Source organism: Lactuca sativa, chromosome 5 (assembly GCF_002870075.4).
Source record: "Lactuca sativa cultivar Salinas chromosome 5, Lsat_Salinas_v11, whole genome shotgun sequence".
NCBI lineage: Eukaryota > Viridiplantae > Streptophyta > Magnoliopsida > Asterales > Asteraceae > Lactuca > Lactuca sativa.
Genome location: NC_056627.2, coordinates 262086266 through 262158354, shown reverse-complemented (window position 1 = coordinate 262158354; position 72089 = coordinate 262086266). Strand labels below are relative to the sequence as shown.

The following is a 72089-nucleotide window of genomic DNA, read 5'->3' as shown; positions in this document are numbered from 1 at the left end:
ATTCTAATGAATATATCAAACAAAACGACGTATTATTGTGTGTTTGGGTACCTAAATTTATATACCCTTAAGGCCTCTAGTCCAAAACTCTATTGCAACAAGCCCAAACTCCAGGCCCAACACTCAAGGCCCAAAATGAGACTTAGCCTAAAAGTCCATAGTGAGGTTATGCGGGGCATACCTCCCTTGGTAAGCTCAACATACTCACGAATCCAGATTGGCCATCGGGGACACTAGGGCAATACGCGGGGCGTACGTGAAGTACGCTCAGGGTACTCCCCAGATTCACTCTTTCTACTCATTTGGTCTTAATCAGTTAAGAAATTAACTCAAATCCAAGATCTGGACTCTCTAAAGTCAGTGACTTTAAGCCTTTGCATGGCTGATAAAGTCCCAAACCCAAATACACTCACTCTTTACTCCCAAAAATGCTCATATCTCATGCATGGAGAGATATTGACAACCAATATCTCATTTTTATGACTCTAAACAACTAAAAGCATCTATGAGGACAAATATTATACTCTGGAGTTCATCAAACTCATAAAGTTCCAAGCTTGGGGCATAAAACCCCCAAAATGCACTCAAAACAAGAACTAGCACAACAATGAGCAAGTTTCGAACTTGATACCTCTGGAAGATGCACCAACAAGTGTATAACTCAGTTCCAGAAGATAGATGCTTAAGCTATTCTCTGTTAAGGCTCCTTCTTCTTCCAAGGACAAACATAACAAGTCATCACCCCACTAGATCCACATAAGAAAGCCAACAAGATTCAAACTTTATGCTTCTGGAGCTAGATCAATATGATTAGGGCTTGGATCCATAAGTTCCAAGCCAAGCAATGCTTCCTCAAGGAACTCCTTCTTCCACAATAAGCACCAAAAACTTCACTAAATCACCAAAACGCTCAAGAATCCCTCCAATGGAGGCTTAGGGTCGATTTCTAGGGTTTAGAGAGATGGAGGCTGAAGATGTTAGGGTTAGGTTATGAGATAAGGAGCTTAAATAGGGTCCAAAACCCTAAAATAGGGTTCAGGTCTGATTGGCATACGCCTAACGTACTCCGAAGAACATTCGCGACCATCATGGTCAGTACGCCCAATGTACTCCAAAGTACGCCCAACGTTGCCTTCTTTACTCGTACGCTCCACATACGCTTTGTGTATGCCCAAAGTACTCGGCTAACCCTGAAACCATGAAACTTCCGAAGGCCATAACTTCTTCGTTATAAATCCGTTTCCGATGATCCTTATATCCACGAAAAAGTAAAGAGAAGCCCCACACTTCTATAAAATTTATTCCTCTTGAAGCCTACTCGAACTTAGATCCAAATTCATGAAAAGCCCGCACCAGCGCCTTTAACAATACATTTAGGCTCTAAAGCACAAACCGAACTCTTTTATCACACAACCTACCTTACCCACATCCCAAAAAGGCCTAAACCTTTCTCCTTTAAAGCCTCAAAACCTTCTCATACTCGGATTAAGGCCCACGAGCCTTAAATCACAAAACAACCCGGAATAGGATGTTACCCAACCCATATTATCACCCACTGGCACTCCAAGATGGATAAAAGGAAGGATATCCGCCCAACACCCCACAGATCTAGCCACATCCGTAAACATCGAATAGGGAACCCCTACCCCTTTCAATTTACTTTTAAGCATAATGATTTTGAGATTTGAAGCCAGAAAGATACATCGAAAAATACGAATAAGCTGGGAAGCATTATCAAGACTCCAAGGGGAAAGCACAATAACATCATCCGCATAAAGGAGATGCAAAATCTCTACATCACCAATAGAGATGCCTCTAAAAACATCCGTCATCCGAACCCTTTTAGCTACCATAAATTACGTACAAATATATTATGTAGGTAATTTCCATCAAATTTCCAACAAAAATGCGACAAAATAGAAATCCAACAAAATTCAGACAAAATACCTACGAAATTAGAAACCAGCAGAAGTCCGTTGGAAAAGCGTTGGTAATTTCAAACAGAATTCCTACGAAATATTAATTAAAATTAAAAAAAAATTTTTGTAGGAATATCGTAGGAAACTAAAAACGGAAAACTGGAAATGTTTCCCTCCTTTTCTTTTTGCCCCTCTCTCACTCTCTCTTTCCCCGCGCTTTTTTTTTTTTTTTTGCCTTTCCCCTATTTTTTTTTTTATAAATATTATTGTTACTACTATTATTTTATATTATTATTATCATTATTAGATTTTTTACTTTATATTATTATTAAAAAATATAATAATTATCATTAATATTAATATTATTATTATTAAATTTATTATTATTATTTTTATTATTTTCTTATTATATTAATTGTAATTAATTTTTCTATTATAATTATCTTTTTCGTTATTAATATTAGGTTTATTACAATTATATTATATTATATTTTTATTATTATTGTGATTGTATATCTATATGTATGTGTATTTATATATATATATATATATATATATATATATATATATATATGTTTGTATGTATAGTGGTAAGTGTACATGTATGTGTATAAGGTTTACGATATGTAGGGGTTTAAGGTTTTAGAATTTAGGTGCATGCGTATGTATATTAATATACATGTGTATGTGTATCTTTATCTAAGTATATGTGTATTGTGTATATATGTATGTATTTACATGTAAGTATAAGGATTAGGGTTTGGTATGCTTGTGTTTGTGTGTGCATATGAGTATAAGGATTAATAACAATAAAGTTAAATGTTAATTTAACTTTATGAAAGGTTATCATAGAAAACTCTAAAGAATCACAACAGACATCGAATGAACCAACTCAATCCAAAGATGTTTGAACATTAGCACACCGTGTTTCAAGTAGTGGTTACATACTTTTTACTCAACCATTAATCACACATACTTTTTTATCATGTTGTTATTATATATTAAACTAATTTGTTGTATTTTACATCAACTAAATGTATTGGATTTCAATATGGCACTTTGGTTGATATATACATATATTTCATATTGCAGAGTTTTGGATGTTAGTCTCTTACATCGTGTGCTTTAACCATTGAAGATTCTCTAGACACAATGAATGGTATTTATAGGCACATATGTGTATGTGATTATATTGAAAAGTTCTTAATCATTGGAGTATTCTTATTAATTTAACATATAGTGGTGAGATGGTATCAGGTTTATTTGTCTCAAATTAAATTCTATTTACCCATTTGTTATAATTCTGATAATTTAAGCGGTTAACTAGTGTAACATTCCAAAAATACACCCCAAATTTTTTTGTTTTAATATTACTAAAAACCACAACATCAAATGTTATATAATAAAACCATGAATCGTATGTCCCAAAATGCCATAGTAAATGTATCAAATCAAAACTAAAGTCAATATCATATCAAAATATCTGAACAAAACTCCTAGGATAAAACTGTAACTGTGGTGTGTGTAATGCCATCATCCCGAGCTCTTCTCTTTGCTAGCAGAAGTACCTAAAACCAAAACTGAAACTGTAAGCACAAAGCTTAGTGAGCTCCTCCAAACTACCACATACCATACAATAACATATAAAGCACATACTGGGCCTTGCGCACTGCATCATACCGAAATCCGAAAACTGCATCGGATCGAAGTCCGGAAACTGCATCGGACTGAAGTCCGGAAACTAACCAGGGCCTTGCCCTCTGCATTGGACCTAAGTCCGGAACTAACCAGGGCCTTGCCCTCTGCATCGGACCGAAATCCGGAAACTGCATCGGACCGAAGTTCAAAACTAACTAAGGCCTTGCCCTCTACATCGGACCGAAGTTCAGAAACTGTATCGGACCGAAATCCAGAAACTGCATCTGACCGAAGTCCAGAAACTGACTGAACATAGCATATCATAATCATATCTACTAACATAACACATAAACTACATACTGCATCAGACCGATGTCTGGAACACATAACACAAAGATATGCTTGAATCACAAAGACATCAAGCACACTGAACTACTGCATCGGACCGAAGTCTGGTACTACTGCTAACTAAACGGGCCGACATTATGGACGTAGACCCATTCCTACTGGAAGGAAAACTCACCTCGTAATGCTGGCTGCTGAGATGCTAAATCTGAAACTGGTTGACTGCTGCTCCGGAACTCCCCGGCTACAATCCTATAAATACTAAATCAGATACTGATAACTGTTCTCAAGGTAAAATGACTATTTTAACCCTGGTCAAAGTCAACTTCCTGGTCAAAGTGAACTTTCAGTTGACCGGACTCGCTGAGTTGGGCCGCCAACTCGCCGAGTCCCTAACACATTTTCTAATCCTCTACTCGCTTCAACTCGTCGAGTTTGGCAACAACTCGATGAGTTCTTCCATACTAACGTACAATCTAACTTCATCTGACTCGCCGAATTGTATGAACAACACGTCGAGTTCTCCTTCATCTTATGAACACGTTCAGTCTTTGACTTGCCAAGTTGTATGAACAACTTGACGAGTCTGTTCTTGAGACAAGAAGATTGCCTTGGACTCGCCGAATCTGGAATATGGACTCGCCGAGTCTCCTACATGTCATTACTATAAAGTCGATTCTAGTCAACTTCAGTGCATCCAATTCATAGATCTGGGCTTCTAAGGCTAGTTTTGCACGTAAAGTTTCCAACTTTACGTGCATGCACACGAGAATGGGGCTAAAACACCAAAATCATCCAACACTAAGCACTTAGGGTTTGGAACAAGGCTATATTTGCATAAAGGTAGCTACATAGAGTTCCTAGAGCTCAATAACATCCAGATCTATGGTCTTTATCCTAAGGAGAGCTTAAATCTCGAGTTTAAATCATATAAAGCTCCAAAAGAGACATAAACAAGAATAAATAAAGGGTTTAATGGAAGAATAAACAAGGTAATAACTTTATTACCAGAATATAAAGCAGATGAAGCTAGTTCTTGGATCTCCTTTCTCTTCTATTGATCTTCTTTGCTTCCTTCTCTTTTACAACTCCCAAGCTATCACAAAACACTTAAGTTCAACAATGGGGACTAGGATTTTACAGAGAAATGCTCTAAAGGTGCTAGAGGCTGGGGTGGGAGGCTATAATGACGTTTAAATAGGGTATAACCCTGGGATTTAGGGTTTCATCCAGACAAGCGGACTCGCCGAGTCCGGAATATGGACTCGTCGAGTCGCCAACTAAAAACTCGTGCAAATCCCGTCTCTACTCGACGAGTCGGGCTACTGACTCGTTGAGTTCCTCTTAAGGAAGGAAAATAGTATATTTAAATCACATACTAGAAATGGGGCGTTACAACTAGGTTGTTTGCTAGAATGATATTCTGACATGTCAGTTTTTTATGATGTACTATGTTGACATTGCATGATGATGTTACATTTTTTGTGACATCACATTATATGCATCAAAATTGAATATATATATATATATATATATATATATATATATATATATATATATATTCCTATTCTAATAAATGAATAAGTTTATACAAGTGTCATAATATTAGAAATCATCATTAATATTGTATGCAACCTATCATGCCACATGTTAACCTATTAATTCTCTATTTTAAATTTTAAATTTTAAATTTTAAATTTCTCATTCTAATTACATTATATTAAATTAATAATTGATTTTTCATTTTAAGTTGTAAATTTTAAATTTCACACTCTAATTACATTAAATTAACAACATTACAACAAAAAATAAAATAAAACTGATCATATATATATATATATATATATATATATATATATATATATATATATATATATATATATATATAAAATAAGCTGATATAATTTCATGTGTTTATTTTAATCAACGATTATAATTTTATATAACTAAAAAATATCTCTTAATTAATAATTTATTTAAAATACTTTATTTGAAATAACTGATTATTCACTTTAACACCCTGTTCCCGAGTTCAACTTAAGGAGAGAAAGGAAATGAAATTGATAGAAATAAGAAGAAAATAAAAGTAATTGACATTTCTAAGTTTCATTAAAGGAGGGAAGTGGAAGGAATTGGAGAGAAATGAGATGATCATTTTTCCTCCTAACTTTCCTTCCGATTTAGGAGGATTTGAAAAGAAAATAACAAAATGATTCATTTTCCTTCCATTTCTCTCCAACTCAGGAACACAAAAAAATTATTTTCCTTTTATTTCTCTTCTTTTCTTTAATAACTTTCTTTTCTCTTCTCTTCTTTTTCTTTTGTTAAAGTCGGGAACGAGGCGTAAGTTTTTATTATTAAAGTTTAATTAATTTATAATGGTTGTTCTCTCGGGTGTTATATATATATATATATATATATATATATATATATATATATATATATATATAACTTTTGGTGATAATTATTCAAAATGTAACCTTTTTTTTTTTTTTTTTTTTTTTTTTTTTTTTTTTTTTTTTTGCACTTTCGTATTAAGATAATTATTTTTTGAGAATTTGATTTTGCAAACCACTAATTAATTAGCAAAAATTCCCAGACTTTGAGCATTGCCAATTATTTGTATTTTTGAAAAAAGAAATAATAATATTCGGCTACTTTCACGAATTTACATCTAATTATACACATAGGATTGATTAATGTGGCGAAAGAGCACCATAACTTCGCACTAGAGGAGCCGGTGCGGTTGACGGAGTAGCCCATTGAACGTTGGAGGGCTCCAACTGATTACCAGAATACCCTTTGGAGCAAGGTATATATGTGAGAAATTTTTTATCGGTGCAAGAAGGTTGAAGATTCGAGAAGAAATTATCACAATCGGCTTTCGACCTTTGATTCGGGAGATACGAAATGCAGTTCATCTTCACATCAAGAATTCCTTTCTTGATCAGTTCCCGGCACTTTGGCCCAACCTGACTGATATAATTATATGATACAGTGAAATTCAATAGATTCGGCAGGCTGCACACCGATTCCGGCACAATCCGGTAGAACTTATTGTGGGCCAGGTTCAGAAGCTCCATTTTCTCCAAGCACTGAAGCGAGTGTGGGATTAGACCCGTTAGATCGTTGAATCCAACATCGAACACCGTGGATTTCCTCAAAAGTCCGATCTCATACGGCAAACAACCGGTTAACTGGTTGTTCAAGAAAAGAACCTCGAGTAGGGTGTTGGAAGCTCGACCAATACTCCGAGGGATTCCACCGACGAATTTGTTGTTAGCTAGGCTTAAATAAAGCGCTGTGGTCGACCAAAGGTTTCCGGGGAGTGTTTGCTTGAAATTGTTGTTGTTGATGAAGAGCAAGTCGAGGCCGAGAAGGAAGACTTGTGGAGGAACAACGCCAAAAAAGGTGTTGAACCTGAGGTCGAGGAATACTAACTTCTTGGCTTGGAGGACTTGGTAGGGGAAGTTGCCGGATAATTTGTTGTTACTGAGGTCAAGTTCGTATAAGTAGCGGAGTGTGCCGATATCTTCGGGGATGGAGCCGATGAAGTTATTGGAATTTGCATGGAAAAATGCGAGATCTTTCAAACCGCTTAGGAATTCAGTGAGGGTTAGATTTGGTCCATACAAATTCCTGTTATTGAAGTTGACACCGGAGATGGTCTTTAGGTTAACATCTGGTACGATGTCGCAAATGAACCCTTTGTAATCACCGCAAATATTGTTTCCCTCCCATGTTTTCGTAATGCCTGTGGGATCAATTGTTACTTTCCTTTTGAAGGCTTGGATTACGTCATAGTATCGTCGTAGTAGCACGCTCTCGAAAGCACCTGCTGGTGATGGCCCATGTGGTGGTTTTGGTGATGGTGGATGTGTTGATGTTGGCGATGGTTGTGGAATTGGTGATGGTGGAGGTGGTGTTGGTGGACATGGAGGGGGAGGTGGAGGTGGAGGAGGACATTCTTGATATTCCGGCCGTGGCCATGGAGACGCAGCACCACCAGCACCTATGATTATCTCAAGTGTTTCTCTAGGAGTAACAGCTTCGCCATTAATAGCAAAGAGATGAGTGATGCAAATCAAGAGTAGAATTGCATGAAGGCCGCCCATCTCTGATCCGAAGAAGTTGATCAGTGGAATCAAAAAGGATAACGAATCTTGATTAAATAATAGAGTCACGGGCATCATATTGATGTAAATTAAACTTGTCTATTTCCTCATTTGTTTCCCGAAATGTATAGTTTACTAAAAATGCCAATTCGCCAGCCATAAAGTATTGGTTCCGCCAATAACCTAGCAAACAAACAACCCTTACAATTTAATTTGAAAGTTCACGAATGAAGGTATCATTTGACTTTAAGAGTTGAATTATTTCTTCATTGTTGATTAATTCTTTTCTAAGTTGATGGTGACTCAACGGACCAATTTTTTAAAAACCGGTTTGAACTGGCCGGTCGAACCGGTTGGACCGGGAATCGGAAAAGAGAGTGGTTCAATTATCATCGGTTTTATGTCTATTTCTGAACCAGATCGAACCGGTTGGTTTATATGAAAATCCGGTTGAACCGGTTCAAATAAACTGATTGAACCGGTTAAATTTAATAAAAACACATGGAATTGAAACCTTTTGCATAATAAACTTTGATAGTTTTTTCATATTTATTAAAAAATTTCTGAATAAAAACACATGATAAATGTTATTAAACTTTTGGATGCGTTTATATTTATATAGGACTTTATTTCATTTTTAATGCACGTGGATTGATGTAAAATTTATTGTTTTGAGTTATTTTAACGTATTTAGACTGATCTATAACTTGTTTTCATGTGTATTTTAATGTTTGAACTCGTGGACATCAAATTCTTGATTTGTATATGCATGTATGTGTATGAAAATACGAAAAAAATATAAAAATTATAGAAACTAGTTACTCAGCGGTTGAACCAATTAAATTGGTTGAACCGGAAACCAATAAGCATACCGGTTCAACTAAAAAACGGTTTTTAAAACATTGCTACGGACATTGGTCTTGCCATGCTCCCCATAGGGGTGATATATATGCTAATATTGATATTAATAACGGTTTAAAATTAACCGTTATATTGACAGTTTTACATAGAACCCATTAATCCTAGTGTAACTTTATCATTGTTGTATAGATCTAATAGAGAAAAGAATTTTGAACAAATTGATGAAGTAAAATGTATATATATTAACAAAAATAGATGATGGTGAGTGGTGAGTCAATCAAGAGGCACACATGTGGGCTACGGCTTGATGATATGTTTCATCTAGCTATTAAAATTGACCATGATTTTAAGTATCTATACTTTTGAGAATTACCAAGCATCCCCTATAATATAACAAAGTTTATGCTTGTGTCCGTTACGCTTGATACATACGAGTACATATCACTATATAAGACAAACTGTCTCATGCATGTAAGTACGAATCATGTATTATGAGACGTACAAATATGTGCAATTAATCCATATCGTACTTGACCCACGCTAGCATGTATGATATAAATTGTGCTTGATACATACAACTATGTATTTGACACATTTTGTCTTTAATTCATATTATATTTCCCAAATTGCATGTAATTCTTTAAATTCATTTAAAAAAAATGAGAATTTATATAAATAAAACTGTAAGAAACAGGAATTAGATAATACAAGAAGGAGGATAACTTCATAAAATTCCTCGTAACACATACACTACATTTAAAAGTATTCCTAGAAAACATTAATGAGTGTTTCCAACTCATATCATTGATGCTTCTAAGCCCACACACTTTGTGGCTTGCTACCCAAATCTGTAAACACATGGAAATAATATCTACCAGACAATAAGTATGGTGAGTTATAATATAATACAACATACAATATAATCGTACATAAATTCATATAGTTCTGATAGCTAGCTAGCCACATGAATGACCAGGCATTTATACATATACATGTAGACAACTAACCGGTCTACATAATCTTTCAATGTTTCCATGCAAGACTCTAGCACTCTCTATCTTAGGGTCCCTTCTTCTTACTCATTACATACTTGTTCTCTTAACATTATGAAAACATAACATACTGAATCCAACATATCACAAGCTACAAATGATGTAATCTACATTTACATACACATCTCCATATGCTTTGACATGAATCTACATCACATTATCAAACTCTAAAAAGGCAGTATAACTCACATCTTGTAGTGGAATAACAACCTACTTCCAACTTCTCCAAAGCTTCTCTTCAAGGGCTCCAGTTCCTTCTTTGCCACAACCTATGACATTCACACACATAAATCCCCTTTATATATGTCTTAATCCATTAAGACATCAATGGAGATTTTAGCCAAAAACTCATAATTTGGGTAAAACTCAAACTTGACAATCCTTTGTACAAGTACTTGATAAAATACTCCACCTATGATTTTACACACCTAACCTAACTAGATCCTATCACAAAAATACCATTTCATCATTTTCCATTTATAGGGTTTCAAATCCTAGAATCAAAACATGGATTTTAATTGATAAAGTTCCATAAAAACCATGAATTAAGCTTCCGAACTCATAATCAAACATTAGTAACAAGTTAACCAAGACTAATCTTGCATAACAAGCTCAAACTCGGAACCACGCCGTGGTGAAGGCTTCACCATGTCGTGATTGCTTAAAAGACTCCGCGGCCGACTCCATTCAACGTCATGGCCACCGTTCCTCCATAACAACCTACTATGTCCACCATGGCATGGTGCCGATACTCCACGCCATGGTGCAATATACATTGCCTACGACTTACGGCGGAAAAACACCCAAATCACTTGTAACGTCTTCATTTTCATAGCAAAATTTTCATTTTTATTTATCCAATTAAATCAGTGTATAATTAATTTATACGAAAGACATGATGTCGATGCTTGTGTAAAATGAAACCTTTTCCTTCTCACGATCCGAAGAAGCACCTGAAAATATTTATAATGAACTAGGTATGTACGAAACTTAGTGAGTTCTCCAAACTACCATGTACCACAGTACATATACAACGCATACATATAAGGGCCTTGAACATAAAGTTGGTCCACCCCTTGGCCTTCAACATAAAGCTAGTCCTCCCTTTTGGCCTTAAACATAAAGTTGGTCCACCCCTTGGCCTTCAACATAAAGATAGTCTGCCCTCACCTCCCTACATAATATATCAACATATATAGTAGACAAGCAAATAAACCATCCAACACAACAGAAAACTAACTAAACTAGTCTAATTGTCTAATAGCGTACATGTTGAAGATTGATTCAAAGTTTCTCAAGAAAATATTAACTCTCCTAACTGGTCTTTGTAACTACTAAAATTCTTTCAAATTTTCTGCATTTACTTAAGTCCTTCCATATTTCCAACTTTTACTTTTTAGTTGTAAAACTTTACTATTTATAGTTGCCTTCTATTCTCTTCTATTTATCAATAACATCATTAGAGTTCTCCTACATTTCTTTTTCATTCTATTAAGCTCCAATATTTTCATATCAGAGCTTGGTCACTTATCCAAGTCTCAAGCGGTGACTCTCAAATGGCACAAGTTAGCAGCAACACTATTAGCATGTGACAACCACAAATTCATGTCTTCAAAGGGGAGTCCTATGAATTCTGGAGCACCAAAATGAAGACCCTTTCCAAGTCACAAGACTTATGGGAATTTTTTGAAGCAAGTTATGCAGAGGCAAGTACATATGAAGCCCGTCAAAAATACAATTAGAAGAAAGATGATTAAGCTTTTTTCGTTATTCAACATGCAATAGATGAGACCATCTTCCCTAGAATTACTGCAACAGTCACATCAAAGGAAGCATGGGATATCCTCAAGACTGAATACTAAGGATCAACCAAAGTTATCACAGTCAAACTGCAATCCTTGAGAAGACAATTTAAGACTTTAAACATGAGGCAAATGATATAGTACAAGAATATCTAGCAAAAACAACAACCATAGTGACACCGATGCGTGCCAACGAAGACAAGATTTCTGATGAAATTGTGGTGGCCAAAGTTCTGAGGAGTTTACTAGTCAAGTTCAATCGCGTGGTGGCAATAATCCAAGAATCAAAGGACTTGAAGATTTGTACCATTGATAAGTTAATAGGGTCACTACAAGCGCATGGGGTAAGAATCAACAAGAATCAGACGCAAGAAGAAGAACAAGCCTTTCAAATCCAAGGGGAGCAAAAAAGGTTTTATGGTAGTAGACGAAGAGCAAGAGCATCATCATTTTGAGGCCGTAAACGAGGCAGATCACGGGGAGCAGTGGTTCAATGTGACTAATATGGAAATCTTGGTCATAAGGAAGAAGACTGTTAGGCAAAGCAAGGTCAAAAAAATATATATAAAAGAAGAATATTTTGAATAAGATGATTGTCTATTCATGACCTATGCAAACCAAGCTAGCCCAAAGAAGGATATATGGTACTTACGCAGCGCCTGTTCAAACCATATAACATGTGCACGTGAAAATTTCAAGAATATGGATGAATTGGAAAAATCATGTTTCAAACTACGTGATGATAAAGTTGTAACCATAGAAGGAACATGAACTATCATTATAAGCATACAATGAAAAGAAATTTTTTTCAATGATGTACACTTTGCTTCAGGACTCGCTGATAACCTGATAAGTGTGGGACAGTTGATTGGAAATGGTCTCAAGGTTGAGTTTGATGATAACACATGTATGGTGAAGAAGAAAAATGGTGAAATTGTTCTTTATTCAAGGATAATAGGAAACAAATGTTTCCTGTAGAATTTTCTCACAAAGCTGGTTACATGATGTTGAACAGTAGGGTTGATGAATTGAAACTTTGGCATTGCAGATACGGGCACCTACATGAAAAAGGATTAAATTTGCTATAAAATAAGCAAATGGTAAATGTATTAATTGCCATACATGATTCAAAACATGTATGTGAAGGATGTGTTCTAGGAAAGCAATCATAAAGGTCTTTTCCAAAGGGTAAGGCAAGACGAACAACAAAGAAACTGGAATTAGTGTGTGGTTACATTTGCGGTTCAATGAAGAACGAATCTCACCCAGGCAATAAGTATTTCTTGCTATTCATTGATGAGTTTATCTGTATCTATTGGGTATATTTCATTAGAACAAAATATGATGCCTTAGAACACTTTAAGATATTCAAAGCTCGTGTTGAAAAACAAGGAAATACTACAATAAAGACTCTAAGGACTGATAGAGGGGGAGAATTCATGTAATCGGAATTCATCACCCTATGTGAAAAAGAAGGGATAAGAAGAGATATGATAGCTCCACATACCCTAAAGCAAAATGGGATTATAGAGAGAAAGAATCAAACCATTGAGGAGATGGGTTGATCAATGTTGAACACAAGCAAGCTACCTGATGTTTATTGGGCTGAAGTTATTGCTACCGATGTATACCTAATCAACATCTCTCCTATAAAATTCGTATGGAACAGAACACCATTCGAATCATGGTATGAATTCAAGCCTACAGTTGCCCATTTATGTGTTATTGGCTATGCATGTTATGCATTACTCACAACTTACACACATAAGCTAGAAGACAAGTCCAAGAAAGATGTTTTTGTGGGATACTATACACAATCAAAGGCCTATTGTCACAACTAGCATTTTAGGGCTAGGAAATTTTGTTCAGGTGTAACTAACTTTCGGTGTATCTTGTAACCTTAAGTAAGATGTTATACATATTTTTCATTCAAAAACAACTATTCAAATCAAAACTCATGCGTGAAGCTCCAAACCTTATTTAATGTACTACATTCACTCGATTTTGGGTTGTAACCCTAACTTCCCTGTTTAAACTCTTATTGGACAGGGATCCTCTTATTGGGCCTAATGGACCAATAAACCCTCAACTTGATTCTTTTGGGCTAAGAAACCTCATTTAGGCCCTAGTTGGACCCACATTCAATAAGCAATAGCATTTTGGGCCATAAGACTCATCATGGGCCTCATTGGGTTGAAAACCCATTCCTTTTATCATTTTGGGCCATGAACACATATGTGGGCCCAATGGGCCGAAAAATATTGATTGGGCCGAAGTATTATCGGTTAATAAATACCCAATCCAAGCCCAATACTTCTTTTCTTTTCCTCCCATCTCCAATCCGTGGGTTTAGTAAAAATAAAAAAAGATGGTGATTACTAAGGTGACAACTCACTAATAATCACCAAATAACAATGTCATTATCTAACATGCCTCCATGCACCAACTTATGACCACCATGCAAAAACCACACCACCTCCTCCATCCTCTTCTTATTCTCGGCCCATCTACCCTCCATTTCCAACTTCATTTCATTTCTAAATTCTCTCTAAACTCTCAAGAACTCTCTCACTTTTACCTCTTCAAAATTCATGAGTGTGTGTGTGTTTAAGAAGATCACTTTAAGAATCACACTTGTGGTAAGATCATATAAACGTGTAACGACCCAATTTTCATGTCCAAAAATTTAATTTTTAAATCAATACTTTGGAAAGCATTTGTGAATAAACATCGTTTGATCATATCATTTCATAAACATATTTCGTGTCTGAAAACCAAAACATAAAACAACCATAGTGCCAGAGTACAAAATCCCAGAATAAATCATGGTGCGGAAAACAATGTGCGTGTAGGATGTGCAGCTACCGCGCCAGCTCCTTCCCCTTCGATGAAGAGGTACTTGAAAGCAAAACTATAAACTGTAAGAACGAAGCTTAGTGAGTTACTCCATCGTACCACATACCATAAATCTACATAACATACAAATACTGTCAGGCATATCTGGGTGCCCGACCTACCCCTTCGGTCCTTTCGACCGGATACTGCCTAGCATATCTGGGTGCTGGCCTCCCCTTCGGTCCTTTCGACCAGATACTGCCTAGCATATCTGGGTGCTAGACTCCCCTTCGGTCCTTTCAACCGAATATTGGGGACTATTTCACCCCTCTACTACTACCACATAATATGTATCACATAATCACATTCGATCTAACATAACTGGGCATGACTACCCCTTCGGCCCTGTCGATCGATGATCTCGGGGACTATCTCCCCTACCGCTACTAGCATATAACATATCGTACTGGCTCATATCATAACAGATAATAGCAAACCCAGATGATATCACAAAGAACATCATCTAACATACGTCTCCTACTGGTGGGCCGACATTGTGGCCTTAGACCCACCGCTACTGGAAGGCAACTCACCACGAAGTAGCTGCTGATCTGTGCGGGAATCCTCTGACTGCTGCCGCTGCTGCTCTGGAAATCCTCCGGCTATAATTCCCACAAAACACTTAGTCATACACTGCTAACTATACTTAGGGTAAAATGACCATTTTACCCCTGACCAAGTCCAAGTCCAAGTCAAATTCAACTTCTAGTTGACCTGACTCGTCGAGTTGGTTCGCCAACTCGTCGAGTCCCTATCCTTCCATTTGACCCTATACCAGTCTCTACTCGTCGAGTTAGGCGATGACTCGACGAGTTTTCCTTCTACTTGAACATCGACTGAATCTTCATCCGACTAGTCGAGTTGTATGAACAACTCGTCGAGTTCATTTCCAACTGATACACATGTGCTGTCCTTGACTCGCCGAGTTATATGAACAACTCGTCGAGTTCATCTTCATCCATAAGAAGATTGCCTTGGACTCGGCGAGTCCCATGAATTTCCAGGACAATGGCTTAATCCGGAACGTTGGGTCACTCCCCAGGACTCCTTAAAACCTTTCCACACTCAACTGGGTCCTTTTGACCCTCAACTGATATGGGGCAGAAACCTTGGACTCGTCGAGTCCAAGAATGGACTCGTTGATTCGGTCACATCCCCTCACTAAAACTTCGATTTTTGATGTACAACCCTTGATCAAAAGATGGATCTATGCTTCTACAATCGATCTAGCACGTAAACTGACAACCTTTACGTGCTTGGATGGGACTTTGAGCTTAAAAGGTCCTAAAACAAGCTCTTACAATGCATGGGGTCTCCTTTGAGTGCACAAGCCACTCCTTTCTGACTTGTAACCCCTCTAAGGACCTAGATCTGAAACATCAACCCCAAACCATGCTTGCAATCCTGGTTGGTGACCAAAATGGCTTAGAAAAGCCCTAAAACTCCACAAAATGGGATCTATCAAAAGAACAAACAAGGTATAGACTTTATACCTTCTGTAGATTGCAAATGATGCTCAAATTCGGATCCCTCTAGCCTCCTCTTGATCCTTCAAGCTTTTCCTTCCTTCCTTGGATCACAAAACACCAAAATCACTCCAAATGCCTTAGATTGCTTCAATAACGGCTAGGGTTTGCTATGGGGGTCTTCTGGGAGCAAATGGGATGAAGGAGGCCGACTTAAGGTGTTTAATTAGGGTGCAAACCCTCTGGTTAAGGTTTTTGTTCAGACAGGGCCTATTCGCCGAGTTCAGGACCTGACTCATCGAGTCGACAGCTTAAACCCCGCGTCTCATCCCGCTTCTACTTGGCGAGTTGGTCCTTCAACTCGCCGAGTCCAAGGCCAAAATACAAAAATATTAAGAAAGAATATGTACCAAGAACCAGGTGCTAAAAACTCAACTTGAATTATTCCATTTTGTGTTAAGGATTTACTCTCATAACTACCTTTATTTCGTGTTTAAGCTTCCTAGAACTTCCTAAGTTCGAAACTCTTCCCAAAGGAACACTCCAAGGCCGAAAACACCTTCATTCTCATTCATTTCTTCATCAAAAACTGATCCATCATCCAAGGTGAGCTTCATAACCCCTTGTTTTAGGTTTTACTATGTTTTGGGGGAGAATACAAGTTGGTTTTGTGTTAGATCTAAGTGTTTATGCATGTATGTGTGTATATTTATATTATATGCTGTGAATATGCTATGAAAGCTTGTTAAACTTTCATAAAACTCGAAATACCTACCAAATCATCATAATGTTAGTAAAAAAAGATATTTGAAGTGACTTTACAAAATGTTGAAAAGTCTTAACATGCAAAAGTTACTAGAAAAACAAAGAAATAATACAAAAGGGCCATTTTTGACAAATAAACAACAAGTGAGCCCTTAATGATAACTCACGATTTTAAGAGGACCAAAAGAGTCATTTTGATAAAAATGGGTTTTTATGACATTCACGGTTTTGTAGGGGTCAAAAGTGTTATTTTTGACAAAAATAGGCTTCTTTTGGGCCTTCACGATTTTAATGGGCTAAAATGGTCATTTCTCATAAAAGGGGCTTATTTGGAAATTCACGGTTTCATGGGCTTAAAATGTAATTTTTTGGCCTTAATGGACTTAAAATGTCATTTTCATCATAATGGGACTTATTTGCAAACTTTCGGTTTTATTGGGCTTAAAATGTCATTTAAAATGAAAATGGGCCTTTATTGTAAATTTTTGGTTTTTGTGGGCCAAATAATTAGATTTTGACAAATGCAGGCCTTTATTGAGAAATCTTGATTACTTGGGCCAAAAATATTATTTCTATGAAAAATGGGCCGTTTATGTCATTTTTAGCACAAATCGGACTAAAACAATCATTTTCATAATAAATGGGCTCCTTATGACATTTTACTTGAATTCGGCTTGACCCACCCATAACATGCTTATTGGGCTTGTTATACTCATTACTTGTTTTTAGGCCTTGTACATTCATTTCATGTTTATTGGGCCTTAAACATCTATTTACATGCTTATTTGGCCTTGTATATTCGTTTCATGTTTATTAGGCTTTAAACATCTATTTACATGCTTATTGGGTCTTGTACATTCATTTCATGGTTATTGGGCCTTAAACACCTATTTACATGCTTATTGGGCCTTACGACACATTTTATACTAATCGGGTTAATAACAATAAATACTTGACATTTTGATAAAAACAAATGATATTTTATCACCATTGTTTTGTAATCAAACACCTACTCGAAACATTATTTTAAAGAGGTAAATAATGTGATACACTGTTCGTGTAAATTTGGTTAAGGCTCTTGTGAGACGCGTTTTCAACCGTACCTACCTAGTGTACAACCCTAAGTCCTGTAGTTATAACCAAAGTCTCCCGGAGGAGAGCGAGAGTTTGTGTATAAATCTATACGGGGTTGAAAACCCCACACATGAGCTGTTCGCTATAGCTAGACTAGGCCAGTCAAGGGTGAAAAATGTCTTACCTTAAACAAGCGACGCCTAAAGAACTTCATGACAGGCAGACCAGTCATATCAAACATGGTTATAACGATTCACATAAAGATTAACAAACAATGTAAATTTTTACGGAATGCATATATTATACTCATGATACATTGTACGGATTATACATTTATTATTACACTACTCGGGTCTTAGGGTACTAAGACCACAACTCTTTTACAAGCAGAAAATATTGGATTTTCTGAAACACTGATTTTATATAATGTCAAAAACAAGAACACACATGCTTTAATATTAGATTTGAAACAAAACCCTCTAACCATTTTCAACAGAAAATATCAGATATTCTGGTGTTTACAAAATGATACAAAAGTTTTTCATACAAACATGCTTATGAACTCACCAACAGTATATATGTTGACATTTTCAAAATAACTTGTATTCTCTGGGAATCGTTAAGCAGGCTGGTCATCAAGAACACGTGGATTTTGTTGTATGTTTGTTATCATCATACATTAAATATTTGGAATGTAATTTGTAAACCAACACACTTATGTAAACTATGATGGTTTTTATATTTCATGTGTGATGATGATGTTGTCTGTGATTCAACTATATACACTGTGATGATATTGCAAGATGAAGTCACCCGCCCCTGGACGTTTCCACCATTCTGGTTCGAGGGTGTGACACCTATAGACTCTTTGATCCTATAGACAAGAAAATTATTGTTAGTAGGGATGTATTCTTCGAAGAATATGTGATTTATGACACCACACAAGAGCAATTCAGTACATTAATTCAAACTGAGTTACTTGAGGAAGAAAAAGTTCATGATCAAGCACCGATTACTCAAATCAATTAATCAAATATCTCATCCTCGAGTTCAAGTTCCTCGCATGGAGTATCTTCACAAGTTACTCCTCCAAGATCAAACACGGCGTCTCCTAGCAGCATATCACCAACAACAACACCACTTAAAACTCCAGCATTAGCATATATATATATATATATATATATATATATATATATATATATATATATATATATATATATATATGAAAGCACGCTGACACTATTTGAGAGTGATTCTATATAAACGAATGTTTCTCTTCAAGATGATATATGGAGAAGAGCAATATTGGAGGAAGAGATTGCTGCTGTTAAAAAGAACAATACTTGGGAACTCGTGGAACTACTATCTGATAAGCACCCTGTATCACTAAAATGGGTATTCAAAACTAAGTTCAAAGCTACTGGGAGTGTAAAAAAACACAAAGCCAAACTAGTCACTCGAGGTTTTATGCAAGAACAAGGTGTGGATTATGATGAGAGGTTCTTACCGGTGGAAAGGATAGAAACCATACGATTGATCATCGCATTATGAGCACAAAGAGAGTGAGAATTCTATCAATTTGATGTTAAGTTGGCTTTCTTGAATGGAGATCTTAAATAGGAAGTCTTTGTTCAACAACTAGAAGGATTCATAGTAACTGGACAAGAGGAGAAGGCATACAAGTTACGAAAGGCTTTGTATGGGCTCAACCAGGTCCCACGCTCATGGTATAGCGAAATTGACAGTTTCTTCTTGGAAAATGGCTTCACGAAAAGTCCTAATGTTCCCACTATGTACTACAAGAATCAAGGCATAGAAAATTTCATGTTGATTAGTCTCTATGTAGATGACATGATATACACAGGGCACTCAATGAAACTCATACAACAGTTCAAAGAGGAAATGATGAGAAGCTTTGAGATGAATGATATCGGAAGGTTACATTATATTCTTGGTATTGAAGTAAAACAAACCAGCAAGGGTATTTTTATTGCACAAGAGAGATATGCCATAGAGTTGTTAAAGGATCTCCATGTAGTGAATGAAGAACCCATTGCAAAACCTATGAGTACAAATGAAAAGATTGTAAGTTATGACGGTACATGAATGGGATAACCCTAGATGTACAGGAGCATAGTTGGTAGACTAATATATCGTACACATACAAGACCAGACATAAGCTATGCTGTTGGTGTGGTCTCAAAGTTCATGCAGTCACCTACCAAACACCATTTTAGAGCAGTAAAAAGGATCATTCGTTATGTTTCATGCACCAAGCATTATGGAATATAAAATATGAATTAAATGAAACTGTTGTTGGAAGGATTTATAGACAGTGACTGGGCAGGGTAACAAGAAAATAGAAGGACCACAACTGGAAACTGCTTCATTGTGGGAATTGGAATGATCTCATGGTTACCAAAGAAGCTAGAAGGCATTATCTACAGTAGAGGCTGAATATGTGGCAGCCTCAATCACAACATGTCAAGCAATCTGGTTTAGAAAACTTATGAATGATATCATGCAAGAGCAAATTGAAGCAACCATGATCTACCATGATAATCAATCTGCGATTGCAATGACATAAAATGATGTCATGCATGGACATACCAAGCACATAGAAATTAAGCATCATTTCATAAGAAAGCTAGTAGCAAATGAAAGCATCAAGTTGAAGTTTTGGAGAACTAAAGAATAAGCATACTTGTTTACCAAATCTCTTCCAGCAGTCTATTTTGAATATCTTCAGGCAAAGATCAGTGTTGGTACCTTTGAATCAAAGGGGAGTGTTGAAGATTGATTCAAAGTTTCTTAGGAAAATAATAACTCTCGTGACTGGTCTTAGTAACTAAAACTCTTTCAGTTTTTCTGCATTTACTTAAGTCATTCCATATTTCAAGCGTTTACTTTACAGCTATAAAACTCTACTATTTGTAGCTACCTTCTGTTCTCTTTTGTTAATCAATAACATCACAAGAGTTCTCCTAGACTTCTTTTTCATTCCGGTAAGATCGAACAGTACAACAGTGCAACTACATCCTAACATACAGAGGCTATATACTGTTGTGTATAGTATATTGAGAAAACTCACCTGATTGAGGTGGAAGATCCTCAAGCTAGCACCTGGGATATTGCTTTAGCTTATCCCTTTTTAAACAACCTAAGTACAAATATTATTGTGCTTCATTATTTGTTTGTATTTATAATATTTCCTGGATTCCTCAACAATCCCATGAATACATTGAGATTTATCAAATAAGGAACAACCATGTAAGATCATATTGGAGGTAGGGTCAATTTCTTATACAAAGTATACTATTTGGGAAACCTAGTTTAAACACCTCACTAAATCTATCATAAATATCATTCTTGTAAGTAGATCAATCAATATCATGATTGAAATTACTGATAAATCTTATTTATAAATTCATAATAACGATTATAAATATAAATATAAGTTACTTAAAAGCATAGTAAATGCAACTTAACTTACAAAAATTTCTAGTGAACAGTCAGAAAGTTGTGGGCAGAATCTCAACCCGAACACATCTATTCTTTCAGGCTCTCTGGCACTCTAGAGCTCCGTTACCGACCCATAAAAGCTCCTAAAATCGGATCTAGAGAAATTGGGAGGTTTTGAGATATGGATTATGTGATGAAAATCGTTGAAAACAAAGAGTATATACAGACTGCAGATGAGGAGTGCCATGCACCAGATAGAGGCGTGTTGCGCCTTTATTTGGTGTGTTCGGATGCTTATGGTGCCACGTGTTAGGTTACAATTCGTCCATGTCATGTTGTCGCTCGCCATCTCTAACCATGCCATGTGTCAACACATGGCGGTGCCATATGTCTGCCTTTTATCATGCCACATTGTCTTGTCGGCTAGAGAGTTTAGCTCTCTCTTTGCCACCTGTCATACTGTAGTATTGCCACGTCACTCTCAATAGCATTTTTTTCAAATCTTCAAACAACCATAACATTCACATACGGTCTCTAGTTTCGACGTTCTTTATATCCCCGAAATCCTCTCGACGAGCAATACAACTTTCCTTTAGGTCTTAACAGCTAATCTTCACTCCATTTTAAATTCATATTGTATAGACCTTACACTGTTGAAGTCCAAGAGAAAATCATAACTCTTTCATACGAACATCGTTCTAGACAGTCTCTATATTGACATATTAATTTTTACAAGATATTCAACTCTCATTTAGATTGATTTTGCTAACAATCAACAAGTTTATATTTCAATTTCTATGTCGCATACTGATGTATTGTATCGCATCGAAACTTTCAAAAATCATAACTTCCTCATACAAAGTTTGATTTGGACATTCTTTTATATGCATACTTGTTGGGTTGAAGATTCGCTTATGTATTGCGTCATTGGGCTCGGCTGTTAGTCCATTTGTTTTGTGCTTCGGTTTGGGCATGTCCAACCGTGAGCTTGCTAGGTTTACTATATAAAGATATGCTTGCATGCATATTAGGTTAACGCTTTAGAGAATAACGATAGCTTTGCAGATTTCTTTGTCGTTCTTGTAAACCTCCAACCCTCTACAGTTGATGTTCTTGATCGAGCTCTTCTGAGGGTTATTTTATAATCATTCGACACGTTTGATTCATTCTTGAGTTGTTCTTTATTTTGCGTTCGTTCTTGCTGTTTAATATTTATTTACCTGTTTAAGATCTAATCGATCTTGAAGATTAAGTTTTTAATCTCATCAATTGGTATCAGAGCGTAAGGGTGAAATGTTTCCTCTAAACCTCAAACCCATCAAAGGAAACCCAGCTATATGTCTGTTATCAAAAGCACAATCTGACGAAAGCTGGTTGTGGCACCGAAGACTCTCTCATCTCAACTTTAAAGATATCAACAAACTTGTCACTGGAGGTCATGTTCGAGGTCTTCCATTGCTCAAGTTCGACAGAGATCATTTGTGTGTTGCATGCGAAATGGGGAAGCAGAGTCGTCAAAGTCATCCATCCATAATTAACACAAAAGTTGTTGAACCACTCGAATTACTTCATATTGATTTGTGTGATCCATCATCTATTGAAATCATCGGTGGTAGCAAGTATATTCTTGTTATTGTTGATGACTTTTCGCGATTTACATGGGTGTTCTTTCTAAAGCTCAAATCTGAAGCGACTCATAAGCTGAAAGTGTTCATCAAGTAGATTGAAGTACAGCTCAAGAAGGTCGTTCGCAACATCAGGAGCGACAACGGTCTGGAATTCAAAAACAGAGAATTTGAAGAGTTTCTGGCAGAAAAGGGAATTAGTCACAACTTCTCAGCTCCCTACACACCTCAACAGAACGGAATTGTCGAAAGACGAAACCGATCTTTGTGTGAAGCTGCCCGAACAATGCTAAGTTTCGCTTCCTTACCTCTTTATTTTTGGGCTGATGCTATTTCTGCTGCTTGTTTTACATAGAACAGGTCATATCTTAACAAGCGATTCACGCTCACACCCTATGAGATTCTCAACAACAGGAAGCCCAATGTGAAATTTTTCCACGTGTTCGGCTCACGGTGTTTCATCTTTAACTCTAAAGAACACCGCAACAAGTTCGATGTCAAAGCCGACGAGGGAATCTTTCTGGGCTACTCTCTCACTTCCAAGGCATACAGAGTTCTAAACAAGCGTTCGAGAAAAATCGAAGAGACTTATTACGTAACTTTCGACGATATCTATGTCAAAAAGTTACAGGCCAAAGAAGACACAGTAGGGGAAATCTTTCCTCAAACTGGCCAAGTCACAGTCTCGATCGCTAATCTATTCGAGAAGTTTATGGAGCTATTTGATGAACCAGAGAAAGCTACTCTCTCAGAAGCAAGCGCAGCAGACAACAAGGTAGACCATATGAAGCAAATTGTCGAAGAAGCTGCCAGAAGAATGAACGAAGGAGGATCGAATTCTGATGAACCTCCATCCAACGATGCTTCAGTCGAGGGGGAGCCAAGCTCACATGTGGAGGGGGAGCCAATCTCTCCAACTGCTCCCGAAAGTCCAACTCCAACCGAAAGTACTTCTCCAACCGAAAGTGCTTCACCAACCGAAGGTGCATCAACGCCTGAATCCCAAGCACCACAAGAAACCTCTGAACCTCAAGTTTCTCAAAGCATTCCAGAAAGCTCATCTATCGAGGGGGAGCAAGCTGATATGTCACTCGACTACGAAAGCCAATCTGAGCCAGAAGAAATGATCAATGCTGAACTGGACCCAACCTTTGATCCAAACTACCCTCCTCTTACCAAATGGACCAGAGATCATCCTATCTCTCAAGTTGTTGGTGATGTTTCTGAAAAGGTTCTAACCCGATCACAACTCAAGGCAAAACAGACATCCTTATTTTCCAAAGTTGAATTTTGCATGTTTAACTCATTCGTATCAAAAGTTGAACCGAAGACAGTTAACAGTGCTCTCGATCACTCCGATTGGGTTCAAGCGATGCAAGACGAACTGAACGAATTTGAAAGGAACAAAGTCTGGCGCCTCATTCCAACTCCTCCAGATGCCTCGGTTGTTGGTCTCAAATGGGTCTTTAGGAATAAAATGGACAAGGAAGGGAACGTTATAAGGAACAAAGCTCGTCTGGTTGTAAAAGGATATTGTCAGGAGGAAGGGATTGATTATGAAGAGACTTTCGCTCCTGTAGCTAGGCTGGAATCTGTAAGAATATTTCTTGCTTATGCTGCCCACAAAAACTTTGAAGTTTTCCAAATGGACGTCAAGTGTGCATTTCTTAATGGAGAACTCGAAGAAACAGTGTATGTGGAGCAACCTCCTGGGTTCGTGAACGAAAAATATCCAAATCATTGCTACATTCTGGATAAAGCTGTGTATGGACTCAAACAAGCTCCGAGAGCCTGGTATGAAACGCTAACTAAATTCTTAAAGATGTCCAAATTCAAACAAGGTTCGGTTAACCCAACCTTCTTTCACAAAAAGGAAGGTAACCACCTTATGATCGTTCAAATTTATGTTGATGATATCATCTTTGGCTCAACGAATCCCAGCCTAACAGCTGAATTCAGAAAGCTGATGGAGACTAAATTTGAAATGAGCTCAATGGGTCCTATTAACTTTTTCCTTGGTTTAAATATTAGACAGGGACCCGAAGGCATCTTTATCAATCAGGAAGCTTACACGAAGACTCTCCTAGAAAAGTTTGGTATGATGGGAGACTCCAAAGTCAAAGTCCCAATGGCATTCGGCACCAAGCTAACTCCATCCCTAGACAAACCGGCTGTTGATATCACGCTCTATCGTCAAATGATAGGCTCATTAATGTATCTTACTGCTAGCAGGCCTGACATCATGTTTTCTGTGTGTTACTGTGCTCGATTTCAGGCAAACCCACGCGAGCTTCACATGCTTGCAGTGAAGAACATTCTACGATATCTTAAGGGAACTGCCTCCTTAGGTCTATGGTATCCTTCCAACTCAGGCTTCTTCGTTCAAGCCTACTCAGATGCAGACCTTGGAGGATGTGGACTCGACAGAAAAAGCACCACTGGCGGCTGTCAATTCCTTGACGGGAAGTTGGTTAGCTGGCAATCCAAGAAACAAACGTGCGTGTCGTTGTCTACTGCCGAAGCTGAATACATAGCCGCTGCATCCTGCACCTCCCAAGTGATTTGGATCCAGAGTCAACTTCGAGACTATGGGTCTCAATATGAAGAAGATCCCACTATATTGTGACTCTGAAAGTGCAATTAGGATCTGTCATAACCCAGTGCAACACTCTAAAACCAAACACATAGCACTGAGGTATCACTTCATCAAAGATCATGTGGAAGATGGAAATGTTGAAGTACACTTTGTAAGAACCACTGATCAACTGGCTGACGTCTTTACCAAAGCTCTTCCTGAAGCATCATTCAACAGAATTTTACAAGGGCTAGGTATGATGGAATCAGAGTCAGTACCTCAAACTATCTCTCAACCTCAAACGTAAGAAGCGAAATTGACCGAACGTTCAGGTTCGGTTAAATAATCTGACTCGCTCATCACCCCAAAGGTAGTTTTCTTGGTTGTATATTTCATGTACAAAGTTGTTTCTCTTATTGTCAAAAGTATTTTCTTATTGCAAGCTTAAATTCCTTGGTTTCTTAAAATTTTCCAAAACCGAAACCTACCGAAGGTTCGGGTTCGGTTTTTCAAAATTTTCTTTAACCGAAACCAACCGAACGCTCGGGTTCGGTTTTTCAAAATTTTCTTAAACCGAAACCAACCGAACGCTCGGGTTCGGTTTTTCAAAATTTTCTTAAACCGAAACCAACTGAACGCTCGGGTTCGGTTTTTCAAATTTTTCTCAACCGAAACCAACCGAACGTTCGGGTTCGGTTACCAATTTTTTCAAAGTTTTTTTTTACTCTTTCTAAGTCTTATTTTTTTCTTGTTTAATTTTTTTAATTATTATTTTCTTTTCTTTTATTTTTATTTTATCTATCTAAAACTCCAAAAATATTTTCTTATTTTTTATGTGTTCGTTCGTTTATGGGGATATAATTGTTGGATTACTTAAGTGTCCCTAGAAGTATGCTGCTGTATGTGTCCCAAGCCTCATAAGATTCTGAATAATATCCTTCATGACTTGGTATAAACAAACCTTGTCTTCCCAATTCGGCTATCAAATTTATTCTAATCGTGAGCTACCTCACTCTCTTCTCACATGAGATAAGAGTTGTTCTGCTTGGTCCTTATTTTTGCAGCAGAGGTACTTTAATTTCTTACACCATCTCCATTACAATTCTCCATTACATTCGTTTCATCAACGTAACCCTTGAGACTCTCAGAAATTACCACTGAGGTTTATGGTTACACAACAACTGTGTTTATGATCTCAGTTTCGTGCCACTACGAACTGAGTGAAACCCAAAATTCAACACCAAATCTGAATTGACGGTGAACAATTAAATTGCTCAGGTTTTCACCATAGAATTGACGGATGTATCTAACTGAAATCTCAAATTTTTATTTTGTGTGATACCTATGAAATTGTTAAACACCATAACATTTCTTCCCTTGGGATCCAGTTTTTATTTTTTGTTGAGATTTTATATTTTCCAAGCTATTTAAAATTAATTCCTACCTACTTGTTCAACAGACTACACCGGTCTCACAAGTACTTTGTTCACTTTCTTTCTTATGTCAAGATTAGAATTGTTGAATCAAAGCGAAAGCCACCCTTAAGTAGCCTAATTAAAAGAAGCCTTTCAACATTTCTTAATAAATGTTTGATTGTCATTCAACGGGAAACCACATAAACACTTTAAGGTCTTTCTTGATCTTGAAGGAAGAGATTCGTGCCCGGGATCATTTGTTTCGTGTCATTTAATGACATCACATTTATTCCTAAAAAGAGTTGCTTTATTTCTTTTCTTTTTTACACTCCTAGCACGAAAATCTTTGATTTTTCAAAATTCCGTTACTAATAATTACAGGCTGTATTATTGCTTTGGTGGTTAATTCTCAAGTTGTGGTCAAAAATCATCCACGTGGGCAATTAATTCAAAAGATGCCATTTCGAAGATAAGATAAAGGGTTGCTGACTCAGGCGGGAGATCAAAGGATTAAATTTCAAACGACGGTTAAAAAGGGCACGCGTGTGAATTTGAAACGCCCATTCTTTTACTGACATCATAGACGCGTGTGCGAATTTCAAGCGGCTCCTTTCTGGCACTTAAAGGCGCGTGTGGATTTGAAACGGTTTGTTCTGAAACGGCGCTTGTTGGGCGGCGTGTTCCTAGGAATCTGACACTCTCTCTCCTACGTGATCATCGCATGCCTTAACTATCACACATCTGTCATTCCGGAAAACCTTTTCGTATTTCCATAGAGGATTTGAAACGATTTTTCTCTCTCCTTTCAACCACTATAAAAGGTAGTCTCCACTCCCATTTACCTCTTTACTGCATCCGAATTTCCAAGAGAGCAAAAACTCCCAAAAGCTTTACTGTTCATCTTCTTCTTCCTACCTTCAACAATGGCAGAATCATCTTCAGTCCATGCCACCTCACACATCTTTCCCATTCGCCCTCACCAGTGTTTGGTGATTGACGTAAACCCTCTGGCGTACGATTCTTATATGTCGCCGATCATCGAGTGCCTGAAGTACTCACCAATCGCTCCAGCTCTTTCTAGGGTTGAGTCGGTGCCCATGGAGATTCTATCACAGGTGTATGCGACTGCACACTACGACAAAGCAGTCGAGCGGGTGTTCTTCGAGGTTGCTGATCACAAGACCTCCATTTCTCGACAACGTTTTGGTACACTGCTAGGGTTGGCTGCTGACCCATCTAGAATTAATCCGGAGACGATTCCGATTGGGCATCTTTACAACATGTTTTATAACATGGGGTACACGGAGGCGCTCACCTCCGTCGCGAAGTTCAAGAAATCCTGCTTGCCGCCACAGTGGAACGACATGTTTACAGTCCTCTTCAAGGGCTTATCTGAACGGAGCTCAGGATCCGATGGTTCTAGTCGACTGTTCTTGTCGATTATGTATGACGTTTACAACGGAGTCAATCTTGACTATGGGTCTGTTCTCTGGCAACAGCTCATCCAGAGCCTCTCTTCTTCATCACGACATTCTGAGGTGTCGTATGCCCGGTTCTGGATTCTCATTACCAAATGGGCGATGGCTAAATTTGATATTCCCACTGCTGCTGGTGCATCGATGTCTTCGATCGGTACTTTTCATACCACGAAGATCATCGTCTCTGATGCATCCAAGTTTTCTTTCATTGGCTCTATTCCGGAGACAATGTACGGCGATGTTCCGTCTGACAGCAGAATCATTCGGACTGTCAAGGAGTTCAAGGCATCTGGACCTAGGCAACTCACACAGGAAATGCTCAAATCCATCCACGATGCTGACAAACCTGTTAGGGGCAAAAAGGCGGAAAAAGGGAAGCAAGTGACCAAACCTGCTAAAGGTCCTTCTCCCAGGAAGAGGAAACAAACCAAACCTGCACAGTCCCCACAACCGAAGAGAAGGAAGACTCAACCGAAGCGAAAGCTTGTCATCGCTTCTTCTTCAAGTGACTCAGAAGGCGAAACCCCTCCCAGAGGCAACACCCCACCCCGATCACCTACCCCAGACATGGAAATTCATGTCTCACCAGTTCCTTCACCTCCTCAAACCATCCTTACTTCCATTCCCACCATAAAGCCCGCTACCACCATCCCTAAAACCTCTTTCACTATACCACCACCCATTTTCACAGATACCACTACAACAACTGCAAAGGTTACAACCAATGTATCTGATACGGGGGTTCATACCGATGCAACCGAAACTCCACCTGTAACCGAACCTCCTCAAACCGAAACCCAGCATACAACCGAACCTACCCATACTCAACAACCAACCGAAACTACCCCAACCTCCACTCAACCTGAACCTACACAAACCACCACACCCCCAACTTCACCACCCCCAACATCTCTAGATCATGCCTCTGATGGAGATAATCCTTTCCTTGGAGGGGAAAATATGACCTACGATTCGGTCTACTTTAGTCCGTTTCAGGTTCAAAGTGACGATGAGGACGATGCTCCAGTAACAAAGAAGCATCTAAAGGAGCTAAACGAGAAAGTTGATTTGCTTCTTGCGTCATCCACCAACACTCAGTCCTCTCTTTCTGAATCCGCTCTTCAGAAGATTGTTGATGCCTTTTCCAGGGCTCAGCATGATTCTGTCGCTTCAGCCACTGCCGCCATAGACGCCTCCACAAAAGCATGTGAGGCTGCGACCGCAAAAGTCAATAAACTATTCACTAACGCCTCTTCCCTGTTGAAGTCCTTACAGGAGAGCGCTAACGCAACAAAGACAACATTGGAACCAATCGTTCAACAATTGGCCACGTTCGTCTCGACGGAGTTACAGTCGTTCGCTAACCTTCGCCAATCCATAAGCGACGACAACTCGGCCCTTCGTGCCTCCATTGATGAGCGCCTCGCTAAACTGCAAAAAGATCTCGCTGCCGAAAACTCATTAATGGACGTTTTGGCAAGCAAAACCACCGCCCTTAAGGTCAAGAGCAATCAGCTTTCAAACTATCAGCAACAGATTGAAGCTCTTCGATCCGAACGGGAGGTTATAAAAACATGTGTTTCGGATGTACACGCTGCCCTATCCAACATCCTGGAAGCACACGATCCGATTCTTAATCATTTGGTGAGGCGAACCCTTGCTGAAAAACTTACTCCTGCCATGGACCTTCTCAGCAAAATCGAAGGCTTACCTAGTTTCGTGTCCAATCCGAAACAAGGGGGAGAAGGGAAGTCCGGATCGAAACCACCTCCTTCCTCAACAGCTGCTCACACAACCGAACCACCTCCGACTGGTCAAACTTCGGGTTCGGGTGTGAAGGATAAAGGAAAGAACATAGCTGAGGAAGAAGATGAAGATGATAAGGAAACCATTGCTGACTTCCTTAAACGCAAAAACAGTCGCAATGTGGAAAATGATAATGTTCGTGTGGCGCGCGAAGCTGAAGAAGCCGAACGCAAGAAGAAAGAAGCCCACGATCTCCTCGAGAGCAGGAAGACTCTTTTCCCTGCTTGGACTCGGGAGAGAATGATTAAGGAGGCCATAGATACTCCTAGCATCCTATGGCTCGAACCGATGATATCCTTCGACTGCAATAATTCTGTCGATTCGCAGTTCGATATGCCGTTGAGTCGAAAGGCGTTCATCTTCCACGCCTTCTCCAACATTTATGAATTCCCTCATCCGAATCCTGAGGTCGATAGGGAGCTTATCGAGTTCTATATGAAGGCCGCTCAACCGCAGTACCAAACATGGAGCGCTCAGAAGATCGTTAATGTTCGGGTCTTAAAGCCTTATACCGAAGGGAGATTCATCAACTTTCGGTTCAGGGTGATTAGAGGGTCTGCTAGAACCGAACATCTTATATCCCTGGCAGATCTACCGAACCTAAACCCTCATGATTGGATCGTTTTGCACAACATCCTTTTGACGAATGAAGCCGAATATGGTCCAATTATAGACCATCTCAAGAGGATGATTGTTTGTTACATCATGGAGGTAGCCTTAATGGATCAGGAGATTGCCACAGTCTTCAAGAAGAAACTGAAGATAGCTCCTATGGGATCGGCTAGTGATCTCAATCAAATGAAGATGGGCAAGATCGACCTGAGACGTAATTCGGTCATGTTCACTAGAGCAGAAGGACAGAAATGTCTCTTTGCTTTGGCGGATAAACATCTTTACACCAATGCTTGTCTTGAGCATGTTTTGTCGATTATCCGTAGGTGTAAAGAGAATGCAGCAGACGATGTCAAGTACTTCAACGACATGATCCAATGGTACATCAGATTCAGACAGACGATACTTGCTCTTATCTCTCGTCTGTTTCAGACTGTCAAGAAGAAGGTACCTGGTGCTGCTGCTGGCCCAAGTAACAAGTGAAGATCTTGCTCCAATTGACGCAAAGGGGGAGATTGTTGGGTTGAAGATTCGCTTATGTATTGCGTCATTGGGCTCGGCTGTTAGTCCATTTGTTTTGTGCTCCGGTTTGGTCCTGTCCAACCGTGAGCTTGCTAGGTTTACTATATAAAGATATGCTTGCATGCATATTAGGTTAACGCTTTAGAGAATAACGATAGCTTTGCAGATTTCTTTATCGTTCTTGTAAACCTCCAACCCTATACAGTTGATGTTCTTGATCGAGCTCTTCTGAGGGTTATTTTATAATCATTCGACACGTTTGATTCATTCTTGAGTTGTTCTTTATTTTGCGTTCGTTCTTGCTTTTTAATATTTATTTACCTGTTTAAGATCTAATCGATCTTCAAGATTAAGTTTTTAATCTCATCAATACTTTTGCTTTTGCGATTACTCTGAATTTAATTTAGATTACTTAGGCTAATAAGAAAGCTATCTTCGATTCACTTTTTACAACACACTTTGTCATATAGGGCTGAACACGAAACTTCGAAGAATCATAACTTCTTCATACGAAGTAAGATTTAGGTGTTCTATATATCTACGAAAATCGTATTCACATCTACTACACAATTATGATGATTATTTTGGCTAAAAGGTAATATATATATACTTTGAAATTTATAAACAAATGGTTATATTAAATTCTACTAAAGAGTGAAAATGGGGTATTACAACTCTCCCTTAGAAAGATTTCATCCCTGAAATCCTACTCCTAGTTAACCCAGATGTCAGCTTATTGAGTTATTGAGATCAACTTGTGATCTAGCCAACGTTTTCGCATTTATATTCCTCATAGAACTCTGTTTTCTAAATTGGACATACTCTTGAACTCTTCGCGAGGTCTTCTAAACCGGGAATTCATTGGTCTACACTTGCAAACTTTATACTCTATAACGGACAATCTCCTTCAAACAAAAAATGTCGATCTGCTCATTTGATTAGGAACACTACCGATTCATTATAAAGTGATTAATTGGGGGAAATTTATCTATGACATCCTACCAGAATTCACTTTTCGTAATATGCCTCTACAAAAGGCACTATGGTTTATCGTTCTAAATCGGTATCTTATGACATCTTTCGATGGTACACTCTTAAACCACACACGAACCTAGATTGCAAGTGGTTTCTCTACCTAGTTTAGATGTTCCAACATGATGAAACTTAACCCAAGCTGCTGTAACGGGTTAACTGGTTTGAAAACTATGGAACCAATACTCTAATATTGGTGACAAATTTATCATAAGGCTTGCTCCTCTTTTAACGCACCAGATTATAATTAACACTAGGTCACCAATAACTTTCTTGCAAGGCTCTAACTGCCTTACCTGCATCAAGGTACAACTATTGTTCAAGTAATTTGTTCCTATTCCTGCTCATGACATGCTGTGATACTATCCAACTACTGGGATTATGATGCCAGATCGTTCTTATCATCGCCGCCATCGAGCCTAAAGACTCACGATCAACCCTTCGATGGTATTGAATACTCACAACCATTCTCCCACTGTCCTGAAAGAACCCAATCACCCTCTTTCCTAGATGTCTATTAATCACAACATATCTCTGCTACTTATTTTTTTGTAGGCTACAACCAATCTGAGGTCCTTAATCTTCATGGTACGAGCACTTAAGTCTAATTGTCATCTTATGTTAACCTATGAATGTTCTAATTCGATACTAGTTTTATATTAACTCTCATGCCTATCAAATAATAGAATAACTAAACCAAAGACATAGGTTACAATGATGCACTAGCTGATGATTACATGGTAGCATGGATTTCAAAGACTAGTTATCATGTCCTACATTAATTTACGAATGTTCTAGTTCGAATACAAGCCAAGGTTAACTCATACGCATGCGTATTAGAAAATGCTAAAGAAAGCAAATAATCTATCCCGAAGCCTAACATGATAATGTTGCATACACATTTTCTGACATCCCTAAAATCTCGGTCAGAAAAGACCGGTTTCATTTATGCTTTTTAAACATTTTCAGAGTAAATTCTTTTAATTTAAAAGAGATGCGGAATTTGTTCCCAAACACAAAACATGATAAAATAGAGCTTTTATCAAAACATTTCATAAAGAAATATAATTTCATTTCATAATCAAATCGGGATGTCAAGTTCCGATACAGACCATAAAGCATAAACGATAACATTACAAGTCATTCAACAATATATACATATGCAGACTTGTAAACAAAACAACTTGATGATTCATCCATCTTATGCCCTTGCGCCACTTCCTGTAATACAAGTAAACCGAGTGGGTCAGGCTTGGGAGCCTGGTGAGCATATAGGGTTTTCAACCCACAATAAATAATTATATTTAATTCAACAATCAACAATAACCCGATTACCCATTCCTGTTTTCCTCACTTTACATCCCTAAAACAACATCTATTATAAGGGACCTAATCTAGGATTTTCATCACGACGGACATTACTGCAAAGGGGCTTCCTTAGCAATAAATATCCTAAAGGCAACCATGAGGGGGATAGAGTACACCAGTGAACACGTCGTCCACAACACCTACATGTTATGAGTCTGCTAGTGTTCCACATAACTGTCTAGAATAGCCTGTGGTCGTCATCCATACTCCGCTGAATGACTAGAATAACACCAACAACATCGAGGCCTCTCATCTGTTTATTACACACCAGTTATCTACCCGTGTTCTACCCAACATATTAGTAGATAAAAATATACATTTTTATACAAAGTTTAAAATCTGTATAGCATGCTCGATCAATACATTTTTCCACATAACAGATGAGGCATACACACATAACACGTATTTCATAGAGAATAAATCAAATCTATGAGATAGAAGAAAGTGAATATACATTCACACATATAATCAACAAAGTATACACGTAACACGTATTTCATATAAAATACTTCATAATAATGTGTTAGAAGAAAATGACTACACACTCACTTGATCAGAAGATGATCGGGCAGCACTACGGCTTGCAGAAGTAGTGTTTCTCCGTAGATCTGGAAGATCTTCACAAAAACCGGGCTCCTCGCGGGCAGGGCTTCGGCTCGGAAATCTTACTTCTCGGGATCCTCGGGACTTTGGATCTTGCTTCGGGGCTCGGGAATAATACCGGGGCTTCGGGATATGTTTGGCAAGAAAATCGAGGCAAAAAATAGAGAGAAGAAAGAGTTTGAACAAGAGAAAATGGCTGATCTCGGTTTCTATTTATAGGCCGCTGGGTCTGGGATTACATTGGGCGTAATTTCCAGGTACGCTGGTTGTACTTAGTATGCTGGGCGTAATTAGGTTATGCTGGGCGTACTTTGACGTCACTGCGTGCGTCAATTGGTGGCACTCGAGTACTGGTCAGACAAGTTGCACCCTTCTGAGTACGTTGGACGTACTCAAATTACTCTGAGCGTAATTTGACTCGTCAAACTTCTAAATTGCGTAACTTTCGCATACGAGCTCCGTTTTCGACGTTCTTTATATCCACGCGTAGGTTAGACCATACTCTACAACTTTCATTTAGACTCCATTGGCTAATTTTGATTTTATTTTTATTATTTATTTTTAGAAGGGCGGGACAGAAAAACTTCATTATAAATTCATATCTTCTTCGTCCGACGTCCGTTCTCGCCTAACTTTTCATCATTTCGCTAGTAACAAGGAGATCTTCGATTCTTGTTTAGATTGTTTCGGCTATAAACCGCTCGATCTCAAATCGAGTATTCGGGCTGCATACAGCCAAGTCGAAACTTCAGAAAATCATAACTTCCTCATACGAAGTCAGATTTGGGCGTTCTATATATATATTCGAAAACCTCGTTTCGGCCACTACAACTTTATCCATAGATATCGACTTTATCTAATATTTCATTTTGACGCTTATTTTTATTCTTAAATCAATTAAATTATAATAATTAAGAAAAGACACATATAATTCACATAATTCACAAATAATACATTTTTATTATTTCATATTGGGTTACAAAGGTTAACCTAGACTATTACATTGCTAAAAATGGCAAGCACAGAAACACGGGCGTTATAATTCTCTCCACCTTAGAATGATTTCGTCCCCAGAATCACACATCAACAAACAAATGCGGATAGCGACCCATCATGTCACTCTCCGTCTCTTAGGTGAGATTCGGCCCATTCATGTGTTTCCAACGGACAAGAACTAACTCAACCATCTTACGTCGCAATTTCTTAGTCTTCCGGTCGACAATTGCCTCTGGTTCTTCAATCAACCTTTTATTTTCATCAATTCTTCACTTTGAAAGTGGAATCATGTCAGGAACTTCTCCCGTGAACTTCCTCAAGTAACACACATGAAAAGTGTTATAAATTTCATTCAGTTCTTCAGGTAGTTCGAGCTTGTAAGCTTGGTTCCCAATTCTCTGAAGAACTTTAAACGGTCCAATAAACCTTGGACTTAGTTTTCCCCTTTTACCAAATCTTATAAGTCCCTTCCACGACGAGACTTTAAGCAAAACCGAATCTCCAACTTCAAAAGTCATCGGTCTTCGCTTTTTGTCAGCATAACTCTTTTGACGATCCTGAGCGGCTAACATTCTTTCCCTAATTATTTTCAACTTCTCAGCAGTTTGATGGACTATTTCCGGTCCCATAAACTGCTTTTCCCCAGCCTCAAGCCAACAAGATAGCGTACGACACTATACAAAGCTTGATAAGGTGCCATCTTAATGCTCGAGTGGAAACTATTATTATAGGAAAATTCTACCAAAGGTAAATGTTCATCCCAGTTACCTTGGAATTCTAAGGTACATGCTCTTAGCATATCTTCAAGTGTTTGTATCGTTCGTTCGCTCTGACCATCAGTTTGCGGATGGTAAGCTATACTTAAACACAACTTGGTACCAAATTCCTCTTGTAGACTTTTCCAAAATCTTGAGGTGAAACGGCTATCACGATTCGACACAATCGTTAGCGGAACACCGTGAAGCCTCACAATTTCCTTCACGTAAGAATTCGCAAGCTTTTCCATAGACCATTTCTCATTGGCTGCTATGAAATGCGCACTCTTATTGAATTGATCAACGACCACCCAAATCATGTCGTGACCACTTTTTGTTCTGGGCAGTTTAGTGACAAAATCCATAGCAATGTCTTCCCATTTACCCATAGGTACAGGTAAAGGTTCTAAACTCCCGTACGGTTTCTGATGTTATGCCTTGACTCTTGCACAGGTCACACACTCCGCCACATACTTCGCAACATCAAGCTTCATTGTCGGCCACCAGTAATAGGGTTTCAGGTCCCTATACATTTTTGTGCTACCGGGATGAATGGAGTACATGGTTTTGTGAGCTTCTTCCATCAGAAGATCTCTTATTCCTCCTGACTTGGGTACCCAAATACGATCTTGGAATACCTTCAGTCCATGACCGTTTGTATCGAACACCAGTGTTTCACCCAAACGTTCCTCCTTTCGGTCATTCTTCTCAGAAGCTTACGCTTGAGCTTTCTTTATACTTTCCACAATTGTCGAGACAACTTCTATTCTCAACGCTCTTGGTCTTTTCCTTTCAAGATTGACTTTCCGACTGAGAGCATTAGCAACAACATTTGCTTTACCGGGGTGGTAAAGTATCTCACAGTCGTAGTCTTTAGGTAATTCTAGCCAGCATCGTTGTCTCATATTCAATTCCTTCTGACTAAAGAGATACTGGAGACTCTTATGATCGGTGAAAAGTTTGCACTTCATGCCATAGAGGTAATGCCTCCATATCTTCAGAGCGAAAACTACCGCTGCCAACTCCAAATCATGAGTCGGGTAGTTCTTTTCATGCTCTTTCAGCTGTCGAGACGCATATGTGATCACCTTATCTCTTTGGGTCAAAACACAACCCAATCCAACCCTAGACGCATCGCTATAAACAACGAAGTCTTCAACCCCATCGGGTAGAGATAGAATCGGTGCCTCACATAGCCTCTTCTTTAGCAACTCCAAAGCTTCTCTGTGCTTATCATTCCAAGCATAAACAACTCCTTTGTGGGTCAAAGCTGTCAATGGACTAGCGATCGAAGAAAAGCCTTGGATAAACCTTCGGTAATATCCGGCTAATCCTAAAAAGCTTCGGATCTCCGTGGGACTTTTTGGTTGTTCCCACTTCATTACAACTTCAATCTTTGCTGGATCAACCATTATACCTTCTTGGTTGACCACGTGACCCAAGAATTGTACTTCTCGAATCCAAAAATCACATTTGGAGAACTTTGCATACAGCTGCTCCTTCTTCAAAACTTCTAACACTTCTCGCAAGTGTCTGCCATGCTCCTCTTGGCTTTTCGAATAAATTAGAATGTCATCTATGAACACTATCACAGATTTATCTAGGAACGGATTACAAACCCTGTTCATTAAATCCATGAATGCTGTTGGAGCATTGGTTAGTCCAAACGACATAACCAAAAACTCGTAGTACCCATATCGTGTTCTGAATGCAGTCTTCTCTATATCATGCTCTCTTACTTTTAGCTGATGATATCCTGACCTCAGGTCGATCTTTGAAAAATAACTTGAACCTTGTAGTTGATCGAACATGTCATCAATCCTCGGCAACGGATATCTATTCTTTATTGTTGCCTTATTCAGCTCTCTATAATCGATGCACATTCTCATACTTCCATCTTTCTTCTTCACGAATAACACCGGAGCTCCCCAGGGCGATGAACTAGGTCTTATGAAACCTTTGTCCAATAACTCCTGAAGTTGCATCATCAGCTCCTTCATCTCTGTCGGTGTTAGTTGGTAATTAAGGTGCTTTTGCTATAGGCGTCGTTCCGGGCAACAAGTCGATACGAAATTCTACTTGTCGATCAGGCGGTAATCCAGGAAGATCTTCGAGAAATACTTCCGGATAATCACATATGACAGGAATATTCTGCATCACCTTCTTTTCCTTCTTAGCATCGATCACAAATGCCAAATATGATGTACATCCTTTGGCCAAACACTTTCTGGCTTTCAATAGAGTAATGATCCCAGAACTTACTCTGCGTTTGTCCCCATACACCATAAATGTCTCTTTCCCTGGTGGGTTTACCTTGACTATCTTCTTTCTGCACAATATCTCGGCGTCATTGGCGCTAAGCCAATCCATTCCCAACACGATGTCGTAACAATTAAGTTCGATAGGCAATAATTCCTCGTGGAACTTATTCCCATTCAAGTCAATTAAGATGTTTTTCATACGATGGCTAACAGGTACAAACTTGCCACTAGCAACTTCGACTAATAAAGCATTATCTAGTCTATCGACAGGCAAAGCTAGTTTTCTACCAAAATCATGCGAAATAAAGGAGTAGTTGGCTCCAAAATCAAATAAAATTTGGGCAGACAATTCATTTACGTGAAAGGTACCTGAAGCGACATCAGCTTCATCTTTAGCAGCTTCCAGTGTCATCTGGATTGCTCTCGCCTTTGGCTTTGGTGGAATGCTGGGTTTTGCTGCCTCCTTCTTCTTTGGACAATCTCTTGAGATGTGCCCTTCCTCACCACAACCATAGCAAACATTCTTGGTGAGGGTGCAGTCGTTGGCATAATGCCCTGACTTTCCACATTTGAAGCATGTGGCTTCCCCACCGCACTTCCCATGATGCTTCTTCTTGCATTTGTCGCACCATTTCACCTCTACCTTTCCTCCACTTCCTCTCGAACCAAATTTCGAGAATTTAATTTTCTTGCTGGACCCTGAAGATCCCTCGAGTTTCCTCTTTTCACCAACCTCTGACCTCTCCAGACCTTTCTCCCTGATCTGGGTCTCAACATTTCTAGCAGCCCAGATGGCGGCTTTCAATATGATTGCTTGCTTAACAATTGGACCGTAGTTCGCTGGTAGTCCATGGGCAAACTTGTTGACCTTAGAGAGTTCTGTTGGTATCAAATATGGGATAAACTTCATCTTTTCTGTGCAACTTGCAGCGTATTCAGTAACGCTCAATTTCCCCTTCTTCAAATTCTGAAACTCATTACTGATTTCTAGAAGATCCTGCTCGGAGCAGTATTGCAGTTTTAGTTGTTCCACAAAGTCTTCCCAAGACATTTTGCTTGCTTCTCCCTTGGGCATAGAGTCAGCTAATAGCTTCCACCAACTCAACACGCCAGATTTTAGCAGAGGGATCGCAAGAGCGGTCTTTTGCCTGTTGCTGCACTTGCAACTTTCAAACATTGTCTCCATTTCGGAGATCCAGTCCATAACTTGCACCAACGTCGAGCTTCCGGATAGACATGGTGTTTTGGACGCCATGAAATCCTTATACTTGCACCCACGCCCATCATTTCCTCCATACTGGTTGTTGCGTCTAACCACTGGGGGTTCGTCTTGACCAATGATCCCACTAAAGTTTTCTCCTTCAGACTATCCTCTATTCTCCTCGGGCTCTTCCACTCGAATTAATGATTCTTCACGATTCCGCCTAAGCAGACGTCTTGTTTCTTCCATCTGACGATCCAACATCGTTTGAATCATCATTTGTACACCAGCCATTTTATCGGCTTAGGTGCTGCTGCTACGACAGGTATTTGCTCAATCACTGTTGGTTGATTCCTGTTTTCATCAGCATTTCCAACTCCGCTTCTTGTTCTCACCATTTTTGATCTATACACCGAATAAGGTGAAATTAGATCCTCATTCACGATAGATATTCAAATCGTCCTTATCACTCCGAAACGATTACATGTTAGTTCTAATAACGTAGACATACGCTTAGAATCCTACACACATAAGGTTTCCAGATCCGGTCGGCAACAGACCATAAATTTGAACAAATAATATCATATATGGCAACATATAACATTTAGCACATAAAAGCATTTTAGGCAACTTCCTAAAATAAACTAGTGCTCGTGTCTGAAATACAACAGACACACATCTAACAACCTTCACTTAACATTCTAAGTTTAAGTCTAGAAATCCTACAAATTCCTAGTTCGCTTAAACTAATGCTCTGATACCAACTGTGACATCCCCAAAATCTCGGCCAGGAAATACCGGTTTCATTTATGCTTTTTAAACATTTTCAGAGCAAATTCTTTTAATTTAAAAGAGATGCGGAATTTGTTCCCAAAAACAAAACATGATAAAATAGATCTTTTATCAAAACATTTCATAAGGAAATATAATTTCATTTCATAATCAAATCGGGATGTCATGTTCCGATACAGACCATAAAGTATAAACGATAACATTACAAGTTATTCAACAATATATACATATGCAGACTTGTAAACAAAACAACTTGATGATTCATCCATCTTATGCCCTTGCGCCACTTCCTTTAATACAAGTAAACTGAGTGGGTCAGGCTTGGGAGCCTGGTGAGCATATATGGTTTTCAACCCACAATAAATGATTATATTTAATTCAACAATCAACAATAACCCGATTACCCATTCCCGTTTTCCTCACTTTACGTCCCTAAAACAACATCTATTATAAGGGACCTAATTTAGGATTTTCATCGGGACAGACATTACTGCAAAGGGGTTTCCTTAGCAAAAAATATCCTAAAGGCAACCATGAGGGGGATAGAGTACACCGGTGAACACGTCGTCCACAACACCTACAGGTTATGAGCCTACTAGTGTTCCACAGAACTGTCTAGAATAGTCCGTGGTCGTTATCCATACTCTGCTGAATGACTAGAATAACACCAACAACATCGAGGCCTCTCATCTGTTTATTACACACCAATTATCTACCCATGTTCTACCCAACATATTAGTAGATAAAAATATACATTTTTATACAAAGTTTAAAACATGTATAGCATGCTCGATCAATACATTTTTCCACATAACAGATGAGGCATACACACATAACACGTATTTCATAGAGAATAAATCAGATCTATGAGATAGAAGAAAGTGAATATACATTCACACATATAATCAACAAAGTATACACGTAACACGTTATTCGTATAAAATACTTCATAATAATGTGTTAGAAGAAAATGACTACACACTCACTTGATCAGAAGATGATCGGGCAGCACTACGGCTTGCAGAAGTAGTGTTTCTCCGTAGATCTGGAAGATCTTCACAAAAACCGGGCTCCTCGCGGGCAGGGCTTCGGCTCGGAAATCTCACTTCTCGGGATCCTCGATACTTCGGATCTTGCTTTGGGGATCGGGAATAATCCTAGGGCTTCGGGATATGATTGGCACATAAATCGAGGCAAAAACTAGAGAGAAGAAAGAGTTTGAACAAGAGAAAATGGCTGATCTCGATTTCTATTTATAGGTTGCTGGGTCTGGGATTACGCTGGGTGTACTTAGTATGCTGGGCGTAATTAGGTTACGTTGGGCATACTTTGACGTCATTGCGTGCGTCAATTGGTGGCACTCGAGTATTGGTCAGACAAGTTGCACCCCTTTGAGTACGTTGAGCGTACTCAAATTACGCTGAGCGTAATTTGACTCGTCAAACTTCTAAATTGCGTAACTTTCGCATACGAGCTCCGTTTTCGACGTTCTTTATATCCACGCGTAGGTCAGACCATACTCTACAACTTTCATTTAGACTCCATCGGCTAATTTTGACTTTTTTTATTATTTATTTTTAGAAGGCCGGGACAGAAAAACTTCGTTATAAATTCATAACTTCTTCGTCCGACGTCCGTTCTCGCCTAACTTTTCATCGTTTCGCTACTAACAACGAGATCTTCGATTCTCATTTAGATTGTTTCGGCTAAAAACCGCTCGATCTCAAATCGAGTATTCGGGCTGCATACAGCCAAGTCGAAACTTCAGAAAATCATAACGTCCTCATACAAAGTCAGATTTGGGCATTATATATATATATATATATATATATATATATATATATATATATATATATATATATATATATATATATATATATATATATATATATATATTCGGAAACCTCGTTTCGGCCACTACAACTTTATCCATAGATATCGAATTTATCTAATATTTCATTTTGATGCTTATTTTTATTCTTAATTCAATTAAGTTATAATAATTAAGAAAACACACACATAATTGACATAATTCACAAATAATACATTTTTATTATTTTAGATTGGGTTACAAAGGTTAACCTAGACTATTACATTGCTAAAAATGGCAAGCCCAGAAACACGGGCGTTACATATTTACACTTGATGATCTATTTAAGGCGACCCTTAAATGAATGAATGTATCTAGGAAATTTACACGAGTTGCTTACTATCCCTTTGTGTTCTGTGTTACCAACCGAAACCTTACATCTTAAAAGCTAGAACAGCTCCATGACAATATCCTATCGTCTTACTACAACCCTAACTCCCAGAGCAAATCCATAGATCTTTTCTTTGGAGGTCAATCTTTTATTGACATTACTACAACAACATCTTAACTGACGAGTTGTCTCCATAGCTGAATCTCCAACAACTACTACTGATTACGTAAGTTTTAACAATGAGTCACTCCTAAAATTGAACTCTTGCCAATTTATGCTAGGGACTCTTAGTTAACTTTGATTGCTACCGATAACATTAGGACCAAATGGTCGAGCATGGATCTATAAATTGATCTACTAATCCTATTATGTATACTAATGATACATCTACAGCCATTGGAAGGTATTACCACCTCTATTAATGGATATAGTCCATATCGAATGATCCCATTCTAGGTGTCTCTTATTTTACCTATATGCACATCAAACAATGACTTGAAACGGTCGTACGACGAAAGTACTTTCTTCTTCGACATCGATCTTACTACTAAAATTCTTTGGCATGAGATAAATGAATCCTTAGTATGATCTTAACTAGCTTTCTAAGTTTGATGTATCCCTTGAGTGGTCCATCCCTTTTTTTTAATGAAGGCTATTGATGCTTCCTATGGCAAACTATATAACCTACTGAATTCCTTGTCTAGCAGCCTCTGTGATTCGAGGATAAATCGTACATCCTTGAAAGCACAAACCTATATGGTTCTCTTTGCTATCTGAGATGCACCCAAGAAATTGAATCATGGATCATAGTGATGCAAAATAAAAAATTAAAATTGAATCATAGATCAACTTTAATGATGCAAAAAAAAAAATCCAATTTTTTTCTCGTGGACATAGATCTATGCTCGATTTATAATTTGTATTTTTTTTAGATTCTTTTTTCAGTTTTTTAGGGTGTCCTCACGAGTACTAACTTTAAAATGAGTCCTCAAAGGAACCGGGCCATATATATATATATATATATATATATATATATATATATATATATATATATATATATATATATATATATATATATATAAAGAGAGAGAGAGAGGTAGGTTCAAATGTTTCTCACAACTATTGTGTGCTAGAATGCACCAATAAGAATTTAGTAATAAGTACATGTATATTAAATGTTATCCATACTTATAACTCACTTTTATGGAAACTAATTAAATTCGTCATTAATGTGAACAGTAATATTCTTTCAGAATGAATTCATATATAAAAGATTGAGAGTGAATTTCAGCATAATGAGAGTGTATTCTAGTAGAATACACTTTCGTTCTTCATAATCCATGTAACTTTATTGTATTTTAAGTGAGTGAGTCCTGAAACAAAATACGAACTCATATATAAAAACTTAGATGCGAATTCATTCTAAGAGAATGTTATCGCTGACATTAATGACGGATTTAATTAGTTTCCGTAAAAGAATTATAATTATGGATATCATTTAATATACATATAATTATGGAAATCATTTAATATCTATATTTATTTAGTTAATAATTATTTAATTACTAAATTACTATTGGTGCATTCTAGCGTATAATAAATATAAGAAACAAAATAACGTAGCCATACTTATATATATATATATATATATATATATATATATATATATATATATATATATATATATATATATATATATATATATATATATATATATATATATATATAGGGAGATGATCAAATGAGAACACCTAAAATGTTGAGAAGGCGAGAACAATCGTAGACCATTCATTCCATAAGGGCGTAAAAAGAATTTTACAATGTAATTAAATATGGATAATTAATGATTTCCTACAATCATGGGATGTTGTCTAATTAATTGATTTTTTACCTAAATATTATAAATGAATTTAATCTATTTTTTTATCAAATAGATTATTAAAAAAAATTACCATGATTAAAAAACGTTTTTTTTTTTATTTTTTTACTAGTATATCAAAAAAATTAATGAATTTATCATTTCAACTGAATATGTGTAATCATACAAAAATAAAACATATTTGTAATAATATATGAATCCGCTGTAATCGTGAATGAATAGACGAATTAAGTTGTAATAATAAACGAATATAACACAATTTATAGAGAAAAATTACAATACAACTATAATCATAAATAAATAAAAACATATATATATATATATATATATATATATATATATATATATATATATATATATATATATATATATATATAATACATCTATTCATAAATAATAGTAACACAAAAAGTTACAATGTAATACATATTTAGTTTTCTAAAATCACATATGAATACAACATAAACAAAAATTTAAATAAAAACAATTAACAATTATTATATAATCACAAATGAATAAGACGATATCTTTGCCACTTTGTATTGTTTGGTTGTATATTAGCAATCCAACATCCCGTTTGTAGATGTATCTCAATTTCCTCTACACACTGTCGAATAAAGAAATAAATACAATTAACAATCAATTAAATGAAAAAGATTTAGAAAAACACAGATGATGTCAAATTATAAATGAAGAGACATGAACAAAATAAAAATTACATATGAATTCCTATAATTGTAATTATATTCATACATTAATATATCACATATAAATACACATCTAATCATAAATTAATATGAGACATAAACAAAAAAAATACATATGAATTCCTATACTTGTAATTATATTCATACATGAATATATATATGATTAACTAAAAATGAATAAACTTCTAATCATAAATTGATATCATAGTATAAATTACTTTTGGTTCTAAAATTGTTTGATTCCCCTAAATCTTTATATCAATTAAGAAACAACTGAGAAGAAGTGACAAGAAAATGATTAATCATAAAATGGAATACTTCAAAATCATTAAATTTAAAGAAAATCATAGTCAGGCATTTCCATATCACCTGATATTATTTCAAAGCATGGCCAGAAATTGGTTCTAAGTTAAAAAAAACGATTAGCTTTTTGTAGATATTGCAATGTAAAAACCGATTAGGCTCCCGAAACCAGCCTGGGTAAGGGCATTTTGGACATTTTTTAACGTCGGTAATGTGATTTGGAGATACATAGCGTTGTATGCTTTGAGGAATGGCTCGTTTCCGACTGCAACATACCCGAAATTAACGAAAGAATCAACGTGAAATTACGAACTTACCCTCGAATGAAAAAACTAAACATTTACACCAGCAAACAGTCAGGAAGAACTAGAGTGCGAAAAAACGAACTGTAATCATGAAATTGAAGGTGTTTCAACACGAAATTGGAATTATTTCAATAGGAGAAACCACAAAATTGTTGTTGCTTACTTGATATCAACACCACCAGGATAAGCATAAGTAGTAATATTAGCATCAACCCAATAATCAGTGTAGCTTGGATCTTGACTCAACAGCATGAAATTAGGGATTGCTACCATCACCTCAATCTTTCATCTAATTAGCGCTTCCATGATCCCTTTTTCTGCTTCAAAGAGCTTCACCTTCTTGAACCCATTCTCTCTCATTATTTCCACCACCTTATCAGCCGACAACTGGTGGCTGGTCATGGTACCCCAGTTGATTCCCACGCCGATAATTGAATTGGGATCAGAACCAGTTACAATTGCTATGAATGATGTCAAGATACAGAGTATGACTGTGATGATCGATTGACATGGTTTTAACAGAATTGTGATCATAAGATGAAAAGGGGAACTCCTTTCCTCCTCTTCAGCCTCGTTGACCCTGTAGATGCTCCCCTCGCCATCACGACGGCCGACCACATACTTCGCCGATTGCCTTCACTTCCTTCCTACGTCTTTTATCGATCTTGCTGCTTTCGATTCTTTGTTTTCTCCGATCCCGTCAAGTGACGCCTTTGAGGTGTTGATTGTATGCCGTAGGAAATTAGGGCAACCAAATAGAGAGGCAAGAGTAATTATAGGGGTTTACAAAATTAGGGTAATGTTTATTTACCTTAATACCCTTTTTAATTTTCTTTATTTTAAAAATTAAAATTTAAGTGTATTAATAATTAAAAAAATAACAATTAATTATAGCCACACATCTTAAAAATTAGATGGTCCAGATCTGTTCTCGCGTTCTCAACCGTGTTCTCATTTGATACTACTCATATATATATATATATATATATATATATATATATATATATATATATATATATATATATATATATATATATATATATATATATATATATATATATATATATATATATATATATATATATATATATATAATGGACCATATGATCACAAATAATATTAATAGTTTACACAACACTAATCAGCAAAATTTCTCAAACTTGATGAGCATTGCCAATTATTTTTATTTATGAAATAAGAAATAACAATATTCGGTCACTTTCACGAATTTAAATCTAATTATACACATCACACAATGATTAATGTGGCGAAAGAGCACCATAACTTCGCCACAGAGGAGCCGGTGCCGGCGACGGAGTAGCCCATTGAACGTTGGACGCCTCCAACTGATCATTACCAGAAAACTCTTTGGAGCAAGGTATATATGTGAGAGATTTTTTATCAGGGCAAGAAGGAAGATTCGAAAAGAAACGAGCACAATCTGTCGGTGATCTTTGATTCGGAAGATCCAAAATGCAGTTCATCTTCACATCAAGAACACCTTTCTTGATCAGTTCCCGACACTTGGGCCCAACCTGAGTGAAATAATTATACGATACAGTGAAATTCGATAAGTTCGGAAGATTGCACACCGCCTCCGGCACCTCGTTGTAGAACTTATTGTGAGCCAAGTTCAGAAGCTCCATTTTCTCTAAGCACTGAAACGAGTGCGGGATTGGGCCTGTTAGATCGTTGAATCCGACGTCGAACACTGTGGATTTCTTCAAAAGTCCGATCTCATACGGCAAACAACCGGTTAGCGTGTTGTTCAAGAAAAGAACCTCCAGTAGGGTGTTGGCAGCTCGACCAATGCTCTTAGGGATTCCACCAACGAAGTAGTTGTTAGCTAGGGTTAAATAAAGCGCAGTGGTTGAGCCAAGGCATTCTGGGAGTGTTTGCTTGAAATTGTTGTTGTTGATGAATAGCAAGTCGAGGTCGAGAAGGAAGACATCTGGATGTACTACGCCGGAAAAGGTGTTGAACCTGAGGTCGAGGAATACTAACTTCTTGGCACGGAGGACTTGGTAGGGGAAGTTGCCGGAGAATTTGTTGTTACTGAGGTCGAGCTCGTATAAGTAGCGGAGTGTGCCGATATCTTCGGGGATGGAGCCAGTGAAGTTATTGGAATTTGCATGGAAAAATGCGATATCTTTCAAACCGGTTAGGAAATCGGTGAGGGTTAGATTTGGTCCATACAAATTCCTGTTGTTGAAGTTGACGCCGGCGATGCCCCTTAGTTTAACATCCGGTACTGTGTCGCAAATGAACCCTTGGTAATCGCAAATTTTCTTGCCTTTCCATGTTTTCGTCATTCCTGTGGGATCTCTTGTCACTTTGTTTTTGAAGGCTTGGATTACTTTAAAGTCTCTTTGTTGTAGCATGTTGGCGAAACCATCGAAGAAACCACCTGGTGGTGATGGTTTTGGTGGACGTGGTGGTGGTGGTGATGGACTTGGTGACGGAGGAGGTGGTGGTTTCCGTGATGGCGGTTTTGGTGATGGTGGTGGCGGACATGGAGGTGGAGGAGGAGGGGGACAATCTTGATATTCGGGGGCTGGTGGCAATGGAGAGGCACCACCACCACCTATGATTATCTCAAGTGTTTCTCTAGGAGTGACAGCTTCTCCATTGATAGCAATAAGAAGAGTGATGCAAATCGAGAGTGGAATTGCATGAAGGCCGCCCATCTCTGATCCGAGGAAGTTTAGTGATAACGAATTTGTATAAATAATAATAATAGAGTCACGGGCATCATATTGATGTAAACTTGTCTTTTTCCTCTCATTTGTTTCCCAAATGTTTATTTGGGTGAAAATGCCAATTCGCCAGCCACAAAGATAAAGTATTGGTTCAGCTAGCCGATAACCTAACAAACAAACAACACCTTAATTATATTTAAGACACAAATTAATATGGTGTAAGTAGTTTCATCAGTAATATATTAGCTGAAATGGCAACTAGGTTCTATATTAATCAACTAAGTTCTATATAAATCTTAATCTACTCGGTCACACCAGTCAAACAAATTACTGCTTCTGGTTTTCATTTTGCTTGAATTTTCAACAAAATGCTTATCCGCGTCTCCTGCTAAAAAAACACTAGATAATTAATATAGGAATAATAGGATTTATTGTGTTTGTGTTGAAATTGAAGCAATATAAACACGAGCGACTGTTTTGCGGTTTTATCCTAAAATGGAATTCTTCTGGTGTTTATACTCTACATTTGTCCACTTTTTTTTTTTTTTTTTTTTTTTTCAAATATCACAATTTCCCAGTATTGACTTTATTTTCCGGTTACCATTAATTTGACCGGGTTTGTCATGTGGTTGATGACTTGGACATTGGGTGACGTGTTTTGATGTTGCCACATTAGTGGCTTAGCTCGTTAAAATGCATCAACAATATTAACACATAAAATTAGCCTATGCTCATAGGGTATTTGACCTGAGTCCAGTCGAGTATTGTCATGTTCAAAACTCGACTCTAGTAAAAAACTTGAACTCGAAACTCAATTCGAGCTTTAGTTGTAAACTCGGGCTCGAGCTCGATAAAGTAATCGATATTTTCGAGTCCGACTTGACTCGACTCGATTAATTAGTTATTAAAAAATAAAATTACATAAAATTTTAATAGGAATAAGATTAAACTCATGAACTCAAATCAACTTGATTCAAATTATGTAAATTTGAATAATATAAAGGGTAAGTATAAATATGACAGCTCGAATAAGCTTGCGAGCTTCATGAGCCGAGTAATCCAATACTCAAGCTCGACACTATAATATATTCAGGTAGTTAGAGCTTGAGGTCGACTTGATTCAAACCGAGTCGATTTTGAATGTTTTTCGAGTCGGTCCAAAGTATCTCACGAATCGGCTCGACTCGATTCTACCCATACTTGCTCATATTCAAACATGGAACCTCACAAACGTTTACATAATGCCCTAACCATTGGTCCAAGATACATTTTTTTTTGTAAATACATCATTGCTTATTAATGGCGTTTTCAGTACGGAGCGTTAGAGAGCTTCTAACTTATAACTTCTAGCGTTTGACAAAACGCTTCATTTTAAATAGAAATCATTGTTTGACACTACAAGCTTCTAGCGTTTAGTATAAAGAAAACGCTCAAAATCCAAATGCTATGTCACGTAGCGTTTAACTACACGCTATCAACTAGTTTTTTCGAACACACCTTAAATATGTTATGTAGTAATTTGTTAAAATTAAAACAAATTATAGAAAGAGACTTACAAATCTCAACCTTAATTTTTTAGTTTGAATGATGGAATATATATCTCTTTTAACAAAAAATAAACCTAAAATTGTCACTTACCCTTTTATTAAACAAACTATTGTACACTATCAATCTTTTCCGATCTCTATTTCTTTTTATTTCCATTTAAAATTTTGTTGCATATTAGAAAATATAGAAATTAATTTTTTCTATTGTATTTGGCAACAACATCAATTATTAATTAATTTCAAACTTCAAATCCCCTAATATTAAACAATATCTTTATTTGTTTAGATATTTTCTAACATTAATATATCAAATATACTTGAACAAATTACTGAAATAGTCTATGTTGTTTGCAAAAGTTTCACGTTTGGTTTCTATCTTTTCTTTAACTCAGATTGACCATAAGGTATCATTTTTGTTGTGTTTTTTTTATCCCTAATAGACATGAAAAGACAACATTACTCTTTGTATTTTCTTTTTCAATTATTATTCTTATTTATTAACTAAAAGAAAATAAATTAATGTAATATATAAATAAGTGGGCCCAACCACCCCACCCACACCCACTCTATACATACCGAGCTATATTCCCCTCTATTGTCTACCTCCGACAATCCTTGTCAACCACCAAGTTGACATCCGGCAACACCTCCATTCAACCATCCATCGTCTTATCTCTAGTCACCACACCAAAATCAAAGAATTTGAACCAAAAAACCCCTATACAATCATAATCAATATCTATAATCAAGCCAAACCATCCTCCCCGTCAAATCACCACCTGATCCTCAAACACCACTAACTCCATCATCAAACACCATCATCTACTACTACCCTCACCACTCTTTACAAAATCAAAACAAAAAAAGAATAAGAATCAAAATCTATATACAAAACAAAAACCTGAAATCAAAATATATTCCAGAAATCGTTCCTAAAAATCAATCCAAAAATCAAACACAAAGTTTGTTTGTCAATATCTTGATCATGTGGGTTTCAAGAAATCTCCCGATCTATTTATTTTATGGTTTTTGGTGGCATTGTGCAGAAATTAAGGTTACAAAGGAAGAGTCATGGTTTTAGAAGAGGTGGCGGTATTTCTGATGAGATAAAATAGTCGAAAGTAGGTTCCAGTGGTAGGGGATAAGGTGATGATATGGAAAGAAAAGTGAGGATCTGATGATGTGCATAATTATACCTACCGGTTTTAAATTTATAGCATAACAAAACTTAACTAACTAATCCACCTAGGTAGTGTACCTAGTTGGTTTATAGTATAGAAAAGTAAGTCGGTGTCGATTATAGGGAATAGTATTTAGCTAATAAAATAATTACTAAAAATTAATCTAAGAAAAACAACTAAAAGTGGGGTTTTTATATGATTTTGCAAGTTCATATTAACTTAATTAATGAAATAACTAAAAACAAAAGCAAACAAATAACTAAAGATGATTGTAATGAAGAGAATAAAGACACTTCCGTTTAGCTTTGAATCACCCTTTTTTCTATGGTTAGTTTCAAGACATGGATTATGTTTAGGTGGTTACCAATATAAATGTTATTAGAAGTCTTGATACGATCTCCTAATGTTTTCACAAATTTATGAACTACTATTCAATGGTCTTACACAAGTGGACACTAAATTGATTATTAATACTATTCGACTATGAATGATAAATCTAAGATTTATTATCTATGATCTAGACAAATAACCTAAACACAATTGTGATCCAATTATTTTAGCTAGCATAGTTAAAGTAACTATCTCTATTACCTATTCTAGGATTTGGTAAATAACTAGCTCTAGTAATTTAAGAATCATAAACAACTAGGTAAACAAGTTCATGCAATTAAAGTGATCATTCAACTACACAAAACTTGAAGATGTAAGCAACAAAGATTGAAACTATTAACATGCTTGGTTTTGATATATCAAACACAAGCTAAGCAAACTTCATAAATCCATGAAAATTAGAAACTAACACATAGTATTAGGGTTTATCATTACTAAACGAAAGTCTAACGATTTAGCTCATTATTACAGAAAAAACACATTATCACATGGATAACTAAGCTATACATGATTAGATCTATGCAAACCAGATGAATAATGTGAATTCCTTGATCCAATCTCTTGATCTCCAATATTCTTCTTCCTTCCAGGGGTTCTTAGAAGGTTATTTTTTGCTTCCCAACTGCATGTTTCTTTCGTGAATTCATCTCTCTCCATCAAAGTCGATATAATGTTCAGTGTTTTGGCAGTATTACTGTTAGTCTTTTAGAATTTCAGGTATTTATAGATAACAGATTGCATGGGTTAAGCTAAGTCACTCACAGTGGGATTATCTGAGCCTTGGCCAAGTATAAGTGATCTGCAAGGACAATTAGATCTGTGATCTAGTTTTCCAGTGGGAACCTCGAATTATCAGAAGTTGAGTAGTTAGTTGAGGGATAAGTGGACTAGGTTCAACAATAATGATTCAGTATAAGCAGTCTGTCAGGGAGTCAGACCTCCTCGAGACTATAGATTTCAGACAGAGTAGATGTGATCTTGTTGTAAGGTATTCGTTCATCTGCAGATTTTAGGGCCTTGCAAAGGTTGGTCACGGTTACCCTGGGGAAGGCTAGGGTGTGCCAAGGATTGTGGCCATGTTACTTGAGTGGTTTGGCATGTAAGGAATGATAATGAATGATTTCGAGGACGGAATCTAATTTTAGTGGGGGATAGTTGTAACACCCCGTTTATTAAATAAATTAATAAACAAACTAATGAATGAATAATAGCCCGAAAATCAATAATTATATAGCAATGTGTTGGTTTCGTGGGGTTAACTGGCATAATTTAGAAGTTAGGGGGTTAAAGGTGTAAGTTGTGGATTCGTTCTGTAAATATTTATGAAGGTAGAGACTACTTGGTAAATTATTGGGACTTAATTTGAAGAGATTTTGGAGGCTAAGGGGCTGAATGGTAACATATGCACTTCATTTGAGAATAAATTGTAGAGGAGGGGTTGTTTGGTAACTGTTGGACTTAATATGAAAAGAATTATGAGAAAAGGGGTATGAAGAGTAAATTATGGGCTAAGATTGAAAGAAAAAGGGAAGTGAGGGACTAATCTTGTCGTTATGGAATTAAGCGTATGGGGGATCAAGGTATATAACCCGTCACCCCCGGTCCGAAACCCTAACCCTAATGAAAGGCAATATCGCCACCTTATGTCTCCCACCACTGGCCACCACCCACATTCTTAACTTCCGACATCACACCACCCTGATACTCCCATCCTTCCTCCGCTACAGCAACCAAGCCACTGATAAGCGCCACCTCGTCGCTATTGTCGGAGACGTAAGAGAAGCCGGAAAATCTACTGAGATCAACGAGGGAGGTTGTGAATGTCGTTGCTTGAGTTATGAACGACCGGAGGCACACGGTAGACTAGCTGCAACCCATTTCTTCTTCTCCTTCATTATTTCTGGTGTGCATGACATAGGGAACGCCCTTGCTGCCACCAGCGGCCTCAACCGCTGCTTCCGCTAACTTCAACGCTGCTAGCCGCCAAGTCGGTGGTTGAGGGCTACTATTTCGCATCGTCTCTCAAGTGTGTTGATGTGTTGCTGGGCAGAAGATCAAGAGAAACCACCGCCATCACAGTGAGGTGGTGGCTATCATCTCAAATCACCTCCATTACCGATAGGGTTGCTGCCGTCGTCGCCAAACGCCACTAGGTGGGTGGCTGGGTCCATTTTTGCAAACACAAAAAGTGTGTGTGTGTGTGTGTTTTCTGTTGTAGTGTGTGTGTGTGTGTTGTGAGTGATTTTTTTGGCTGGAAAACCGAGAAAAAGCCACCACCACCATAAGGTGGTGGTTGTCACCATGTACCACCGCTCGCCAGCACAAGGGTGGCTATGTGTGTTTGTTTATCTTAGTGTGTGTGTGTGTGTGTGTGTTATTTTGGATTTTGGCATTGTAAATTGTAATTAGTGACTAGTATAATCTAGTAAACTCATGACCACCACCGTAAGGTGGTGGCTACCGCCTCCTGCTGCCACCAGCCATCATGTTGGGTGGCGGTGTGCTTTTGTTTGTGTTTAGACTACTTTTGGAATGCTTGGACATAAATGGACTAGAATCATAACCACCATCGTGAAGTGGCTGCCACCGCCATGAGCCGCCGTTAACCACCACTACCCGAGGTGGTAGTGGGCGGTGCGTGACTTATGAAACCCTAATGGGCCTAATGAGACCCTAATTGATCTAAAGGCTTTGCTTTTGGTCCTAATTAGGTTGTGATTGGGTTGGAAACCCTAATTAGGGTTTAGTAAACCCTAATTTTGGATATATGGGTTTTGGGACTTGTCGGGACCCGCATTTTTGATGACCGGATGGGGATTATGTATTAAGCCCGGCCACACTATATAATTGACCTAGTAGATTGATGGACTTAATGATTTAAGTCCTTAATGGGTTAAGTAAGAAACACTTAACCCTAATCGTCATTTTATGTGAAAAACCTAATTTTACTTGGGCTTTGAATTGGGCCTTTCTATTGGGCTTTGGTAATTGAGTTACTGATGGGTCATCCAAGAACAATCATATGGACTAAGAATACATGGATGGGCTTTAGGGTAAGGCCCATGTGAGGGTTTGGGCCCAATTTGGAAAATTGGGTCATAGATGAGCCATAATTGGGCCTTGAGGATTATAAGAGTTCGGACCATTGGAATGCCAAATGGTTGGACGGGACTAAATGGTTGGGTCTTAGGGTAAGACTTTGTAGTGGTTTGGGCCCAATTTGGAAAATTCGGCCATATGTTGGGCTTTGGTTCATAGTTTGACTTTTGGGCCATGAGCTTGAATAAAGCTAAGATAGGGGTGAAGTAGTCTTTTACCCCAAGCATGGACTTATAGATATGTCTTGGAACCCAATTATTAATTGGGTGTTATTTTGATGTTGACATTTCGGGAATTTGTGATCCAGCAGCTAGAGTTTTGTCCGTGGGACTTCAGCAGTGCGAGATGAGTTACCTTCTAGTAGAAGTTGGTCTAAGGCTCTAAAGCCAGCCCACTACTAGGAGATTATAGTTGAGATGATTGTATTTGTGATAATTGTTTGGTATGCCACTATCTGTTATGTTTTATGTGCTAGTATGCTATATGATGATGTGATTGCGGTAGGTAGGGGACTAGTCCCCGGGTCCAGTTGAAATAAACCGGCAGGGTTGGTCGGGCACACAGATATGCCTGACAGTGTGTTATACTATGCTATCATATGGTAGTGGTAGGGGTGAAATAGTCCCCATAGTCGGTTGAGATAAGCCGGAGGGTAGGTCAGGCACCCTAGAATTGCCTGGCAGTGTAGGTTGGGCACCCCAGAATTTCTTGGCAGGGTAGGTCGGGTACCCCAGAATTGCCCGATGGTAAGTTTGTTATATGGTATGTGGTGTGATGGGGGGAACTCACTAAGCTTCGTGCTTACAGTTTTGGTTTCAGCTACTTCGTTTTCAAAGGAAAGGAGCCAGCGATCGCAGCACATCACACTATGTTCTCCGCACATGAGATCTTTGGGATTACATTCTGATATTATTTTATGATAACATGCTTTGATCATTGACACTTTGGTTTTGACATGAGATGTTTTTATGGATATTTTTATACTGTTGTTTTATAATAACCTAATTAAAAATGAAATTTTTGGTTTTAAATTTTGTGATGTTACAATTACTTTATTATCATATATAGATGTTTACTTTCTTATTAATTTTTCTATGTATATGAGAATTCAGTAATTGTATAAACCAACTTACTCATACTCTTAAGAGAATCAACATGTACAACTATTCTTATAAGAACTAGATAATAATTTTTTTAATAAAATTATTTATACTTTTAGTTTGTAACAAAAAAAATATAGAATGGATTAAAATAACAAATATAGAAAAATATCCATGTGTTTATGCTAAACTACAAATTATGAGGAAATATCGTATGTGATTGCATCAACCAAAGGAGCGTACATTTCCTCATAATCAATTCTAGGCCTTTGGGTAAAACATTATGGAACGAGTTTTGTTTTATATCTCACAACTTTATTTTTATTATATCTTGTAAGCACACATACTCATTTGTGTCCCATTGATTTTACCTTGTTTGGTGTACGGATGTACAACAGGTCTAAAAACTTTTCATTGAGTAAGAGAATTAAGTTATTTATGTTGGGTTTTGAGCATTCTAACACTCCTATGGTGTACATGCAACCCTATAAACCTTGAATCTATGTTTTCTCTATTATACATGCAAATAAGAACTTTCCAAGGCTTTAAATCCTAACTAGCATATTATGAAGTTCTTATACTACAAAGTACTAGTTAGATGACATACCTTTTGATGTAGCTTGATGTCTTCAAGCTTTAAGAGCTTAGCCCCAATAGTGTGGAAGCCTCAAATGGAATCACAAATCACCAAAACACCTTGGAAGACTTTAGAGATTATGGATACTTGGTTCTCTCTAGTGAAATCGGCTAGCCCTTCTTAGTGTACCACCCTAGTGCCAATTTCACCAACCAAGGACATCTTTATATAGTATGGAGACTAGGGTTAAACCCATGACCTTTCATTTCATATGATCCATGGGTTAAACACTCCATGGACTATCCATGGAAGCTTAGCCCAACCTAAATGAACTTGGCCCATTCCATATATATAAGAGTCCATATTTAATTAGTTCCTTTTGATCACTTAATTAATTATAAATTAATTCTTGATCAATACTAATTAAATAATATGATTATATATTAATATATTAGAACTTATAATATATTAATATAAATCATAAATATACTATTCTCAAAAGACTATCCATATAAATTGTGCCGGTGAAGTGCAACCCAAATGGACCATGCCGGGTCGGGTCAAGTACATACCAAATATAGTTATGGACTTAGACATTAATCCCACAGTCTCCCACTTGGATAAGTCTAAAACTATTATTGAGTATGACTTCAAAACCTAACTGGCAATTGTAGCTCTTAAAGCCGCTGTCGAACTCTGATCTTGTCAATGAACTTGTCCATTAGATAAGGGATCATATATTCCTCCATTCTAGATATCATATGGACTGAGACATGGATTATAATCATTCTCTCTGTCCATTTGTTGTTTTCCCGATTTCCGATTCATGACGACTGACTGATTGAACAAATCAAATCAGTCTTGGCTTGGCCAAGCACTCACATGTGTCATCATTAAATCATCGAGGGGCCCACAGATATCGCTTTTATCCCGAAGATAAAAGGAATGGATAAACTTCGAATCATATGGCTTGTTCTACTACTTGTTGAATCATACACAAAAGCACGTTTTATAACACCGAGTTACCGAATGCATTTTCGTGCAATCAATGTATAACCAACTCATAGTAACAACTCATATCTCTAGGTTTGAAGAATATAAGCTATTATCGTCTCATGATCACTCGTGATAAAATCCATGAAGTGATTCCAATGAGCGCGGATTGAATCCAATACTCAGAACTTATGAGCACTCATGAGTGTTGTAGCCCTTTGTCCTACATCTTAGACCTCTACAAGCCAACCCATGACAGTCTTAATTCATATCTACTTCCAACATATGACCGATTGTGGATGGTTTGAATAACTTAGTCATTCCAAAAGAATAACCTAGTTTATTCTGGAAGTCAAAACATGCAAAGTGAAACACAAGAATAAATGAATCAGATATGGTATCAAACCCTATGAATATAAATAAACACTTTTATTTATCACCATATTGATTACTCATTATTCATTGTTTCGGTTTTATCAACTTTATACTTGAATTAAAACACTAGTTGTACCATGCTCCAAGCATGTACACTATGTTTTCTAAACACTAGTCATGCCACACACCAAGTATGCATACTATGTTTGTTTATGATCTTTACTTTGTGAAATAGACCAGTTGAACATAACTTCAATGATCATCTTTTCACAGTCCCAAACCCTTACTGCAAATGCAAGAATTCCAAATTCATGCTATTTACTGAAATCTGTTAGATTCTAAACTTATATACATTGATCCTCTTCTAATGATTATGCACAAATTCACAAAGACTTGGCAACAATCATTATAGAGTATTCCAACGGAGATCAACTCCTTGGAAACATCCTTATTGCATTAAGTTTCCTAATCTTACAGATTGAATACTTTCTAACTTTGAACCATTTCCATATTCCATTTTGACTATCACTTCCGAACAAGAGTTTCCTCTTTTCTAACTATGTCAATATGGTCCTTCTGAAGTCAACATTATACTTCCAACTGTCCTTGAGCAACCAGTCCTTGGTAAACCTTAGATTGTCCTCAACAATTGCTTAATCATTTTAGTCATATCCAATTCTAGACCTTTTCCCTTCTTAATGCCCCAGGCATTTGGAAATTTTTTTAGAGAGGATAAATATAGCACATGTAATCGATCCTATATCCGAAGTATATGGGACACAATTCATGATGTCTCACATAAAGACTAAACCAGTCTTTTGCTAAAATATTTCCATTTCTATTTGCCAAGTTCTCGTAATTCAGATTATGAAAAGGGATGTCGTAATCATAATCGAATTTTAGAACGCAAATAATGGACCCATATATAGAATTTCCTTATGTTGAACCATTCCAACATGAAATTCATATATATTCTTGACTAAATACGATTAAAACCTCGATCTAAGCTTTTAGATTTGAGATGAAGTATAATATCCTCTCCCTTAATTATAGCAAAACAACTTTTTCCCAATTGAGACCTTTTGTTTTTCTATAATTAACATTGCTAACTTGCAACCTTTATCATAATTATCATGCTCCCACTAACATGTTGATTAATAGCACAACACTTATGCTCCCACTAGCTTTGACATGTACCCCGAAATCAAATGGACTTCTAGAAATCAATACTTTATTGACTTTCTTACCAAAGTTCATATTTCTGATACTAGATTACCTTGATAAGACTTTATCAATATCATACACCTCTCTTAGATAGCTCACATGTGTGTCTAAACAATTTCAGAACTATGAAAAGGGATGCCGTAATCATAGTCTAAATTGTTTAGACCTTTTCGCCATTTCTCATAAGTTAATGTTAGTGTGCCGGTTAACCACACACGCTCCACTAACGACTTTGAGAACTGCAAAGATCACAATTGCTATCTACTTAAAATCTACTTAGTGAAAGAGTTTCCTTACCATCATTTTCATGAATCGAAGAGAAACCTTATAACACTTAGATTTTATGGTGTAAGTGTTCCTATCCATGGGAATTTGTCAAAACCATAATCACAGGACTAGGTTGGTGACAAATCCTAACTCATATGGATCGAACTTGTGCAATCTTAACTTCTTGTCACCTGGCAACTCAAGGGCCTACCATTGCTTCCAAGTTGTTGTGCAACCAATTGAGAACTCTAAGAACTCATATGCAGAGTCAACTTTAACTGAAATGGGCATAGAATATGTCAACATGATAGGTTATGAACCTCAATTCGTGTGCTAGTGAAGAGCTTCAGGTTTTATTCTTGATTAGTTCTTGAGGCTTTCAAGACCTTTAAGACTCCCACTGTCCTCTTGACCTATAAGACTCCATTGTCAAACATCCAAGAGATAGTGCGGATTCTAATCAAGACAAACACTTCACACAATTGGCCTTAGTTGGTCTTTGTTTTGTCCAAAACATCACAACTTACCAATTTCAAATGTACAAGAGTAGAAAACTTTTACTCTTACATTTGACAAGTGTTTTAAACCTTCTTTAAGACATGTCACTCAATTACAATCTTGGAGTATGACTCTAAGACTTATATTGGAACGAAATATGACTCATCAACTTGATTTAACCATTCCAACAATTCAAGTTCCTCTTCTTAGTCATAAGAATGCACTAAGATTTCCTTAGAGAACTAATTTTGCTATGGTTTCTTAATCATTAAGATGATCACAAAACTGATACTAAAGTACTCTCCCATCTTTTCAGATTTGAGAAACTTCTTATCTTTCTGCCTAATTTGATTCTTCTTATTCGTTCTGTCATACATTGAAAATTTTCCAATGCTTTAGAATTATACTTAAGCTTGTAAGTATAATCATATTTACTAAGCTTTAGTAAATTATGACGAATAATCTTATCGATCTTTTTTGGTGGACTTGACCAATGCACCAGAATGTGTACTCGATCCCTTAGTCCTCCACTTGACTCTCACATCCATGTGAACAAGTAATTAGTCTTAATTTTCCAATACTTGAAAGTTCTCATTCATCATGCTATACAACTTGCATGATTCCAAGTTCCGGTCCAATTGAAACTTGGGTGATGAGAATCTTTCCTTATTTGGTAAATTTAGACATTACCACAAATGAAAGAATCAATTTCATATTTCCACTCTTGCTATTAATGGAATCATATAAGCAACAATTTTTCCCCAAATGCCATTGTAAGGATATTTTAAAATAAATAAAATCATCATTTTTTTCCTTTTTATTTTAAAAACTTTTCGCAAAAACTTATCCTTACAATCCATATGAAAACTTGTTGTTATCTATTCCTAAGCAATATCTCACAACTCCTAAGAAGTAGCTCAAGAATCCAATCTTCAAACTATGCGATAGAAATCCATCTACGCGATCAGATTCAACATACTCTTTTATTTAAGTTTCTATACTTTTCTTTGATTTTTAAAACATCAACATGTGACATAGTCACATCGTGTATCAAGAATCTCATAATAGAAACTTAGCAGAGTTAGATAGGGAAAGTTTTACCTGAAATAAAGTCAAACTTATTGACTTTACCATCCTTAGGTAAGTTTGATAGTTTCATAACCAAAGCCCCTTCCTTTGGCAATAGAAACATATGGACCCTTAGGTAATAGTACATGGGACTATCTCAGACTTAGCCTTTCTTTTTACCATTTGCTCAACCAAGTTGACTATGGCCAATCCCTTTCCATTGGGAAGAGAATGCATTTCTGGATTTCCTGTGTAACTATTGTCCTTGTCCATAAAGTTTTGGGAAGTTGAACTACTAATCAAATTTGCTTTACTAGTACACTAAATCATTTCTGATTTAGCAGCACCAAGCAAATAGATAAGATCATTAAGGGTCTTGTCATAGTTTATTTCATAGGAGTTCTAAAGGGACTCACTATGTGACTTAAAAAGTGATTGAGCCACCAACTTTCTCAAGACTTTGACACCCAACTCTCCCGGCTTGTCAATATGTGACTACAACTCCAAGATGTGATCACACCTAGACCTTGCCTTGCCAATAGGGCTTGAGTGACCTTGAACTTGTGGGTTAGGGAGAATAATTGGAGGAGGTGGAGGAAGTGAAGTTCCAAGATATTTGGGAAGATCATAGATGTCTGAACTTGACATCTATTAGGAGATATTCAAGATAGTTGATTTAAAGTCCTTAATATAACACCCAATATGAAATATTAAGGCTAGGACCCAACAAACTATTTTATAACTTGGAACAGGGATGCCATAATCCAAGCTATAGAATATTTGAAGGTAGGTGACTGACGATTCACCAATTTCCACCATGAAAAACGAAATAATTAATTAGGTTTTACTTGGATTTGAAATTCCTAGATCTTTGAGATTCATTGAACTGTTCAATGGCATGTTTCAATCTCGAGTGTGCCCTTCAGGTTTCGTGACTGGGATGCCGAGGATCACAAAACAAGGTGTGAAGTAACCATGCAAATTACTTGGTACCCTTAAGTGTTTACCCCTCACTCGATGTGTCGATTAACCACACACGCTCCATCGATACTATGATAAACATTAAGTTACCCTTTGCCTACCTTGTTAAATACGAGTTAGTGTGTCGGTTAACCACACACGCTCCACCAACCGACTTAAACAAAGTGCAAAGTGTAATTTCATGGATTAGCACCTTATTCACATTTTCCTAAGTAACTAAGATTAGGTATTATTAAGAGTTTAGTTAGTTAGTATTTATCATTAATACTTTTAATGAAGGGAGAATTATAGTCCGGTCAAACCCGTTCGGCTAACGACCCTCCACCAGTCAAGCAAGCGGTGGGTGAGAGTGGACACCCATTAAGTTGCCATTTTATAGGCAACAACCTTATACCCACCTTATAGACCGGCTTCGTGAATAAGGCGTACTAGTGGTAAGACTGACTTTACTTTTATACATATATATATTATTAACATATAATATTATAAAGTATAAGGGTTGAATTTTAACTTTTAAAATTCTAAGGGCTAACTTGGAATTAAAGTATTCATAAGTGATAACTTTTTCAAATTTCAAAACTTGAGGGCAAGTTTTGAAACTACTCAAAACTAATTAATTCCATAACTTATGTGTTTAAAGTAGTTTTAATCCAAAAACTCTTCAAGTTCCATAACTTGAGGACAAGTTATGGAAGACTTTAAACTAATAAAAGAATTAACTTTTCTTTATTTTATAACTTATGGAATTAATTAAGTTTACACTTTTTTTTTTATTATTTAATGAAGTGACTCTTGTACTTCCATAACTTGAGGACAAGTTATGGAGTCATAAAACTATTCAATGAGACAAGACTCTTCATTTTTGTAACCTTTGTCACCTTTTATGAGTTTTATGAAACTTAAATGTGACTTTTCATATAACTTGAGGACAAGTTACAAAAACACATTTTAGAATCAACTCTTAGATTAATTTGGATTGAAAACACATAATCAATTAACTTTTCTATTAATCTAAGCAACTCATAAGAATAAGATAATTCAAATCAAACTTTTTCATGTAATTAGTCTAAACCTTAAACTAATACAAAACATGAATCTATTGACATTTATCTTTGAAATTGGATTAGCATGAACATTACCACATCAAAAACAAGTTTATAAGTCCAAAACATCTTAGGGTAATGTTCCTAGTCCATTTCTAGCCAAAAAAGTCGAATTTATGTTGTCTGGGGGTCCAACTCGTCGAGTGCATGAACCAACTCGGCGAGTTGGATGCATTTTGCCTTGGACTCGGTGAGTCTGCTGGGCAAACAACATCAAAACTCGATTTTCCAGCTTCTTTGCAAGTATAACAAGAAAACAAGCCTAGGCTCTAATACCACTGTTGGGTTTTGAGCATTCTAACACTCCTATGGTGTACATGCAACCCTATAAACCTTGAATCTATGTTTTCTCTATTATACATGCAAATAAGAACTTTCCAAGGCTTTAAATCCTAACTAGCATATTATGAAGTTCTTATACTACAAAGTACTAGTTAGATGACATACCTTTTGATGTAGCTTGATGTCTTCAAGCTTTAAGAGCTTAGCCCTAATAGTGTGGAAGCCTCAAATGGAATCACAAATCACCAAAACACCTTGGAAGACTTTAAAGAATATGGATACTTGGTTCTCTCTAGTGAAATCGGCTAGCCCTTCTTAGTGTACCACCCTAGTGCCAATTTCACCAACCAAGGACATCTTTATATAGTATGGAGACTAGGGTTAAACCCATGACCTTTCATTTCATATGATCGATGGGTTAAACACTCCATGGACTATACATGGAAGCTTAGCCCAACCTAAATGAACTTGGCCCATTCCATATATATATAAGAGTCCATATTTAATTAGTTCCTTTTGATCACTTAATTAATTATAAATTAATTCTTGATCGATCAATACTAATCAAATAATATGATTATATATTAATATATTAGAACTTATAATATATTAATATAAATCATAAATATACTATTCTCAAAAGACTATCCATATAAATTGTGTCGGTGAAGTGCAACCCAAATGGACCATGTTGGGTCGGGTCAAGTACATACCAAATATAGTTATGGACTTAGACATTAATCCAACAATTTATTTATTACATTTTTCCATTTTTGGCGAATATTTTCTATTTCTACATTCCTCTATAGATTCAGGTTTAAGATCCTCATTTATTTCCAAAATCGCACACGCAACATGATCTGAAAAATTATTGTTGACTTCTGTCTTATTTCGGCCCCATTTAATTTATGTCATGACATAAATTATTGAGATCTCTTCATTTTCATAATTTTTAGGTACCTCAGTTTCTTTTGTAATGTTATTCGGCTCATCTAGAGCTTCACTAATCTTTTTAATCGATATTATTTTCTCTTTTGGACCATAAATTATATTTGCTCCCTTTCATTTTCGAGGATTTTTATCTTTGGAACCGGATGGTCTTCTGCTCTTCAGCCGTGCCTTACATTTATTTGAAATTGTATTTTTTCCTTGTGGGACAACAATTCTAATTGGAGCATTTACAACTGGTACATGAGACTTTGTTACTCTTTTAAGGCCAGTAAATGCTTTTGACAATTGATTTGCTATATTTTGTAAAAGAATTATCATTTCTACTTGAAGTTTCAATTATTCTACGCATCATAATTGATCCGGGACGGCCCAACCGGTTATGCCAGACTTCTAAGGTGTTATCATACCTTTTATTTTCAGTAACATAGAATTCAATCATTCTAATTCTAATATTTGTATAATATAAATCCAAAGGACAATACGAGTAACTTTTTCAAAAGACTTTTCTTAGCAGATATCTTTTTTGTAATATTGAGGTACTCTTTATTACCATCATTACTTGTTTCAACATGATATCCATTAGACCAGATATCTTTAAAACATAATAAATTTCTTGGTGATTTGGATGAAAATAATGCATCACCAATTGTAATTATTGTCCCTTGTGGTAATACTATATTTGCTCCTCTGGAGCCTTCAATCATTTTTGTCCTACCTGTTATTGTATTAACATTTGATTCTCCAATTGATAAGTAAGAAAATTAATTTTGATTATTAAAAATGATATTCGTTGTTGCTTTGTTTGGAAACATATATCTTCCTCATTTCTCTTGCGAATATCCACACTTCTCTTCAATAAATAAATAAATAAAACACTCAACTTTGAGAAATAAAACCATATTTTATTACTTTGACACGACTATGACATAAAAAATAAGAAATGTGATGGAAAAAAAGTACATATTATTCTTCTATCACAATTCATAGCACTAGTTGTCCCTTCGGGGTAGACAACAAAATTGACAACATCCAAATGTGTCATTTCTAGTTGATCTTCTTGAAAATCATTTTGCATAAAATTGGTTTTGATAATTTTTCTTTAGATTTTATAGAAGCTTGATAAAGATCAACAAAATGATTTGGAGAGCAGCATATACGAGACCAATGACCGGTCATTCCACATCGGTGACAAATATTTTCAACTTTATTTTTTTGCCTTGACCACTTTATCATTAGGATGTGAGTTTTTCTTATTATCCAACTTATGGTGGTTACTTGCAATATTTTTATTGTTGTTATGATGATTATAATGACATCCACGACCTCGGTTAGACACATGGGTATTATGGTTATATGAGGTTGCATTGAATTCAAGGATTGGACTAGAACCAGTCGGGCGCGATTAGTGATTTTTCATCAATAACTCATTGTTTTTTTCAACCACTAGAAAACATGAGATTAATTCCCAATATTTTTTAAAAACCATTCTCAAGATATTTTTTTTGCTACAAGTGAATGTTAGTGGCGTGAAAAGTAGATAAAATTTTCTCTAGCATGTCTTCATCCGTTATAGTTTCACCACATAATTTTAGGTAAGAAATTACATAAAATAACTTGTAAGCATTGTACATGTGAACTATAAAAAAGATACATACCTGAAAAATCACAAGAGCAATAAGGAGTTAGAGCTCTATGGTAGAGTCATGTTGATAACATGTTATAATATATTAAGCTAGGTTAAAAAACAAAGTCGGAAATGAGATTGTAAAGAACTTTATTTCAATACTTGTAGTTAAAAGAACCAAACTTTACAATACATAATACTCACTATTTATACTTTACAAAGATGATGAAATGTGAGGTATGTTATGAATGTTCATCATAGCGGTGCATAACTACACTCATAAAGCTCATAATAATGTTTGTTGTAATGCTCACAAATTATGGAGAGTGATGGGTGAATATGGGGAATCCAATAGTCATTCACTAAATAATAATTCATAACTGATATCAATTGATTAGGAAGCTAAACATATATAAGAAACTAGAAAAGTATTCTATGATCCAAGTTATTAGCCCAATCCTTGAAAAAAATAATACAAAACCCTAGTCTAAAAATTATCACTTCTGGAAAATTCAAAATTACCAAATAAAAAATGTTGGTCGTTGGAATGCTCAACTACGACAGATTTATCACCAGAAACATAAATTATTGACCCCCAAAAAGTGTTCACCACCCATCCCCTCTCCACTCGTGGTCCATCTCTTAACTCTAAAGTCCGTTGAAGTGCAATCTTCAACTCTTACCAGCAAGGTAGCAACCTCTGTCACCAATCTATATCTATAGTGTTTCTCTTTCTCTTTCTTTTAGCAGAATACTTATTAAATGGTTTTAAAGTATATAAAAAATCATGCCCACCGAATCATCTCCAAAAGTAGTTGTATGCATGGAAACTAAATGAAGGTTTGTATCAATTGGATATACTTCAAGTATAATTATCAAAGGACAAACTAACTAAACCAAATAATGAATAGAAAAAGTAAAGAAAACGAATTAATCACAAAGGTGTATTTCACCAAGAAAGGGGTTGTTCTCACAAAGATAGTCACAAAGACATATAGTGGGGTTTCACCCTAATGTTGAATATATACAAAACTATACTAGTATATCCCTTCAATCAAGGGATTTTATCTATTCTATAATAAGAATTGATCCTGATCACCAATATATCGAATCTGCTATTTATTCTATACATATCCATATAATTGCCTAATATACAAAGATTACATTAGATCACTATCTAGACATTGATGCTGATGAGATCTTGAGGCAATGGTGATGACGCTGGTGCAGATGTTGGCGCTAGCACTGGTGGTAAGCATGTAAAGTGTTTGACTCATCAGATCATAAGTTGTGACCTTACAATCTCCCTGTATCTGATGATCTCAAAACTAATCTTCAACGAAGTCATCAAGGTCGTCATTTGAGAAATTCTTAGCTTCAATGAGTGCTCCTCCTGAGATAGTGTATAACTTCCCCTGACACATATACGATACGATTACCCCCTTTATATTCAATACTTTTCCAATGACCTAGCAGTCGGTGTCATCGTTTAGTATCTTTACTGTCGCATCAAGACAATCAATGTACAAGTGTATTGTAAGACTCAACATATATCTGCTCCCCCTTAGATTCAACTCGTCTTTTGATTAGGTATATGTTTATCCACCTTTTTTACATCAACAACATATATGGTACTGGAGGAAGTGATCAGCATATCAGAGTTGCAACTGGTAATCCAGTGAGTTTGTGATGTCTCATGACAGTATGGGTTTAAACTACCATTCGTTGATATAGTATTGCAAGATTTCATCAACATGTGGTTTCATAAGCTGACTCATTAATCCTTTTTATTAAAAGAAAAGAGAAAGAGTGGAATGATGTGTGTAATACATTCTGAAATGTAATGTACCCATCGACAAAGAGTGTCGAAGTTTTATTAGTGTATGGCTAATACAATGAATCATTAACTTCTTAAATAGAAGAATTGTTGGGAAAGATTGGGTAAGTGTGTGTAATACATCATGGACAATAATATACTCATCAGAACAGTTTTTTCAAATTCTCATCAGCGATTGGCTTCATATGCTGAATCATAAAATTCTAATGAAGAATATATGGAGAGAATAGATTGATGGCTGTGATAAGTTGTGGTGTTTTATCTTAACCATCGACACCGATTTTTTAAGCTCTCATCAACATATGGTACATTACGCCGAGTATTAAAGCTTCAAAGAAGAAGGTAAGGGAAATAGGGGTTGGTACGTATGATAGTATATGGTACATAGACTAACCATCGGCACAATGTTTTAAACTTTTATCAATGTGTGGTATATAACAGTGAATTGCCAAATTTTATTGAGTAGAAATTAAGGAGAGAATGGAGTGTTTCAGACACGTTGAGGTGGAATCAACGTGAATCATAAACAATGTTAGGTCATCAACAAGAAGTGGTTCAACTTCTGTATCATAGAGTTGAGTTGCAGTCTAGAACTTTGAAGGTCACAGTCAATTCATTTAATGTTGTATAAGAAAAATAATAAAGGAGATAAATGCATAAGAGATAGTCAACAGAATAGTTAAAAGGGAATATACAACTTTTTCAGAGGCTCTTTATGTAGCTTTTTCAGAAGAATATTAAAAGCATAAAATCTTTTAAGTAGAATCATCAAAGAGAGATATTTTGAAATAAATACTCATTAATCAATTTTATTTCTTCGAGATATCCATCCTTCAATTCTAGCTATAAAAGAAAACACAATAAAGAACAAACACATTAATATAAATTACAAATCACTACAAACCAAGAATGATAAATCCATATATCGTTGAGATGTTGAAAATGGATTCCAAGCTTCATTATCATCAAGAGCAAGAGAGGAGAAAAAACCATTCTTTGTAAGCTATGAGTTAACTGGCTCAAATCCGTATAACCATCATGTTGACAAGAGCATTCGAGGTTTTATCATATTATGAGTCAGTAGATGAGACTAAGACTCATTTTATTGAAGGTTGCTTCCTGTATCCATAACGATGAGTAGAGGAGAGAAAGAGCATTGTCAAAAAGAAGAATACTTGATGCCAATATTCTTCTCAACAACTGGAGCATTTAGAACATTTCAGATGACTTCAGCTGTTTTTAACTCTAGAAGGAAGAGGTGTAGATAAATCGTAGATAGGCTTGAAAGATAGATACTAAAGAGAAAAAAAAAATACTTGTAAACATTAGAAGCAAAGCTTAAGCAAACTATGTAACGTTATTTTAAGGGAAAAACATAATACAAGTAGCACTTGTTTTTGTGTTTTTGTCTTTTGAGAAAGCAAGTAGAAGCAAAGTTATTTCAAAAGAATTAGAAAACGATTAATTCATTGAAAGCATGCCAAGATTCGCAATCAATTTGTTTATAGTATTATCGTCCAATGCCTTAGTGACAATTTCAACCGGTTGATCAATGGATGGGATGTAGAACATATCCATTTTTCCTTTTTGAACAATGTCCCTGATGAAATGATGAAGGATATCGATGTGCTTAGTTTTGGAATGTTGCACTAGTTTATGTATCATCTGAATGGGGTTGGTGTTGTCACAACATATAGGAGTCTTTGAGAAATTTAAACCATAATCTAAGAGCTGATTTTGAGTCCATAGAATCTGAGCACAAGACCTTCCAGCGGCTACATATTCAGCTTCAGAGGTAAAGCAAGCCACTGATGTCTGCTTCTTGCTGGACCAGCTTACCAATCTATTTCCAAGAATTTGAGCCCCTCTTGAAGTACTTTTACAATCAATGCCACATCCACCATGATCGGAGTATGTATATCCTACCATATTAAACTCAAAATCATGAGGATACCATAACCCAAGATTGGATGTATGCTTTATGTAACTAAAGATCCTTTTAAAGAAAGAATATGAGATTCCTTGGGACTAGCTTCATAACATGCATATAAAATGGTAGCAAACATAATGTCAGGACGACTAGTAGTAAGATAGAGTAGAGAACCTATCATTTCTCGGTACAGGGTTGCATTCACATCAACATTAGTTGGATCAACGGTAATAGATGCTCATGAGGACATTGGAGTCTTTGTTGGCTTGCTATCAGAAAAACCAAACTACTTCAATAAGTTTGCAATGTATTTAGCTTGACAAACAAAAATTCTAGCAGTTAGTTTTTTAATATGCAAACCTAAAAAGAAAGTTAGTTCACCTATCATGCTTATCTCAAACTTCTTAGCCATGATCTCAATGAATTTGAAAATTAGTTTCACATCACTGGATCCGAAAATGATATCATCGACATACACTTGAGCAAGAATGATGTGAGATTCTGAATTCTTGATGAATAAAGTGTTGTTAATTTTTCCTCATTTGTATCCACTTTCAAGAAGATAACTCGCCAATGTGTCATACCATGCTCTAAGTGCATGCTTTAAACCATAGACAGCTTTATTAAGACGATATACATGATTTAGAAATTCTTCACTTTCAAATCCTGTAGGTTGCTTTAGATAGACTTATTCTTGAAGATCCCCATGTAAGAAGGCAGACTGAATGTTCATTTGATAGAATTTGAAGTTCTTGCGTGAAGCAAAAGCAAGAAACAGACAAATTGCTTTAAGTCTAGCAATAGGCGAAAACGTTTCGTCATAGTCTAACCCTCCCAGTTGACAAAATCATTGAGCCATAAGTCTTGAATTGTTTCTAATGAAGATCCCATCTTCATCCATCTTGTTTTTGAACACCCACCAAGTCCCAGTGATAGTTTTTCCGTGAGGCCTGGGGACAAGAGTCCACACACGATGATGTTTAAATTCATTCAACTCATCTTACATAGTCTCGATCAAGTCAACTTCTTTCAGGTCATCAACGACATTATTTGTTTCAATCATTGAGACAAAATTCATAAAACATGTAGAAGTTGCGACTGAATCTAATATGAGTGAGAACCCTAAAATTTACATCTCCAATGATTTGAGATTTGGGATGATCTCAAAGAATTATAGGATTAAAACATTCATTCGTATTATTTGGAAATTCATCCACAATAACAAGAGTATACTTCTTCCCAGCCCTCGACTTAATTAGGGCTTGTCTAAAAGGTCCATGTGGAGAAGATGAAGAAGTTTGATAATGGAAGAGCAAGACTTTGGCTTGAAGGATGACTTGGTTTTCTTTCCTTTTTCACGCATTGAGCATAGTTTATCTTTGGCAAATTGCATCTTAGGAATTCTTGTTACAAGATGATTCCTAGAAATCTTTGATATTTTATTGAAGTTCAAGTGACAAAACCTCTTGTGCCACAACCAATTTATATGAGACTAAGCACGAGAGAAGAAGCAGCGAGAAAGAGAGTTGTCAGCAGAGGACATATCCAAAACATAAATGTGATTATGTCGATTTGCAGTCTAAACAGTGACATTCTTTTGATCAACAACCTTTCCTTCTTTCTTGTTAAAGAGAACTTCATAGTCAGCATCAAAAAGTTTGCTGATTGAAATGAGATTGTGTTGAATAGCTTTCACATAAGAGACATTCTTGAATATAACAGAATTGCACTTGATGGTTCCATATCCCTTTGTATCTCCCTTGCCATTATCTCTATATGTAATAGTAGGACCATCCTTCTCTATGAAATCTTCTAGAAGATACTTGAATCCAATCATATGTCTTGAGCAACCGCTATCTAAATTCAAAATATGTTCTTTACCCTGAAACTAAAATATACAATTAGTATACACTGACCTATCTTGCAATGGGCCACTTAAGAAAAAATGTGATAATAGGCATTAGGGAGACAATTTAAAGAGTTTCCCTTTTTGATCCACTTATCATTTCGATTCATGATGTTGTCAGCATGAATGAAGTTCTCCTCGAAAGTTCATTCACTAACTTTGAGAGAAGCATCACCAGATCTATAACAAACTCTGGTTCTAGTATTCTTTCCCTTAATAATAGATTTTGGTCCATTTTTTACTACTGAATTCGAATAACTTTGATCATTTGATTTTAAAATTCTTGCTTTAGTTTGTCATTGATGGTATGCTTAGAAGTCATTTTGTCACAAGGCTTAAGAGAATATTAAAGAGTCATCTGAAATAGAAGGCTTTGATTGATCTCTAGGTTCAGAGATGCTAACGGAGCACTGAGGAAAAATGCTAAGAATTTTCTTTACCGAATGAACTTCACCATTAGATATAGCAAATTCCAGCAAAATCTTAGTGGAGGGCAGAAAATACTCACAATGAGGAGGTTGGCAGGAAGGATCAAGAGCAAATTTATGAGATACATATTTGGTGATAACATTAGAGTCAGTAGTGCAATTAGTATTGATTAATGTTTGATTTATAAAATATGTACTT

The 72089-nt window shown here is 36.6% G+C and overlaps 2 protein-coding genes across 2 annotated transcripts; both read right to left on the bottom strand.

The window, feature by feature from the left end:
* Positions 1-6503: 6503 nt before the first annotated feature.
* Positions 6504-8185, bottom strand: LOC111877397 (uncharacterized protein At4g06744). Its single transcript, XM_023873928.3, has one exon. The coding sequence runs from the start codon at positions 8093-8095 to the stop codon at positions 6599-6601; it is 1497 nt and encodes a 498-aa protein (XP_023729696.1). The 5' UTR covers positions 8096-8185; the 3' UTR covers positions 6504-6598.
* A 38771-nt stretch (positions 8186-46956) lies between these two features.
* On the bottom strand, positions 46957-48552 carry LOC111877386 (uncharacterized protein At4g06744). Its single transcript, XM_023873920.3, has one exon. The coding sequence runs from the start codon at positions 48515-48517 to the stop codon at positions 47090-47092; it is 1428 nt and encodes a 475-aa protein (XP_023729688.1). The 5' UTR covers positions 48518-48552; the 3' UTR covers positions 46957-47089.
* Positions 48553-72089: the final 23537 nt, after the last annotated feature.

Bases quoted from the DNA above. Each gene is read 5' to 3' on its own strand.
- LOC111877386 (XM_023873920.3), bottom strand. From the start codon at position 48,517: ATGGGCGGCCTTCATGCAATTCCACTCTCGATTTGCATCACTCTTCTT.
- LOC111877397 (XM_023873928.3), bottom strand. From the start codon at position 8,095: ATGATGCCCGTGACTCTATTATTTAATCAAGATTCGTTATCCTTTTTG.